The sequence below is a fragment of the Coenobita brevimanus genome, chromosome 35 (assembly GCF_032717465.1).
Source record: "Coenobita brevimanus isolate Jiangsu-jjx chromosome 35, ASM3271746v2, whole genome shotgun sequence".
NCBI classification, from domain to species: Eukaryota; Metazoa; Arthropoda; class Malacostraca; order Decapoda; family Coenobitidae; genus Coenobita; species Coenobita brevimanus.
Window position 1 is genome coordinate 5,920,673 of NC_136988.1, and position 72,089 is coordinate 5,992,761.

Here is a 72,089-nt window from a genome sequence, read left to right on the forward strand (position 1 = left end):
TGATAACCACAGCCGTTGGCGTGCTTGGGGCCAACGGATTGATATATGAGGGTTAGTGTTAATCTTCACATTACAACTCCAAATGGTATTAGGAAGGTTGGTTTTGATCTTCACAATATAATTCCCCAATGGATTGAGGTGATTTGAAAAAATAATAATAATAATAATAGTAGTAGTAGTAGTAGTAGCAGTAGTAGTAGTAGTAGTAGTAGTAGTAGTAGTAGTAGTAGTAGTACAACCTAAAACGTTCTTCCCAGTTGTCTTGACATTTGGTCACTAGCTCTCAAAGTAGAATTACTTTATTTTAACGTGAACTCTAACCCTTGCACCATTTTTTTTTTTAGTTGAATCAGCGCTGTTAAGTAGACTTTACCTACTGCCGACATTACACCTTTCCCTGTGTCCATGGCCATTGACTATGTATTCTCAAAACCGAAACTTTCTATCTTTATGTTAACCTGAACTTTTCCACAAAATTTATTTTGAACCGGATAAAAAGTGTTTACATAGAGTTTCCCATGGTGCCTTGGCCTTTGACATTTTGTTCTAGAAAACAATAAGCTCAATATTGGCTGATGCTGAACGCTTACCAAATTGGTTAAATCAGATTAGATCTTTCTGAATTATTTTATTAACAAGCGCGGGTGCACACACACACACACACACACACACACACACACACACACACACACACACACAACGTCAATCAAAACCTAACAACCTCTACTGCTTTTTGAGCGCTGGTGTTAAAACATAAGTAAATTTTAACTGTTAGTGACAGAAGTACGTACTGTTTGGGGATATTTTCCAAAGTTCATCTACTCATTTAGTGCAGCGCTACTTCAGCTGACTCTACACAGCATGACAACCCGGCTTGCTTCTCGTAACTCAGGAAGAAACGTATAAAATTGGGTGGTGGCCATAGAGCCAATAAATGGACACCTGGAGGCCAAGTGGGTTTAGGTCTTCCAAGTGATGTGTTTCATAAAGATATAAATCTGAGGGCTGGATGAAATCCAGGGTGACCCGTAAATCTTGCTCCACATTGAACTCACGAAGCAGTACCTTACGTGTTGCTGGGACGGCTCATTTGGATAGTGCGGTCGTGGCTGTTGCAGTGGGAATAGTAAATGAATAAGTGATATAGGGTCGTTAAAGTCTGTCTGCCTGACTGTCTGTCTGTCTGTTTATTAGCAGGTGCACAATCCCGTAAGGAGTGACTACAAACAAATCGCCTCCATGTCACCCTGTTCACTGTCATGTGGTGCCCCCCCCCCCTACGACTCACACATCTCTCTCTCATACATCTTTCTTCTCCAACCCTCCCTCCACCTCTTCTTTGGTCTCCCCCTCCTCTCCCCTTCCGTCTCACTCACATACACTCTTCTAGCCAGTTTCTCCTGCTCCCTTCTCTCCACGTAGCCAAACCATTTCACTGTATATCCCTCAACACCTTCAGTTACATCCACATCAGCACCACAACACTGCTTTATATAAGGTGAAGCAATAAAACAAATGTGTGAAAGAGAACCCAGACGTTCGAACCAATGATTTTCGCGTCTGTGGGTCGGTAGGCCCATCTGATGGATCGGGACCATTCCCACATTTTAATGCCAAGTCGTGGTTGCAAAAAAATCATTGAGCCTTAAATTTGAGGTAGGACCTACGTGTCTCTTTGGTTAACAGTCAAAACAAATTGACTATATCATTCCCTGAACCATGGCTATGAGATAGAAATGAGGTTCCTTGGTTGCTAGGAAAAACAAGCCGTGAATACCATTCCATGAGCCTGAACTATGACATAGGAGAGAGTCTCTTTGGTTAATAGTCAAAACAAATTGACTATACCATTCCCTGAACCATGGCTATGATATAGGAATGAGTTTCCTTGGTTGCTAGTAGAAACAAGCCGAGAATACCATTCCATGAGCCTGAGCTGAGTTAGGAACGAGTCTCCTTGGTTACTAGTCTCTCGTAAGGTGAATAAATTCGTCTGGTGATTGCAAGAATGAAAGAGGTCAGAGGGTTGGAGAAGCTGAAGTATAAACGTGCAGAATAAATTGCTCAGCAAGGGGTGTTAAGATGTTAGAGAAAGGGGGGGAATTGTTGTGCACATTTTTTTTTCTTTTGACAGACAGAAAGAGAGAGAGAGAGAGAGAGAATGTGGTCGTGTGTGTGTGTGTGTGTGTGTCAAATATACTTTCTCAGAATGACTTGGAAAATGAACATAAATACAAACAAATCCGAAAGAGACTATATTCCACTGCGTTATAACCTGTAACTTAAGGAACTGTTAAAGACGATATAAAGGATTAACAGTTTCAAAAAATAGACAATTAGTCATACGTCGGCCATCCTACGTTGTTTCAAAATTTCGAGAAGACGGGCATCAACTTCCTCTATGGCCCAACAATCATACAAAATATGAGAAAATTCCAACAAATGGTTTCTGAGGTACAGACTGGAACGGACGAACGGACTACGGACGTAGTGATGGACGGACATGACCTAATCAAAGATTCCACTTCGTGAAAAAGAAGAAGGAATAAAAAGTGAAAATTAAGGCCCGTACTTTCGTCACTGAAAAAGACTCCCTAGCACCTCCTCCTTGGAGATTTATTTTCGGGTAAGGCGGGTTAATATATTTTTGTACGTTCTCTATGAAGGGGATAGGAAGGGGTAAAAAGCAAAATACATCACCTAGGAAGAAGTGTTAACGAACTTCCTTTGCCGAGGAGAATACGGGCCTCCAGCCAACACCAGACGATTTTATTTAGGTGAAAGTGAGTCATGTCAGCCGGAGAATATTAAGGTGAATTATGCCGTATGAATCGCAGAGAAGTTGCTGAGAGAGAGAGAGAGAGAGAGAGAGATGACTGTGTAGACGGCATTATTTACTGGCCTAAGATGTGTTGCTTACTCATCCACTTCAAGGACACACACACACACACACACACACACACACACACGAGATAAACATACAAGCAACATGCACTCCCACAATATGAGCTCCCAGAAACTGGAAAAAGATGCCACTTCTCGCCAGACGACAATGTAAAATGCAAATGTGTGGTCAACTTGAGTCATCATCTATTATAGCCTACAATTTTTGTGTTACTCTACTGAAAAGAGGATATTTATTGCTTTATCTACATTAAATACTGGAGAAAAAATGGCATGTTTATCAAAATATACTACAAATGGAAGGTTATTTGCATATATCTCAGTTTAGGGAGTGCCCATATGTATTATGTTGCCTGAGTATTGATCACTGTCTTGTTTTTAGGTGCTGGATGTACTGTACGTCTGTAAGGTAAAATGGTACCTGGGAATAACGAAACTGTATCTTACATAACAAACGAAGGAAATATGGTACATAACAATCGAAGATCGTATGAATCCACTGAGCTCTATCACATACAGGAGCTTTCTCATGTGTAGCACCGCATAGTTTGTGTGCCCGCCGCCAGGGGCCCAGGACGGCGCTGATGATGTTTATAAACCGAGAGTGACTCGCATCAAGATAAAGTTGGCGTGAATCATGGATGCATGTGCTTTAGCAGATGTGGAAAAATGGACTGCAGCAGAAATAAGACGTTTCCTCAAACCAACAGGAATACCATGCCTTTGGAAATTTGGGTTGCTAATCTCGGCCCCGTGCGATTTGGGTCGAAGAAGTCTTAATATTATTATGTGTATAATGGATAGAATCAAGTCAGGGTTTGCCAAATGAAAGATTACGATCTTTGGAACTGTATGATAAGTTTTCCCTACAACTGATATTCATAACACTTGGTAAAAAAGTACTGAATCCAAACAAAAACAATAAGCTCGCATGACTTAGAGTAAACTTTCTGAAGAGCTTTTCACCATAAATCTCATTTAAGGCACCAGTAAAATATCTAAGATGAATATAATATTGGTATAATACTTTATGCATGAGTAATACTTACGAAAGGAATTTTCAAAAAGGAGGTTACACCAACTCTGAGTGACCACATGCTATTTAGTGATCCAGCTAACTCTGGAAACTTTCAGGAGTTTGTGGAAGCTCCTAGTCGTTCTACCCTACCACACAAAATTACCCTCCCACACCAAACCACACCACACAAACCACGCCAACCCCTCACACCGCTCCACACACCACACCACACAGAATCACCCTTCCACACCACACTACACAAAAACACCCTCCGACACCACACAAAATCACCCTCCCACACCACACCACAACAAAGAAAATCACGCTTCCATACCACATCTCAATACAGAAAATCACCCTCCCACATCACACCACTCAAAATCGCCCTCCCACACACCACCACACAGACCCACCCTCCCACACAGCAACATACCACAAAATCACCCCCTCACACAACACCAAAAATCACCCACCCACACACACCACACAAAATTACCCTCCCACACCACACCACACCACACCACACAAAATCATCCTCCCTCATCACATCACCTGGAGGGCATTCATCTAAGGGCCTCGAACCTCCTGCAGCCGCTTTTGAACATGATTACTGTATCCAAGCAAGATTAGGGAAATATTGCCTCTTGAGCAATTATCTGTTAAGTCAAGCATTACCGTCTAACCTTGGTGGTGATATGGTGAAGTCGCTGATAAGAGAGAGAGAGAGAGAGAGAGAGAGAGAGAGAGAGAGAGAGAGAGAGAGAGAGAGATAATAGTTATGATATAGCTCCTTCACTTTAGTTTTTCCAAGATATCTGTCTTTTTGTAACTTACTTCATCTATGCCTTAGTAAGGGAAAGAAAATACTATGGCCCTACACGCTTTCCATAGCACTTCATGACAGTATTTTGTTTTTACTAATCGGATGGCAATGGGACAACTTGAATACTTAGCCGTGGTAGCGTGAAATTCAATGACCCTTAGTTACAAGGTAGGACTGAGTCTCCCTGTTTACTAGTCAAATAAACCTTCCAGTCTGAGTACACCTGGCCATCAATTAAGCTTGATAGGGGTTAGATAGCCTTGTTTTCAGACTAGAATAAACGCTTATACTTCTTCTACACTACTTGGCTCAGAGTTGTTACCTTTAACATATTATTTCACGAAGCTCAGTATCGGCATAAGACAATACTACAGGTGTACATCTCTTTCATAGTACTTATTCGCGGCAAGGCAGTTTTTACTCTAAGTTTGCCCAGATTTTCGTCCTTCTGCATCTTATTTCACGTAGCTCAGGGGTCGAATAAGACAGTACTACAGCTGTACATCTTTTCTACAGCGCTTCCTCGTAACTAGCACCACGTTCTGGTGCTATTCTTTTGTTACAACTCCATATTAGAGATGGAGGTATGGCAGTTATGGGGCATATCACAGTAAAATGAGCAGTCAGAATTATTTCTTATTAGAATGAACGCATTGTAGCATTTTATTGTAGTGTTAATCTGTTGATACAATTGAACATTGAAGATCGAGAGAATAATTCCATATTAACTCAGAATACAAGCAGAGCATCCCGGGTGGGTTTGGCCGAACAGACTCGTCAACCGTAGGCAAGTAATCGCCTCTACGGGGCTATCCCCTACAGTGATCCGATGTTCCCTTGGAGTAGACAGCGCCTCACCCCGGTGAAACGCGAGGAATAGTGTGGAGGTTTGGTTCCCTGATGGACGCCACATTTGCGTTTGCTTTCAGTTGACAAGAGCACCATAGTAGACTTCATATCACCTCTCATTATTTGGTTATATGGTTACTATCCTGCATTGTAAATGTTTTCCTGGGTTAAAGGAAACCATAAGGCTTGTCACTCAGGGTACAGCCACCTGAAGTGAAAAGATGGGTAACTAGTTACCTATACCTATTGTAAAGCCACAATAAGGAAGCTTCGCCTCATGGTATAAATGATATGTGTAATATGAACAAGATCCGAAGGCCTCAGATTTGAAGACCGTGTTAAGTTTAACATAACAAGATCTGAAGACAAGGTGTCAAAGAACGTATGTGTAAGTTTTACATTTAGCTGAATAACTGGCTATCTGTATGCTTAACTGTAACCATATTCCATTTAGATCATAAGATGGATCACAGGTATATATCTGGAAAGTTATTACTTTAATGCTTTAGTGGTTTCTTTAAAATGTTCGGCAAAGAAAAAAACTGAGCAGATTTTAATTCGGTACTTTCCATGAGGCTAAATGGCAAAATACGAAGCCAAAATTATTCAGCAAATATTTTCATAGGATTCTCAGCAAAATACTGTAGGCCTGTCTCGATTAGTTTACGAAATATTTTAATTTCAAACATGCAGTTTTTTTAAGATAAAAAAGGGTATATCTTCAAAAATAGATGAAGGTCATTTATATTTGACACAATGACTTGGTTTACCCTAGGATACCTTCACGTGTTATATCATCAAGATCAAAGGAAAAAAAAGGAAAAAAACAATACTGACAAACAAGAAGCTTCGCCATAAAAAGTGAGAGGAAAGATGAGGGAAACAGAAAGAGAGGTGGGCAGACACAGAAAAGAATAATAAAGGTAAAGCTCGATACAGGTAACACTAAGTCAAATGGAATTGTTGTGATTGGTGAGAAATTGGTGTGGAATGGGTTTGGGATTTGTGTGGGACTGGTGTGGAATCAGTGTAGGATTGCTGTGGTATTGTATTGGTGTGGTATGGTATTGGTGTGGAGTGGTATTGGTATGGTGTGGTATTGGTGTGGGATGGTATTGGTATGGTGTCGGATTGGTGTGATGTGGAACTGGTGTGATGTGGGATTGGTGCTGCGTGGGACTGGTGTGGTGTGGGACTGATGTGGTGTGGGAATGGTGTGGGTATGGTGTGGGAATGGTGTGGGTATGGTGTGGGAATGGTGTGGGTACGGTGTGGGGATGGTGTGAGGATGGTGTGGGTTTGGTGAGGCGTGGGACTGATGTGGTGTGGGAATGGCGTGGTGTGGCACTGGTGTGGGAATGGTGTGGTGTGGCACTGGTGTGGGAATGGTGTGGTGTGGCACTGGTGTGGGAATGGTGTGGCATTGGTGTGGGAATGGTGTGGCACTGGTGTGGGAATGTTGTGGGGTCAGCTGAGGGAGTGAGCACTGATACAGCTACCTTGATGTTTGGATACTAGTCAGCATGATGCTGTCTTGTGCTGTGGTCTCTATCGCCATGACCCGACACAGTCTCTCTCTCTCTCTCTCTTAATCCCGTAAGGGGTGGCCACAAACAAATAGCATCCATGTCGCCCTGTCCTCTGCCATTGCATTGCCCTCCTCCCAACTCACACCCCCCTCCCTCATATACCTCTCCACTCCATCCCTCCATCTCATCCTTGGCTTCCCTCTCCCTCTTCCCCCCCTCCACCTCACTCATATACACTCTCCTCGTCAGTCTCTCACTGTCCATCCTCTCCACATGGCCAAACCACCTCAGTGTGTTTCTCCTAACGCTTCGTATCACATCCACATCTACACCACAACCTTCCTTCACATCCTCATTTGTCAGTCTGTATCTCCATGTAACACCATGTGCTCCTCACAAATAACTCATTTCCACTGCTCTCACTCTTGAATTGTGTCCCTTCAACAAGGTCCAAGCTTCACCTCCATTTAGTGACTTTTTCACTTCCATGCCCACTTCCCTGTTTCTTATCACTGCTTTCAAGAAACCAGCAACCTTTCTTCCTTGCTGTACCCTTTCAAGCACTTCACCCTCCAAACTTCCATCCTTACTCATCACACTACCCAGTACTTAAACATACATTTTCCATATCCTCACCATCCAACCTCACTGTACATTCACTGATTTCACTTCTCTCGAAGACCATAACTTAACTCTTCCCTATAATCAGCTTTAGATTCCGTTTCATGCAAACTCTCCCACACTCATCCACCAAGCCTTGCAGCTTCCCTTCGTCTTCACTTAACAACACAGTATCATCTGCAAACAACAGTACAGGGAGTTTCCAAACACTGCTGTCTCTAATTAGGGCCACTACAACATGCACTGCCGTACTTTGTATCTCTTTTATAACTTCATCCATGTACAGATTGAACAACCATGGAGACATGACACATCCCTGTTTCAACCCAACCTTCATATAGAAATATTAACTCAGTTCGCTATCCACATGCACTGCAGCCTTAGCACCCTCATATATACTCTTCACAGCATTCAACAACCTCCTATCTACTCCATATATTCTTAATACTTTCCACAATCCTTGTCTATCCACCCGGTCATATACTTTTTCCAAATCCATGAAGGCTGCATACAACTTCTTTCCCTTCTCTAGAAACTTTTCCATTAAAGATCTAAGAATGAATATCTGATCTACACAACCGCTTCCCTTCCAAAACCTCCTTGTTCTTCTCCATCTAATTTCTTTGTTAGTTCCCTAACTCTATCAGTAAGTATCCTACCATATACTTTTCCTATTACACTACGAAGACAAATGTCCCTATATTACCACACACTTCTTTTTCCCCTTTTCCTTCGTACAAGGGTATAATTATACCTGAATTCCAATCCTCTGGGACTCTACCTTCCTCCAAGGCCAATCTGCACATATTCCACAGCCATTCTACTGCTATCTCTCCCCCACGCATCAGCATTTTACCACACACTCCATCAATTCCTGGGGCTTTCCCCATTTTAACTTTCTTCATTGCTTCCACAACTTCCATCCTACTGATTTCTTCCCATCATCTCACCTCCCTCCTTCTCCCAGCCATTCCCCTAGCCACTTATACTCGCATCAAAATCATTCTTTAAGTTCAGCAATCCCTTAAAGTGTTCTCTCCATCTGCTCACTTTTTCTCCCGTCTCCACTACCAATCAACCATTTTTGTCTTTCACTCCCCGACTAAGTTCCTTGGCATTCCCTTTACCTCTCTCCAGAACATTTTCTTACAGTCCCTCCCTTTTACACTCAAATTCCTTCCAAATTCCTCATCCACTCTCTTCTTACTCTCTCTTACTAAGCTTTTCACCTCTCTCTTCTTTTCTACATATAACTCTCTTTTCCGCCTCTCAACTTCTTCCACGCCCCTATTTCTCATCCATTCATCATTTGCTTTCTTCTTTTGTGCCACAGCCTGTCTCACCTCTTCATTCCACCATGCTGTTCCTTTCACCCCCTTTCGTCTTATATTCACCCCACACGTCACCTCACATGCTGCACATATTTCTTCTGTGAATATCTTACACACACCTTCCACTTCCCCCATCTGCTCCAATCCATATTTACCCAATCGCTCCTCCACTTCTCTCTTACATTCTACCTTTTTCTCATCCTCTTGTAACCTTTCCACTCTCATGCAACTACTCCTTCCTTCCGTTCTTCCCTTCTTCAATTTCTTCATTTTACTTGGATCTTGATTCAGACCACCACCAAGCGGTGGTCAGAAAATCCACTCCCCGAACCTTTATATGTTCTTGCATCCATTACACACCTACGCATCCTTTCATCCACACACAAATAATCAGTCATTGCCTTCCTTTCATTCAGTTCAACCCACCCTTCGCATCACTCGCCATGTATACCTCTGGATCATTTTGTGCCTGAAGAGGGTATTTGCTATCACCAACCCCCTTCCGGCACAAATGTCCACTGAAGCATTCACATTCTCATCTATCTCAGCAGGCACATCCCACTCACCAACTACTCCATCCACCTTCACATTCCTTACTTTACCATTCATATCACCAGTTCAAAAAGACTCTCTCATTCCTTTCAAACTTTTCCATGCACACTTCCACATTTGTCCTGAACTCTTCTCTCACTCTGCTTGCACCATCTTGTGTTGGCGCATACATGCACACAATCGTCCATATTTGTAGTCCAGCTTTCAATCTTACCCACACAATCCTTGAGCCAACTGATCCATACTCTCTTATATTCTCCTTCCATCTGTTCCTTACAACATTACACACTCCTTCTTTTGCCCTCTCATTCTCACGTACTCCCGCACATATACCCCATCCATACTCCCATCCTCTCAGACTCTCTCCTCTCCATTTAGTTTCACTTAATCCACATACATCTAATTTCTCACCTTCAAATACCTGGACAATTACTTTCTCTTTCACCTCATCATTTGCACCCCTTACATTCCACGTCGCCATCCGTATCATGTCCTTTGTTCGGTCCTTAGTCGTCATCTTTTGGCTAACACTGGTCCAAGGCTTATATATATATATATATATATATATATATATATATATTGTTACGGTATGCCAGTCCGGGGCTATTACAAAAAAGACAACAAGTCAGCCTTAGATGATCGGCCTCCACTGCGTTGCAAAAATAACGCAGACCCCGGCACTGACACTCCGCAAACTAGAGAAAAACTGCGCAACGGAAAAGTATTTACTTAAGAACGCAACACTCTGTACTTTGATAATAAAACGGAACAGCCTACCTAAAGATCTAGCCTACTATCGTCCCTACCGGAAGTAATACCGCCCGAGACAGTATACAGGAACACCTCCCACTTACTTCCGGTGATGACGACTTCTACTTAACCCGTGTCCAAGGGGGAACGCAGTTAATGGCTCACGATAGTTCTCACTAGCCTTGTGCAAAGAGATGGGATTAAACAGTGTAGGGGTTAGGGGTGTGTGTGTATGTACGTGTGTTGGGGGAACGTTAATTAAGGCAGCGAGAAACTACGGTGAGCCAGACTGGCCCTCCAAAGACAACCAGGTCACAAAACAAAATAAAATAACTACTTTCCTCAGTCAACAAACAAATGAGTAAAAATAAACTTAAACAAAAACGCCAGCTCGGCATAAAAATGACTGGGGAGAGAGAGAGAGTGTACAAGCACCCGATACTAAAGCTGGCTGGGAGGAGACTGGCCTACTGCTAGGCTCGTGTTCAGCCAAGCGCGAACGCATGAATCAAATTAATTAATAAGAACTTAAATTCGTGCCCCTCTCTACAATAAATTGGTACTTCTAATGCAAGCAAAACATCATTAAATATACTGGTAGCTCACATAAGACAATCAAAATAATCAAATGCATTCTCAGCATGGTATTAAATAAAATTGCCCTCAGTGGCAGGAACGAAAGAAACAAAAGAACTTGTAGCACTCGCTAATATAAACTCCGCGAATGACACGGATACATACTGCATAATCCCCCTAGCCCAGCTGCAACGGCTGCATCCGTGGGAACGGAAAGGCGGACAGCGTAACACGCCCTTCCCCCAAGAGAAAATTTTGAGCCCTGGATCAAAATTTTCGAATCAAGACCCTGACCCCTCCCTGGATAAACAATCAGCAATTACGTTATCTGTCCCTTTAATATGCCTAACTTCTAAATTGTACTCTTGCAAAAGCAAACTCCAAAGCGGGTCAAACGCTGGTTCTTAAATTTAAACTTGTTCAAAAACTGCAGGGGATGATGGTCTGAATAAATCTTGATCACAGGGCCAAAAGGGGGCAGGTAGACAGCAAAGTGTTGTAGGGCCAGGATAATCGCTAATAACTCCTGCTCTATGACAGAGTAGTTCTTCTGGGCTCTATTAAACTTCTTTGAGAAGTATGATATGGGATGTTCAACCTGGCCCTCATCCGGCTGCATCAACACTGCTCCTACCCTACTCGGCTAGCATCAACTGCCAGCACAAAAGATTTGTCAAAATCTGGTGCACATAATATAGGGTGGTGGCACAGCAGAGACTTAACAGTGGTAAAGCTTGCTCACACTCGGCTGTCCACTGCCACTTCTTATCCTTGCGCAATAAGTCAGTAAGAGGGGGCAAGCACTGTGGAGTAATTCCCAATAAATCTTCGGTAATAGCCGATCATGCCCAAAAATCGCTGGAGGGCACGGCGACACTGGGGTGCTGCAAAGTTGGAAATGGCATCCACCTTAGCCCGAGGTGGAGCCACTTGCCCATGTCCCACAACAAATCCAAGGTACTGGACCTTAGCACGTACGAACTCGCACTTGTCCAAGTTGACTACTAAGCCAGCTTCCTCCAACCGCTTAATGAGCATTTCCACATGATCAAGGTGCTCCTCCCACTTGGTGTCATACACAATGACATCATCGATGTAAACGACACAATTAGGTATGCCATCCACCACTTTATCCATAAGCCTCTGGAAAGTGGCTGGAGCATTCTTCAATCCATAAGGCATCACCTGGCACTGATATACTGCACCACTGACAACAAAGCTAGCCACTTGTTTAGCCCGTTCCGTCAGCGGGACCTGCCAGTATCCTTTTACTAAGTCAAGCTTGGTGATATAAGTGGCATTTCCCACCTTGTCCACGGAGTCATCGACCCGAGGTAAGGGATAAGCATCGGTCTTAGACAGTGAGTTAACCTTCCGGAAGTCCACACACAACCTAACCTTCCCATCTGGCTTCGGCTGTAAGGTAACTGGTGAACTCCACTCACTGAAACTCCTCTTGATCAATCCATGATCCAACATATACTTGATCTCATTATCGAGAGCTTTCTGTCTGATAGGGTTGATGCGGTAGGGAGCTAATTTTACAGGCTTACTATCCCCAACGTCAATGTCATGAGTAGCCCAAGTTGTCAATCCCGGTGAATCTCCAAAAACTTTTGGATGTTTCCATAATCTGTTGCACAGCTCTCCTCGCTTTACTGGCTCAAGATGTCGCAATTTCTCCACCAGAGCTGCATAACCATTGCCCTCCCATAGGTCAGCTGGTAACATCTCACCACGACTAAGCACTTCCTCCTGCTCCTCCAACTCACTACCAACCACCAAAACTACAGGAGCGCTCTTATCCCTGGTTCCCTCAACGTCCACTCCAAAGTCACCTTCCAGGAACTGTGGCTGTAACCCTGGTCCACCACTCACATCACCGGCACCAACAGCTCCCTCCACAGCACGTTCCTTTGATGCCACGTCCTCCTTTCCCCGTCCTTCACATCCCAGGTGAGAGACATCAGCAGTCATCCCACAATGAGAATTAACTGGGCGGTAGTATGGCTTCAACATATTAATGTGGCACAACTGAGTACTCTTCCGCCTGTCTGGGGTAACAATTAGTCAAGTTCCCCAACTTTCTTCTTCACAATATAAGGACCACTGAATCTAGCTGCCAGAGGTTTTCCTTGCATGGGCAGCAGTGCCAAAACTTCATCTCCTTGCTTAAACTCACGACTTCTGACCTTCTTATCATAATGAGCCTTCATTTTTGCTTGAGCCCCGATTAGATGGTCACGGGCAAGCTCTAAAGCGCAATGCAGTCTCTCTCGAGTGCGGCAGACATAGTCAAGCATGGATTCCTGGTTGCCAGATTTGTTGTTACTCCAGGCCTCTCGCACCACATCCAAAGGACCACGAACTCTGTGCCCAAACACTAACTCATTGGGTGAAAACCCTAACGACTCAGTTGGTACCTCTCTCACTGCAAACATAACAAAGGGTACCGCTAAGTCCCAATCCTTTCCACTAACATAGCAGAAGGTGCGCAGCATGGTCTTTAAGGTCTGATGATGCCTCTCCAGGGCACCTTGTGACTGCGGATGGTAGGCACTGGACAAAATGTGTTTGATGCCCAACTCTGTCATTGTCTGCTTAAATAAATTAGACGTAAAATTTACTCCACGGTCTGACTGCAACTCCTTGGGCAGGCCAAAATGAGTAAAGAACAGGATAAGTTGCTTGACTACTGACTTCGCCTGCATGCTTCTGATTGGTATAGCCTCTGGGTATCGCGTTGTAACATCCATTATGGTTAACAAATACTTGTTTCCAGCAGAAGTAGGAGGTAAAGGGCCCACAATATCAATGATTACCCGGGTAAACGGAGGTTCAACTGCAGGAATGGGAGTCAAAGGGGCCACAGGAAGAACTTGATTAGGCTTGCCCACCATCTGACACGTGTGACAGCTCTTGATGTACGCAGTAACTTGTCCCGGCATACTTGGCCACCAAAAATTATATCTTAAGCGCTGCACTGTCTTCCTGTTTCCCAAGTGACCTGCTAAAGGTCCCTCATGTGCTAACTGTATTAACGGCACCCTATACTGCACAGGCACCACCACCTGCACTAACTCACCCACTCCTCCATCCACCGTGGCGCCAGTGGGCGTCCATCGGCGATGTAAAACATTGTCTTTAATCAGGAACTCCTCCTTACCACACTCCATACTTCTTTCTTCCCCTACTCGAGCAAACAAGGGCTTTAATGTTACATCCTCCTGTTGCTTCACCCTCAATTCTGCTGGCCCAACACCCGCCAGCTCTACTGAGGACTGAGATAAGGGACTGGTCGGGACACTGGATTGCGAAGGGCGATCAATCTCAGCGTCACCTCTAGTACACTCGACAGGGGGAGGAATGTCAGACTCCACACTGACATCATCATCACCTCTACCCTCAACAGTGACACTCTGTTCCTCAGGCGCGTTTGACGGTGGTCCTGCATCCCCGCAGTCGACCCCAGCGTCCTGAAATTCCTAATTCAGTCGATGGGCTGGGTTCAGTCTCCACACAGACACACTCAGCACCACCTCTAGTGTCCTGAGTGGGAAGTGGGGGCGGCACCCATGCACGCATTCCCACTCTCCTCACCCACCACAGCAACACTCTGCTCACTAGGTTCCTCCATTGGTGGCCCTGCCTCATCACAGTCGACCCCAAGAACCTGTGACTTCACCAGTTCTTCCTCCCAGGCTGCAACCTGTGCCATAGATCGTGTAATTGCACAGACCGGGAACATGGCTTCCACTTCTGCATCAACTTCAATACCAATTTCTGGGCGTCAAAACACTTCTCTGCCACAACAACTGGTGGAGGAAGAGATGGAAATACTTTCTCCCCAGCCAGGTCGTTCCCCAGCAGAAAATCAACCCCCTCTAGTGGCATTACATCAGCAACAGCTACTTGAGCTGTAGCCTGAACAATGGGGCAATCGAGTTCCACATGAACATAATCATAGTATTCATCTGAGTTCATGCCTCTACACAGCACATACTTCCCTGAGTTTACAGGCCCTCCAGTCACGTTTCTGCACACAGACTGTTGTGCACAGGTATCACGAGCCACAGTAACTGGATAACTGATCCCATGAATTTTCACTGTGCCGTGACATATAAAAGGTTTACACCAGTCTAGGGACGATTTCTGAGGCAGTTCATCCGGAGGTGGCGTAGCATGTTGGGTAACTTTTTCAGCCTGAGCTGGCAGCGAGCACAGCCGGCTGCACTCCAGCTTTCCACAGACTTCTCCCTCACCGTTACCACTCTCCCAACTCCTCTCGTTCACCTGACTCGAACCTATAACTAGTGCCACTGGTTTGGCATTTTGGAGGCCTTCCACTTAGGGCAGTTAGGCTTGATGTGCCCACTCTGTTTGCAAAAGTAACAAACTAGCTTCGAACTGGATACAGGGCTCTTTCTCCCTGAATTCTTTTTCTCCTCTGTACTTCCCTTGGACTGATTCACGGGAGATTTATCCCCAGGCAGGGCCACTCACAGTCCTCTCCCTGGAATACTGAAAATTAGCATACTTGACCCCCATACTCCGCAAGGCAAACACCCGGTCATCAGCCCACGTCGCTGCTTCCTTCACGGTCTTAAATCTCTTCTCCCTAATTTTAACACCAATTTCTTTGTCAGCCATGTTGGTAAAATGTTCCATCAAAAACAGTTCACGCACCTCGTTATACGAAGTGGCGCTCTCACTCAGCAACCACTCGTCTAACCTCTCCTCCAGATACCTGGCGTAGGCCATATAGGTGTCAGCAGGCCTTTTCCGAGCACCACGGAACAACAACCGATAAGCCTCTGGTCTAAGTTCATATGCCTTCAGGATAGCTGTTTTAAATTCATCATAATCATCTACATCCTCAGGGCTCAACCTATTATACACTTCCAAGGCTTTTCCCTTCAGCACATTAGATACCAACCCCACCCAGCGCTGCCTTGGCCACTCAAACTCCCTAGCCTTCTTCTCAAACCTGACAAACCATTCTGTCACCTTCAACTCATCAAATGCTGGCACTAATTTTAGACTCCTTGAGAACCAACTCTCCCTATCCTCTGCACGGCCTGAGGTTTGGGTATCTGAAGTTGGTCTATTGGCAGTCACCTCCAAACGAGTCTTCTCCAGCTCAAATCGCATTTTTTCACGCTGCAACTCCATCTCCCTCTCTTCTTTCTCTCTTGCACGCTGCATCTCCCTCTCTTCCTTCTCTCTTGCACGCTGCATTTCCATCTCCTCTTTTGCACGCTGCATTTCCCTCTCTTCTTTTGCACGCTGCATTTCCATCTCCATCTTTTTCAACTCCAACTGCAACTGAGCCTCCGGTGACAAGGCTCCAGGGTATATGGGAGTGGAATGAACAACTCCAGGGAAAGCACCAGACATACCTGGGGGAACAGCTCTAAACTGGCTCGGCGGCATCATAGATGGTAATAGTGGGGTAGCGAAACGAGGCAACTCAGCACCATAGTCAAACTCAGGGCTCACACGAGGAGTACCTTTGCTATGTGCCTCTCGTTGTTCCATATCCACAGGTGACTCAGCACGTACGCGATCTGGTGTAGACACGCGTGACTCCATGGCGACAAATCAATGGCAGTACTAAATAATGAAATACTAATGCTGACTGAGAAACTACACACACATCAACTTCACCTCAAAGCACAGAGAACGCCAAGGTAACGATATCCTAGCAAGAAAAAGGCACTGTTAGGATATCCTGATGCGAGGTCGCCACTGTTACGGTATGCCAGTCCGGGGCTATTACAAAAAGACAACAAGGCAGCCTAAGATGGTCGGCCTCCACTGCGTTGCAAAAATAACGCAGACCCCGGCACTGACACTCCGCAAACTAGAGAAAAACTGCGCAACGGAAAAGTATTTACTTAAGAACGCAACACTCTGTACTTTGATAATAAAACGGAACAGCCTACCTATAGATCTAGCCTACTATCGTCCCTACCGGAAGTAATACCGCCCGAGACAGTATACAGGAACACCTCCCACTTACTTCCGGTGATGACGACTTCTACTTAACCCGTGTCCAAGGGGAACGCAGTTAATGGCTCACGATAGTTCTCACTAGCCTTGTGCAAAGAGATGGGATTAAACAGTGTAGGGGTTAGGGGTGTGTGTATGTACGTGTGTTGGGGGAACGTTAATTAAGGCAGCGAGAAACTACGGTGAGCCAGACTGGCCCTCCAAAGACAACCAGGTCACAAAACAAAATAAAATAACTACTTTCCTCAGTCAACAAACAAATGAGTAAAAATAAACTTAAACAAAAACGCCAGCTCGGCATAAAAATGACTGGGGAGAGAGAGAGAGTGTACAAGCACCCGATACTAAAGCTGGCTGGGAGGAGACTGGCCTACTGCTAGGCTCGTGTTCAGCCAAGCGCGAACGCATGAATCAAATTAATTAATAAGAACTTAAATTCGTGCCCCTCTCTCTCTACAATAAATTGGTACTTCTAATGCAAGCAAAACATCATTAAATATACTGGTAGCTCACATAAGACAATCAAAATAATCAAATGCATTCTCAGCATGGTATTAAATAAAATTGCCCTCAGTGGCAGGAACGAAAGAAACAAAAGAACTTGTAGCACTCGCTAATATAAACTCCGCGAATGACACGGATACATACTGCATAATCCCCCTAGCCCAGCTGCAACGGCTGCATCCGTGGGAACGGAAAGGCGGACAGCGTAACAATATATATAGGCAGACTGATAGATAAATAGATGCGTGTGCTCATGTGTGTGTGTGTGTGTGTGTGTGTGTGTGTGTGTGTGTGTGTGTGTGTGTGTGTGCGTACTTGCTTTTGTCTCTCACTGTTACTCTACAGTCTCTCTCTCTCTCTCTCTCTCTCTCTCTATGTATGTATGTATGCATTTGTGTGTGTGTGTGTGTGTGTGTGTGTGTGTGTGTGTGTGTGTGTGTGTGTGTGTGTGTCTGATTTGGACTCATGCATATCTATGAATTTCAAAATAAGTAGTGTTAAATTATTTCCTGCTTCTTGTGTTATACGCTGATGATATTCACAAAGAAAAAAAAAAAGTCTGCTTAATCGTGAGACAAAGAACGTATTCCATGTGCCATAGAAGTTATTTATTTTGCATATTATATTGTTTTGTTTTCTTGCGTATTAAAGACTAGTAGGGGTAACCCGCGTTGCCTGCGACAAAAAGGCGATGACTCTAATCCTGTTAGTTCTAGTTCACTAGCCGTGTGTGTGTCTGTGTGCGTGAGTGTGTGTGTGTGTGTGTGTGTGTGTGTTTTCAGCCGAAACTACACATTCAAATCGCACCAAAATTGGCACAAGAATCGCAAAAAATTCGCCATTGTGAAAAAACTTGGTCCAATCACGATTGAAAACTTTTTACTATATTTAACATGAAATTAGCAAGAGTAAATTTATCTAAGTTAGCCCTGATAAAATGAGAAAACCAGATAATACTCAGTGAATGCAAGATATATTATTACAGATACAAAATATTATTACCACTGGCTGACAATATGAATTACAAAAACTTTACTAGGCCTACGAATCAACACCTTATGCTATACAGTACAAGAACAAAATGTAATAACACTTATACTCAAATTACACAGCTGCTAGATGGCTGGAGACTTTCTGAGCACTCACAATAATAACAACTGTACAGGGGAGGACAGAGATGTGAGCAAAATGAGGAGTAGATCTAAGTGGCAATTAAGGCAGAGACTGAGCTCATTATATAGGGGCCGGCAGAGCTTGATACAACTTGTAAGAAGGACGCGCAAATGAAGCCATAGGGGACAAAGAGTTGACAATCCTGCTCTGAACAACAGAAAGAACGACTTACTCTACTATAAGGGTAGAAGGGGGGAGTGAGGTAGAACACGCTCGTGATCAAACATGCAGCATACTGTATGTTAGAATTACACAAAGGATGATGAAATCATAGGCTATGTAACACCTCCCCACAAAGAAAAAGAAATTTACAAAGGAAATTTCTTATTACTCTAAAACAATCTGTCTAAAGTCTAGATAAGCAATCTGCAATAACATGTTCTTTCCCCTTGACATGTTGTATGTCTAATGAATACTCCTGAAGAAGTAGACTCCATCTTGTCAATCTCTGATTTTTATCTTTAAACTTACTAAGGAATTTCAGTGGGTTATGATTGGTATAAATGACTATGGGGTCAAAACCAGAACACAAATAAAATAAAAAATGCTGTAAACCCAAAATCAAGGCCAAAGGCTCTTTCTCAATAGTTGAGTAGTTCTTTTGAGGTGGAGTGAACTTCTTACTGTAATAAGATACAGGGTGTTCAATACCCTGATCATCCTCTTGCAGCAAAACAGCCCCAGCTCCTGTATCACTTGCATCAACAGCCATCTTAAAAGGCTTAGCAAAATTTGGAGTAGCGAGCACTGGCTGACTTAATAGGATAGCTTTAAGCTTGCTGAAAGAGGATTCACAGTTATCGGTCCAGACAAATTTAACTCCCTTTTTCAGTAGGTCTGTAAGTGGTGATACAAGAATTGAAAAGTTAAGAACAAATCTCCTGTAATAACCTACCATTCCCAAAAATCTTTGTAGCTCTTTCCTACTTTTAGGTCTGGGAAGATCACTTATAACCTGAACCTTAGCTCCTGGTGGTGCAACATGTCCATCACCAATTACGTACCCAAGGTACTGAACTTTAGCTTGACCAAACTCACACTTTGATAAATTAGCTACAAGATTAGCCTGAACCAAACGCTCAAGAAATTTACTGACATGGCATAGGTGATCTTTTCAGTTGTCACTGAAGATTAATACATCATCAATATAAACAACACACCCTGCCAAACCCTCTGTTACAACATTCATGAGCTTCTGAAATGTGGCTGGTGCATTCTTCATACCATATGGCATTACAGAACATGCAAAAGTCTTTCCTAGTGTTACAAAACATGAGATCTCCCTAGCACGTTCAGTCATAGGTACTTGCCAGTATCCCTTCAACAAATCAAACTTACTTATGTACCTAGCCTTTCCGATCTTGTCTATGCAATCTTCCACACGAGGGAGAGGGTAAGTGTCTGTTTTGGTTATCTGATTAACACATCTGTAGTCGATGCAAAGCCGCTGTGACCCACCTGGCTTAGGGACTAGAGTGACAGGAGAACTCCACTCGCCCTGACAGGGCTCAATCATCTTGTGGTCCAACAGGTAGCCAAGCTCCTTCTGGATGAGAGGAACTTTCACTGGGTTCACACGGTAAGGAGGCAGTTTAATTGGCTTTGCGTCTCCAACATCGACATCATGCATCAACGCAGTGGTTCTTCCTGGAGTGGCATGGAACACTTGCGGGTACTCCTGCAGTAATGCCGAAAACTCCTGCCTTTCCTCGGGAGCTAGATGAGAAAGCTTAGTCTGGAGATCATTCATGATATCAGGATTCTTCCCCAAACTATCACTCAGGCTCATGCTGCATGGGAGAACTTCACTTGCAAACTCGGGTGGAACAGCTACAGTGCAGACTGGGTTATTTTCGTCCCGCCTGTGATATAACTTTAGCATGTTGATGTGACAAAGTTGCTTGTTCTTTCTACGATCTGGTGTGGCGATGACATAGTTGACATCACTGAGTTTCTTCTCCATGAAATAAGGACCACTAAACTTGGCTTGAAGAGGTTGCCCATGCACCGGTAGCAGAATCAAAACCTGATCTCCTGGCTGAAAGTTGCGTAACCTGGACTTCTTATCATACCAAGTCTTCATCTTCTCCTGAGCAGCTCCTAAATTCTCTCTCGCCAGCTGTAAAGCAGTGGACAGCCGTTCTTTGAACTTCATCACATACTCCAGCAGGTTCACGTCATCTTCCTCTGACAGTCAGCATTCCTTGAGTAGCTTAAGGGGTCCTCTTACTTCATGGCCAAACAGTAGTTCAAAGGGTGAGAAGCCCAGTGATTCATTTGGAGATTCTCTTACGGCAGATACAACGAATGGAAGACCTTTATCCCAGTCTTTCTGATGTTCCAAACAGTATTTCTTCAGCATCGATTTGAGTGTTTGATGATATCTCTCCAACGCTCCTTGGGTCTGGGGATGGTAAGCTGAAGACGTGATGTGGGTGATGCCCAACTCTTTCAGAGACTGCTTGAAAACATTTGACGTGAAATTACTTCCCCGGTCTGACTGTACCTCCTTGGGCAGACCAAACTTGGTGAAGAACCCTAGCATTTCCTTAACCACGTTCTTTGCTGAGATATTTCTAAGTGGAATGGCTTCAGGATAACGAGTAGCCATATCAATCAGGGTCAACACATAAGAAAATCCTGAAGGAGTCTTAGGAAGAGGGCCCACAATATCCACCAACACACGGGTGAAAGGCGCCTCAAAAGGAGGAATGGGAAATAGAGGTGCAACCTTTTCGGTCTGATTACACTTCCCCCCAACTTGACAGATGTGACAAGACTTACAATACCAGGAAACATCCCTGAAGATACCTGGCCAGTAGAAGTGTTTAAAAATGCGTGCCACAGTCTTCCTCACTCCAAGGTGTCCTGCCAAACTGGAATCATGAGCCACTCTAATGATATCCTGCCTACAAACACGAGGGATGACAACTTGATGTACAACCTCCCATTCACAGTCGGCTGATGCTGTTGGGGGTCTCCATTTCCTCATAAGTACTCCTGACTTTATATAATAACAAGTAGAAGCACCAGCTGACTCTTCCTCACTGCAAGCAGAGTTAGCTAGACCTTTCAACTTAGGGTCAGCAACCTACAACTCAACCAACTCTTGACGAGACAAATTATCAACACTACGGGGTACTGCCGCATCTGGTGAGTGGTCCAAATTAGCAAGAAAAGTGTCAGCTAGGATAACATCATCATCATCATCATTATCCTCTAAGTCACCAGTAACTTTAGACTTAGCCCTAGTGACAGCACATGCAGAGAACAAATCAGGGACATCACAATCCTGGGCCGCAGCCACTGGCTCACTAGACAACTGAGGAGCTGGACACACTTGACTTCCACCAATATCATTTCCCCAGTAAGAAAGTTACACCTGACACTGGAAGTGTCTCAACCAACCTAACCATAACGGAACCATTAACAAAACCAGACTCTAAATTCACTCTGCACAGAGGGACAGAGAAGTAATTATTCCCTACACCTTGTAAGATTACAGTTTCATCAGAGGAATTAACATTAGAGCCTAGAACACTGGTCAGCATAAGGGATTGGCAAGCACCTGTATCACGATATATTTTAACTGATTTCCTGTCATTACTGTCCAGAGGACTGACAAAACCATCAGACAGGAAATTAGCACATGAATTCTTGAGAGTGTCACCCACGTTACTGCTCAAAAGAGGAGCTCCATCATGAGAATTTAATTTACCCCTCAAAGCAGGTTCAGTTAACTCGGTTAAAGAATTCTGGGAACTCTCAAGGGTGGACACTAGACCAATTGACTGAATATTTAAAGACTCCTTTTTGTTCACATCACGCTGTCTCCTTAAACATTTCTCTGTAGTATGACCAAGCTTACTACAATAAGTACATTTACTTTTCTGAAATCTAGAGGTGAAACTGGTATTTACTTCCTGGGAAACATCATCTTTATTCTCTTTCCTGTTACCTGTACTCTGAGTAGAGGCAACGTACTTACTCTCAGCTTTCCTTTTTTCTCTAGAATATCTCTTGTGAGTGAGAACATATTCATCAGCTAAGACTGCAGCATCAGACAAATTATCTATTCTTTTCTCATCAAGATATAGGCTTACATCTTTATAAATACACCTCTTGAAGTCCTCCAGCAAAATCATCTGCTTAAATTTGTCAAAATCAGAATCTCCATTCTTAGAATTTAACCACTGCTCTAACAGATCTTTGATTTTTGCATACTCAACATGGGATTGCTTATCTTGCTTATAAGGTGTCCTAAATTTTACTCTATAGGCTTCAGGAACAAGTTCATAGGCCTTAAGAATCAAGCTCTTAACTACATCATAATTATCAGATTGATCCTGAGGCAAAGATGCATAAGTTACTTGAGCTTTACCGGTGAGAACAGTTTGAAGGAGCACTGGCCAATACTTTTTGGGCCAATTAAAACTTGTAGCCACCCTCTCAAACAACTGAAAATACTTTGTTAAATCAGATTAATTAAAAGGAGGGACAAGTTTAACATTTTTAGCCACATCAAAATCATCAGAGCTAGATGATCCAGTTCCACCTTGTTTCATGCGATACTCATGGTCTGCCTGAATCCTAGCTAGTTCAATTTGTGCCTGAGCCTGTATCTGTGCCTCCTGAATACGAGTCTGACACTCAGCCTCCTTAGCATTTGCCTGAAATTCAGCCTCCTGAATACGAGCCTGAGACTCCGCCTCCTTAGCCTGAGACTCAGCCTCCTTAGCACGTGCCTGAAACTCAGCCTCCTTAGCACGTGCCTGAAACTCAGCCTCCTTAGCACGTGCCTGAAACTCAGCCTCCTTCACACGAGCCTCCTGCAGAGCTAGCTGTAACTTAGCTATTTCAATCTGCGTTTGCTCATTTAGGGGAGTTTAATGTTACATTAAACAAGCTTTTATTAATCATGCCAACAATTTGATCTTTAGAATGATGAGAGTGACCTGTAATTCCCAATTGTTGAGCAACAAGCTTAAGTTCATTCTTTGTTCTGTTTTCTACATCACACACTGTCTGCACATTTGACAAAAAATCTTTAGCTTCATCAAGCGTAGTAATAGTAGACATCATGAATAAATCACAGTCACAAAATATCAAGCAATATCCTCATGATAATATCCTGAATATCCTGGCGAGGTCGCCAAATTTATGTTACGGAACAGAGAAAGATAATGTACACTTTAAGTGAGAATACTAAAAATCACTACTGTCCCGTAAAGTTCCAGGTTAAAAAAAAAAAAAAAGAGTTAGGTAAAATTACAAGCTAAAGTTTAATGCTCAAACTAATAACTAAACACTCAGGACTCATAAGGATAATGTAATGGCAAAAAACAGGTTAAATATATGGTTAACTGCAATAGCCTCTATTAACACGAAATTAGCAAGAGTAAATTTATCTAAGTCAGCCCTGATAAAATGAGAAAACCAGATAATACTTAGTGAATTCAAGATATATTATTACAGATACAAAATATTATTACCACTGGCTGACAATATGAATTACAAAAACTTTACTAGGCCTACGAATCAACACCTTATGCTATACAGTACAAGAACAAAATGTAATAACACTTATACTCAAATTACACAGCTGCTAGATGGCTGGAGACTTTCTGAGCACTCACAATAATAACAACTGTACAGGGAAGGACAGAGATGTGAGCAAAATGAGGATTAGATCTAAGTGGCAATTAAGGCAGAGACTGAGCTCATTATATAGGGGCCAGCAGAGCTTGATACAACTTGTAAGAAGGACGCGCAAATGAAGCCATAGGGGACAAAGAGTTGACAATCCTGCTCTGAACAACAGAAAGAACGACTTACTCTATTATAAGGGTAGAAGGGGGGAGTGAGGTAGAACACGCTCGTGATCAAACATGCAGCATACTGTACGTTAGAATTACACAAAGGATGATGAAATCATAGGCTATGTAACAATATATATATATATATATATATATATATATATATATATATATATATATATATATGTGTGTGTGTGTGTGAGTGTGTAGATAGAGATATAGACAGATGGATAATGACAATCAGACTGACAGAAAGAAACAGTGTGACAGGAGAGATGGGACGACAGCAAGGAGAAGAAGAGATGGATAATCTAAGGACATTAGTGTGCATCAAGTGCAGTTGTGAATGGGGCCTAGATGTGCAAGGCCGGGGATGGCTAGTTTGTGATTTCCATGAGGGAAATAACCAAATGAGGAAATGAAGATGTATTAGTATTACATTAGATATTTAAAACTAGAAAACAATGAGGCTTTACAGCATTGTGGGATAATCATTCCTACTGTACAGGGTATTTTCACTTCAACTTTTTATCAAATTTACATTGTTATGAGTGTTCCCGCTTACCTGGTGTCATTCTTCCGCCACATGTGAATGTGACCATGGTTAATGGAACAGAAAGTTTTCTCATCACTGAAAATTGTCCTCTCTCCAAAACCAATATCTTTGGCCACTTACTTCTGGGCGAAGGCAAGCCGGGCTATGCGGTGGGCATCGGTGAGGCACTCCTTCTTAGCTGGTACTCTGTGATGAATTCCTTCCGCGTGCAGTCGTTGTCTCACTGTGGTTGCCAGTGCCTCTAAACCCAGGTCTTTCCTAATAGCCTTCACGTTGGATGATCCTCTCGTCCTCCTCCTGGGTAGTCGCTCGGGACCTAGGTCTGCGTTCTTCTCATGCCAAATAACACAACAAAATCAAACACCAACCTATACACCTGAAAAATGTGACATGAAGTAGAAATTATATCAATGACATGTAATTTTACCCAAATATTACCACATACCCAAATCATTAAGGTTTCCATTCTCTTCCCAACGACGGATCCACTTCAGCACAGTGGGCCTGGAAATCCCAAGCGCTGAGTGATGGCCCTGCTGCTGAGCCCCTCCTCGTGAGGGAAGTGATGCAGCTGGGTTCAGTCAAGAGGGTGTCGTGTCGATTCATTGTGATGAAGACTAAGAGAGGCTACATAATCATGTGGGTCCATGAACTCACCTCGGTCTTTCAGACACTGCTCACCTCTGACACTTTTGATTGGTTCGTTAACGCTAGCGTCTGATTGTTTGGACTAGACAGTAATCTTGGATGACATATTCAGGCTAATAAGAAGTCCTGCTATATTCCATGGATTGTAATTGTATACAGAATACCAACTGTATTACAATTCAGATCCTGTTTGCATAATCGCACAAATAAAAAATAACTGATTTACAATAGATAATTACATACAACAGCAGACTTCCGGCAACACAGGGCGTGATGTTGGGGGTAGTGGGAGGGAGAGTGAGGTGGGAGAGAGGAGGGGTAGAGAGAGGGAGTGTGGGGATGGGGGAGAGAAGGAGGATGGAGTGAAGGTGGGTAAGGTGGGGGGGCAAAGAGGGAGGGGTCACTGGGTAGTCAAGGGTCTCCACTATAAGTCGTTCTATTTTATCAAGGCAGTTTGGGTCGGGCTGTCTGGGACCTCACACTGTTAGCTCTGGTGCCACATCGCCGCCGACACACATGTAATTATTTGTGTTCACCTCTCTCTCTCTCTCTCACTCTCCTATTTTAAGCTAGTAACTACTTATAAATGAATTTTAAACACTCTGTATTGATGTAATTCAATAAAAAAGCTGTAGTATAGTATACATCTCATAAGACTTGTCAGTGTTGCCTTTCAGACGTTGTCAGGTGGTGACACGAGGGACAGCCCTGCGTGAGTGGGTCATACTCGGTCAGTCTCCCGTCATGGAAGCTATTTAAAAAAAAAAAAAAAAAACGCACCTATATACTTTTACCTCAGGGTTGGTGTGGAAAAAAAGTCGAAAACAAGAGAAAAAATTAAGAAAATACAATTAGTAGTAGTTAATATATAATATGAGAGAGAGAGAGAGAGAGAGAGAGAGAGAGAGAGCGCACGTGTGTGGCGACGATGTGGCAACAGAGCTAACAGAGTGAGGTCCCAGAGAGCCCGACCCAAACTGCCTTGATAAAATAGAACGACTGTACAAAACACTATCTTCTGGGAACCAGTAAAACAAAGTGATTCATCAGAAAATGTCTCGACTGATGCCGATTAACAAATCTGGTTTTACACGTAGCATTTTTTCCTTTTGAGTAGGTGGTGGAAGGTTTGATTTATTAATATATTAATATTTTCACTACTTCAAGATACTCAAACTCATCCATTAATGATTGGGTTATGTTGGGCACTTGCTTGTCATAGACGTGAACGTCATTCCCTCATATTATCTGATTAGGAGACACCTAATACCAGACTCTGCGAGGGAAGAAAGCAGGCAACACATCTACGTAGAGCAGGATGAATGTGTATGGTCAGTTGGTAGCGGTGTGTGAACCTTCATGCTACAGTACTGGCAAAATATATATTAGTCCATTACAATAGCCATAAAATTAAAGTTTTTCGTCCTCAGTTAGGAATATCATCCTCATTCGGTGTAGAACTTTCTACCATAATACTGCATAACGACACCAAAAAATATGGAGTCGATGGTGCACGACCACGACATTAAATGATCATGGATTTTATATGGAATATGTTTTTCCCCCCTCCCTTTCCTAGTAACCAGCTGGGTAAGATTTACTACATGACTCACCAACAAATCATTAATCATCAATAACTGACGGCGTGTAAATTCTAATGTTACATCGTCTGTATCAATTTGCATAAAAAAACTAATCCCTTGGTTTGCAGCATCATAGTTAGATTTAGACTACACAAGAAAACTCAAGGTTACATTCTGCTTTATAGTTTATAATCTGTCAACTGCCTACTGCAATAATTCTCTCCCTTTCCAATAATGCAACTCTATTGCTGTTGAGGCTCTCCCACCTCTCCCCCAACCCAACCCCCCGTTCCACCCCCACTCAGTAGTGAGAGGTTCGAATCACGATCACACGTGATTCGGAAATCAAACCTTGGTCTGAGGCGGCATTGGCAACGCTAGATGGTAAACGCGGAAGTGGAGCCAACTGTACATGAGGGGGGTACCCTCCCAGTCAGTGGCTGGGGAGTGAAAGTCAGGTGGGTTGGGCCTAAAATTTCAAATGGACATAAAGCTGTCAATTTTCATCCAGTCTGCTTCAAATTTGACATATAACTTCTTTGACCAGATATTTTGTTGTTTATATGTCAACACCAAAATGACCGTCGGGGAAGGGTTTGCTGTGGCTTGGCACCGCTTCTTGTTTTTAGTGTTTTGTCTTATTATTTAAGTTATTCGTTATAGACCACTGATGATGACATTTTGTATGCTGAAACATCTGATAATAAAGATACTGTTCGTTTCTGTGCGCGTGTTCCACATCCTAAGAGAAATATGTGTTATCGTGTTCAAGTGGTCTAAATATGAGATATTGTACGATAAGCATGTGGGTGTTGTAGATGGTGGCGAGCACGGCAACTGAGGACAGCGAGTAAGTAAGCGCGAGGTTACTTTAGATTAAGATGTTTGTTGTCTTCGCTTCCTTAACCAGCACAGGCGCCACCAGTCCCCTTTCTTCCCTATTAGGTGAGACTATGGAGGGTTATTTGTACTACTACTATTATCACTACTGCTAGTAGTAGTAGTAGTAGTACCACTACTAATTCTTTATATTATTATAATTTTGATGATGATAATGATGATTAATTTTATTTGATTGAGTGACTGAAATATTTATAGCTGTAAAGGTGTGCCCTGTACACCTTTACAACAATAAATAAAGTACAGAAGGTGGCGGGGCTTGCCACACACCTTCAGCCTATAGTTAAAATTCGTAGGTGTAGCCACTCGCAGCCGTTTAGCAAATATTAGTTATAGTATATGTAATATTATGTAAGGAATTTATTATTACTGATATTGTTATTATTACTTGGCCTGAACATACTAACTCCATCTCAATGGATGGCCAGGTGTTATCATGTCGGAGGGCTGATTAACTTGGCAGGGATTCTCGTTCCTTTGCATCTTAATTCACGTAGCTCGTTGCTTGAAAAGGACTAGACTACGGCTCAACATTCATAACACTTCTTCGTGACTAGCATCTCATTTCCAACTGATTTATTTAGCATCTTAGCATTCATGATGGAATGATGGCAATTTAAAACCTATTTTCTTTTGTTTGATTTACTCTGGGCATAGGATTAACACCCGTTTCCCGAGGGCCAGCAGTCCTTCTACGTACTTCGCCTCCACATGTCACCACCACGGCGCTAACACCCCATACTGAATACGTGCTAGGGCTTTCTGAACTAGGACTGATGTGTTGGTATTAGTGGGGGTATTTTTACGACATTTCAGAGGGTATTATGGTAGATCAATAAAGTCTGCTTTGGAGAAATTGAAATTTATAAACTGTTCTCTGCCCCAGCTGGGATTCGAACCTGAGTCCATGGAGATAGTAGACCACTTTTCTTACCACCTCAGTCACCATGAAGAGAGAACAGTTTGGGCGCGATTGTTCGAAATACTTGTTTCTTAAATCTATACAGTATATATAAAAGAGCTGCGATGTTTGTTTGACCTTCAATCACGCCCAAACCAAGGGCCAGAGACCCCCAGACCCACATATACTCTTATTCAGGGTGACTTAAGGATAGTTTTAAGGAGGCCAAATTCAGATCAGGCTCATTTGAAGTCATCGGCAGTGTTTTTGCCTTTTTAGCCCGGGCAACGCCGGGTACCCCTGCAGCCCAATTTTTGACATGGAAACTTACATGACCTCCAGTTCGGACATAGGCTATGTCAAGTTAACTTCCGAGGTCATTTAAGATCACTGGTCAGAGGTCATTTTTGAGGTCACTGATCGGAAGTCATTTGAGATCACCCATTGGAGATAATATGAGGTCACTGGTCATACACGCTCAAACGACTGGACCCAGCATCCCACATTTTAGTATGGAGACTCACATGACGTCCACTTCGACATAGGTTATATGAGGTTGACTTCCGAGGTCATTTGAGGTCACTGCTAATAGTAAACATGTGCACAAATACTGTGCATTAGTCTGCAAAAGCTGAAATAGAAAGTTCCTGGACCTTTTATGATGCACTAGGCTGCAAAAGCTGAAATAGAAAGTTCCTGGACCTTTTATGATGCACTAGGCTGCAAAAGCTGAAATAGAAAGTTCCTGGACCTTTTATGATTCCTCTTCAAAAGCATAATAAATACGCGGTCTTTCTGGAGGAGTAGACTGTAGCACCAGTCGAGCAGGTCAGTACCCCCAAGGCGGATGGAAAGCTGATGACAGGGAGAGCTGGAGCTCCCGTTTCATCAGTCCTCGGGACTAGGTCCCGACCATCCCCCTTTGCTGAATTTTTTCAGTGATCCGTTAACACAGAGAGTAGGCCACCATGCTCTCCAATACAAGTTTCTCTTACTATCAGCACCAAATTACATGCACAGTACACACCACGCATTCTTTTCCAAAATTTAAAAAAATCATGGCAGCACAACACGTGGCCTCGGAGTCCCCAGGGAGGGGGGGACCATAAATGCCCCCACTTGTGCCCCGCTCCCGGCGATGACTCAAGCTGCCTGAAACCACTGTCTGACTCTCTTCTTCTTCATTTGTGCAACATTCGCGGCCTCTCCTCTAACTTTTGCTCTGTTGAGCACCACCTCTCCTTCTCTGAACCTCACCTTCATTTTCTGAGACTCAGCTGTCTGTGGCAACTGACAGCAGACCCTTTTCTGTATCCTCCTACTTTCTCTACACTCATTTCAAAGCCAAAGGTGGATGCTGTGTATATATATGCAACGACTTATCTTGCTCTCGTGTTCCTGAACTCGATTCTGAATTCTCTACACACTGGCTTCGGCTTTCCTGTCGTTCTCTGACTAAATATATCTGTGCTGTTTACTGATCTCCTAATTCTACTAACTATATATAAAAAATTCTTTGACTATCTTACTTCTACGATGGAATGCATTCTATCCATTTCTCCTTTCTCTCAAATCTCCATTCTAGGAGAGTTCAATATTCACCACCACCTTTGGCTCTCCTCTCCTTTCACTGATCCACCTGGTGAACAAGCCTACTCCTTTTCTATCGTTAATGACCTAGAGCAGCTTGTACAGCACCCTACCCATATCCCTCACTGCCTTGGAGAGAGCTCCAACATACTTGACCTCTTCCCTACAACTAATCCTTCTGCTTACATTGTTAATTTTTTCTCTCCGTTGGGCTCCTCCGATCACAACTTGATCACCTTAACCTGTCCTATTGCTCTGGTACGGCCTGTGGACCTTCCAAAAAAACGTCATCTGTGGCACTTTGGAGCTGCAGATTGGGAGGCCCTCAGGCAGTAATTCTTTGATTTTCCCTGGAATGATTATTGCTTCCATAGCCGGGAGCCATCTGAGTGTCCCTTGCGCATTACGGAGGTTATTCTCTCGGGCATGGAAGCATACATTCCTTTCTCATATCCTTTGACTGGTGCAAGAATGCCTTGGTTTAATCATGCTTGTTCTAATGCTGTCCGCAACAAGGAGGGCCTATAAAAGGTACCGGAGCCAACCCATTGCTGAATCACATCTATTGTACATTTCTGCCCGGAATCATAAGTCTGTTCTTCGCTAAGTCCCTCCTGTTGTTCTCAAGAACTGTGCTTCTGTGATTACACCCTGCCTAGGAGAACTCTTTCACCTTTGTCTCTCAACTTGCACCTTTCCTTCTTGCTGGAAGTTTGCTTTCATTCAGCCAGTCCCAAAGAAGGGTGACCATTCCCAACCCTCTAACCATCGTCCAATTGCTTTAACATCCTGTATCTCAAAAGATTTCGAGTCAATTCTTAATACAAAAATTTTAAAGCATCTTTCCTATCACAATCTTCTTTCTGATCATCAGTATGGGTTCCATCAGGGACACTCCACTGGCGATCTTCTCACCTACCTTTCAGACTCCTGGTCATCCTCCTTTCTGGACTTCGACGAAAGCTTTGCCATTGCACTTGACATCTCAAAGGCTTTCGATCGAGTCTGGCATAAATCTTCAATTTCCAAACTGCCCTCTTACGGTTTCTATCCTTCTAGCTGTGCCTTCATCTCTAGCTTCCTTTCTGATCGTTTTATAGCCACTGTTGTAGATGGCCATCGTTCTTCTCCTAGATCTATTAACAGTGGTGTTCCTCAGGGCTCTCTCCTAACACCAACTCTCTTCCTTTTATTCATCAATGACCTTCTAAGCTGTACATCTAACCCTATCCGCTCATACGCTGTTGACTCCACCCTTCACCTTTCCATTCGGTTCCCACAACGTCCAGCTCAGCAGTTACTTCAGCAAACAAGAGATGAGGCTATGGCACACCTAATGTCTAACTTGGCTCGAATTTCTGACTGGGGTAAAAATAATCTGGTTGTTTTTAATGCATCAAAGACTCAGTTTTTACACCTGTCAACCCGACAAAATCTTTCACGGGTACACCCACTAATGTTTAATAATACTCTGCTTAATCCTGCATCATCGTTGAACATGCTTGGGGTTTCATTTACTCGGGACTTATCTTGGAAAGATCATATTATATCTCTTGCGAAATCTGCTTCCAAGAGATTAGGTGTGCTAAGCCGACTCCGTTCCTTCTTTATCCCTGCACAACTGTTGACTCTATACAGGGGTTTTACCCGCCCCTGTGTGGTTTACAACTCTCATGTGTGGGGAGGCTTCCCACATACAGCTCTTCTCAATAGGGTGGAGTCAAAGGCATTTCGTCTCATTAACTCTCCTCCTCTTACTGACTCCCTTCAACCTCAGTCTCTTCACCGCACTGTTGCATCTTTATCTCTTTTCTATCGCTACTTCGATGGTCACTGCTCCTCTGAACTGTCTTCATGCATTCCTCCACCTCTACGACGGGCGCATAGCACCCATCTAGCAGCAAACGCTCATCCCTTTTCTGTCCAACTCTCTAATGCAAGAGTTAACCGTTACTCCCAGGCCTTCATTTATGCTACAGGTCAGCTCTGGAACTGTCTCCCTCTGTCTGTATTTCTTACTTCCTATGATATCCAGTCTTTCAAACGCAGTGTGTCCAGGCATCTCGAAATGATCGGATCTTGAATTTGGCTCTCTCTTGTAATTTGTTTTTCTCTTGGAAGGAACAATAATTGCGGGCTCGTGGCCTTTGGTTCCTTCTTCCTCACATAAAAAAAAAAAGAAAAGAACGACTGATCTAGAACAAATTTAGATTAGAGTGTTCGCCTTTTTGTCGCGGGCAACGCCGGATACCCCTACTAGTCTTTATTACGCAAATGAACAAAACGATGTAATATACAAAATAAATAACTGAGGTGGAAGTGTTACAGAGCCTTCTATTGCGCATGGAATACGGTCTTTTTCTCACGATTAAGGAAAGACTATTATTTTTTTTTGTAAATATCAGAGTATTATAAAAGAGAAAGATGAATATAAAACTAGAGTTATTTTAAAATTCTTAGAAATCCATGACTCAACATCAGAGGCAAAACACACACACACACACACACACACACACACACACACACACACACACACACACACACACACACACACACAAATGCATACATACGTAGACATATAAATGTATGCACACACACACACACACACACACACACACACACACACACACACACACACACACACACACACACAAATGCATACATACGTAGACATATAAATGTATGCACACACACACACACACACACACACACACACACACACACACACACACACACACACACACACAGACTGTGTAGAGTAACAGTGAGAGAAAAAGCACACACACACACACACACACACACACACACACACACACACACACACACACACACACACACACACACACATGCGCGCGCGCCTCTATCTGTCTATCTATCTATCTATCTATCTATATATTTATAATGAGAGAGAGAGAGAGAGAGAGATACAAAAACACAAAGAGAGAGACAATGTGTCGGGTCACGGTGATAGAGACCACAGCACAAGACAGCATCATGCTGACTATTATCCAAACATCAAGGCAGCTGTATCAGTGCTCACTCCCTCAACTGACCCCACACCGTCCCCACAGCATGCCCCCACCATTTCTACAACATAAACGTACCATTCCTACACCACACCAATACCACACCACATCAATCCCACACCACACCAGTCCCACACAACACCACTCCCACACCACACCAATCCCACATCACACCAGTCCCACACCACACCAATGCGACACTATACCAATACCACACCACAAGGATATCACACCACACCAATACTAATCCACACCAATACCATACCACAGCAATCCCACGCCAATCACACATCACTTCCACACCAATTATTCCACTTGACGTAGTTTTGCCTGTTTCGACGTTCAACTTTATTAATACTTTTTTCTTGTCTGCCCACCTCTCATTCTGTTTCCCTCAACCTTCCTCTCACTTTTATGGCGAAGCTTCTTGTTTGTCAGTATTGTTATTATTATTATTTTTTTGCACTTTTATTCTTCGATCTTGATGATAATACACATGAAGGTATCCTAGGGTAACCTAAGTCATTGTGTCAAATAAAAATGACCTTCACCTGTTTTTGAAGATGGCATACCCATTTTTATAAAAAAAAAAAAAACTGCAAGTTTTAAATTAAAATATTCCATAAACTTGAAAATCCTATGAAAAACATTTGCTGAATAATTTTGGCTTAGTATTTGACCATTCCGCCTAATGGAAGGTACCAAATTTAAATCTGCTCAGTTATTTCTTTGCAGAACGTTTTAAAGAAATCACAAAAGCATTAAAATAATTTTCCAGATATATAGCCGTCATCCCTCTTATGATCTGAAAGGAATATGATTACAGTTAAGCATACAGATAGCCAGTTATTCATCTAAACATAAAATTTACACATGCGTTCTTCGACACCTTGTCTTCAGATCTTATGTTAAGCTGAACAGGGTCTTCAAATCTAGGGTCTTCAACTCTTGTTTATATTACACATATCTTTTATACCATGTGCCGAAGCTTTCTTATCGTGGCTTTACAACAAGTATGGGTAACTAGTTACTCATTTTTTCGCTTCAGGTGTCTCTACCCAGAATTACAAGCCTTATGGTTTCCTTTAACCCAGGAAAACATTTACAACACACAGTAGTAACCACATAACCAAATAACGGGGTGATGTGATGTCTACTGTGGTGCCCTTGTCAAATGAGTGGAAACGCAAATGTGGCGTCCATCAGGGAACCAAACCTCCACACTATTTCGCGCCTTTCACCGGGATGAGGCGCTGTCTGCTCCAAGGGAACATCGGATCACTGCAGGGGATAGCCCTGCAGAGGAGATTACTTGCCGACGGTTGACGGGTCTGTTCGGCCAAACCCACCCGGGATGCTCTGCTTGTACTCTGACTTGATGTAAAATTATTCTCTCCATCTTCAGTGCTCAGTTGTAACAATAGATTATCACTGAAATATAAAGCTACAGTGCATTCATTCTAATAAAAAGGAATCCTGACTATGCTCGTTTTACTCCGTTATGGCCTATAACTGCCATACCTCCATTGTATAGAGTTGTAACAACAGAATAACACTAGAGCATGGCACTAGTCACGAGGAACCGCTACGAAAAGGATGTAGGGCTGTAGTTCTGTCTTATTCGACCCCTGAGCTTCGTGAAATAGGATGCAAAATGACGAAAATCTGGGCGAAGTTAGTGTAAAAACTGCATAGCCACGAATAAGTGCTATGAAAGTGATGTAGACCTGTAGTACTGTCTTATGCCAACACTGAGCTACGCGAAATAAGATGCCAAAGTAACAATTCTGAGCCAAGTTAGTGTAGAAGAACTATCAGCATTCATTCTAGTCTGAAACCAGAGCAAACTAACCCCTTTCAAGCTTAATTGATGGCCAGGTGTACTCAGACTGGAGGGTTTACTTGACTAGTAAACAGGGAGACTCAGTCCTACCTTGTAACTAAGTTATTGAATTTCGTGCTACCACGGCTAGGTATTCAAGTTGTCCCATTTCCGTCAGATCAGTAAAAACAAATTGTAGTCACGGTGAAGTGCTATGGAAAGCGTGTAGGGCCATAGTAGTTTCTTTCACTTGCTAAAGCATAGGTTAAGGTGCAAGGAACTATATCACTTAACTATTCTCTCTCTCTCTCTCTCTCTCTCTCTCTCTCTCTCTCTCTCTCTCTCTCTCTCTCTCTCTCTCTCCAACGACTTCATATCGCTACCAAGGTCAGACGGTAATGCTTGACAACAGATAATAGATCAAGGGTCAATATTTTTCTAATGATGCTTGGATACAGTAAACAAGTGCAAAATCGATTGATGCAGGAGGTTCGAGGCCCTTCGATTAATGCCATCCAGGTGATGTGGTGAGGCAGGGTGATTTTGTATGGTGTGGTGTGGGAGGGTAATTTTGTGTGGTGTGGTGTGGGAGGGTGATTATCGGTTTGGTGTGAAAGGGTGATGTGTGGTGTGTTGCGGTGTGGGAGGGCGATTTTTGGTGTGGTGTGAGGGGATGATTTTGTGTGATGTGTTGTGTGTGGGAGGACGACTCTGTGTGATGGTGTGTGGGAGGATGGTTTTGAGTGATGTGGTGTGGGAGGGTTGTTTTGTGTGGTGTGGTGTGGGAGTGTGATTTCCTGTGTTGTGGTGTGATGTTGGAGGGTGATATTCTGTATTGTGGTGTGGTGTGGGAGGGTGATTTTCTGTGTTGTGGTGTAGTGTGGGAGGGTGATTCTGTGTGGTGTGGTGTGGGAGGGTGAGTTTGTGTGGTGCGGTGTGGGAGGGTGATTTTGCGTGGTGTGGGAGGGTAATTTTGTGTGGTGTGGTGTGGGATAGTGATATTGTGTTGTGTGGTGTGGGAGGGTGATTTTGTGTGGTGTGCGAGGCCGATTTTGTGTGGTGTGGTGTGGAAGGGTAATATTCTGTGGTGTTGTGTGTGGAGCGATGAGGGGTTGGTGTGGTTTGTGTGGTGTGGTGTGGGTTAGTGTGGGAGGGTAATTTTGTGAGGTAGGGTAGTGTGACTAGGAGCTCCCACAAACTCCTGAAAGTTTCCAGTGTTCGCTGGATCACTAAATAGCGTGTGGTCACTATCTACTCGGAGCTGGTGTAACTTCCTTTTAAAAAATTCCCATAGTGAGTATTACTTATGCATAAAGCATTATACCAGTATCATATTCATCTTAGATATTTTCTGATGCCCTAAATGAGATTTATGGTGAAAAGTTCTTCATGGAGTTTGTTAAAAACCATGAAAGGTTAATGTGTGTGTTTGTATTCATTACTTTTTTACCAAGTGTTATGAATATCAGTTGTTGGAAAAACTTATCATCCAAAGATCGTACTCTTTCATTTGGCAAGTCTTGACTTGATTCTATCTATTATATACATAATAATAATAAGACTTGTTCGGCCCAAATCGCACGGGACCGAGATTAGCAACCCAAATTTTTAAAGGCTTGGTATTCCTATTGCTTTGAAGAAAGTTCTCATTTCTGCTGTAGTCCATTTTTCCACATCTACTAAAGCACATGCATCCATGATTCACACCAAAGTTATCTTGATGCGACTCACTCTCGGTTTATAAGCAACATCAGCGCTGCCCTGGTCCCCTGGTAACGGACACACAAACTATGCGGCACTGCCCATGAGAAATCCCCTGCATGTGACAGAGCTCAGTGGGTTCATACGATCGTCGATCGTTAAGTACCATATTTCCTTCATTTGTTATGTACGATATAATTCCGTTATACCCAGTTCCCATTTTTCTTACAGATACATCCAACACCTAAAAACACGACATTGGTCAATACTCAAGCAACATAATAATCACATATAGACCTTTCCTAAACTGAGATAGATGCATTTAACCTTCCATTTCTAGTATATTTTGATAAATAAGCCATTTTTTTTCTCCAGGATTATATTTAGATAAAGCTGATCCACCTGGTGAACAAGCCTACACCTTTTCTAACATTAATGACCTAGAGCAGCTTGTACAGCACCCTACCCGTATCCCTGACCGCCTTGGAGAGAGCTCCAACATACTTGACCTTTTCCATACAACTAATCCTTCTGATTACACTGTTAATCTTTTCTCTCCTTTGGGCTCCTCCGATCACAACCTTATCACCTTAACCTGTCCTATCGCTCCAGTACGGCCTGTGGACCCTCCAAAGAAACGTCGTCTGTGGCACTTTGGAGCTGCGGATTGGGAGGCCCTCAGGCAGTACTTCTTTGATTTTCCCTGGAATGAATATTGCTTCCATGGCCGGGAGCCATCTGGGTGTGCCTTGCGCATTACGCAGGTTATTCTCTCGGGCATGGAAGCATACATTCCTTTCTCATATCCTCTGACTAATGCAAGAAAGCCTTGTTTTAATCACGCTTGTTCTAATGCTGTCTGCAACGAGGAGGGAGCCTATAAAAGGTACCGGAGCCAACCCACCCCTGAATCACATCTTACATACGTTTCTGCCCGGAATCGTGCTAAGTCTGTTCTTCACTCTGCCAAAAAATAATTTCATCCATACTAAATGCTCTCATCTCTCCAACTCGAATTCTTCCCGCTCCTTCTGGCACCTTGCCAAAAACCTTTCTAACAACATTACCTCATCATCCTTCCCTCTCCTTTTCTATTCTGATGGCTCTACTGTCTGTATGCATTCCTCCACCTCTATGACGGGCGCATAACACCCGTCTAGCAACAAACTCTCATCCTTTTTCTGTCCAATTCTCTAATGCATGAGTTAACCGTTACTCCCAGTCCTTCATTTATCCAACGGGTCAACTCTGGAACTGTCTCCCTCTGTCTGTATTCCCTACTTCCTATGATATCCAGTCTTTCAAACTCAGTGTGTCCATGCATCTCGAAATGATCGGATCTTAAATTTGGCTCTCTCTTGTATTTTGTTTTTCTCTTGGAAGGAACAATAATTGCAGGCTCCTGGCCTTTGGTTGCTTCTTCATTGCATAAAAAAAAATAATAAAAAATAAATCTCCTACTTTCAGAAAAGTAACACAAAAAAACTGTAACTGAGGGTAAATCAAGTTGACCACACTTTTGCATTTTACATTGTGTCTGGCGAGCAGTGGCATCTTTTTCCAGTTTGCAGGGGCTCATATTGCGTGAGAGCGTGATTCTTGTATGTTTATCATGTGTATGTGTGTGTGTGTGTGTGTGTGTGTGTGTGTGTGTGTGTGTGTGTCCTTGATGCAGATGAGTAAGCAACACACCTTAGGCCTGTAAATGATGCCGTCTACAGTCATCTCTCTCTCTCAGTCTCTGTCTTTGTCTGTCTGTCTGTCTGTCTGTCTGTCTCTCTCTCTCTCTCTCTCTCTCTCTCTCTCTCTCTCTCTCTCTCTTAGCACCTTCTCCTTCGCGAATTATTCGGCATAATTCAACTGAATATTCCCAGGCTCCAATGACTTATTCTCACTTGAAAAAATAGTCTGGTGTTGGCTGGAGGCCCGTATTCTCCTCGGCAAAGGAAGTTCCCTAACACTTCTTCCTAAGCGATGTATTTTGCTTTTTACCCCTTCCCATCCTCTCCTATGATATGATAATTTTTCCGATATCACCATAATCTTCATAACTAACGCTCAAAATTTTATTAACCCACCGTACCCAAAAATAATTCGCCAGGGAAGAGGTGCTAGGGAGCCTTTTAAAGTGACGACAATAAGGGCCTTGATTTTCACTTTTTATTCCACTTTCTTTTTCACGAAGTGGAGTCTTTGATTAGGTCATGTCCATCCGTCAGTACGTCCTTTAGTCCGTACGTCCGTTCGTCCGTTCCGCGCTGTATCTCAGAAACCATTCGTTGGAATTTTCTCATAATCTGTATGACTGTAGGGCCATTGAGGAGGTTGATGCCCGTCTTTTCGAAATTTTGAAGCAACTAGGAATGGCCGACATATGACTTATTTTATATTTTTGAAACTGAAAATCCTTAAAATCGCCTTTAAGATACAGGTTTACAGGTTGTAACGCAGTGGAATATAGTCTCTCTGGTACTTGTTTGTATTTATGTCGATTTTCCCAGTCATTCTGAGAGAGTATGTTTGACACACACACACACACACACACACACACACACACACACACACACACACACACACACACATACAGACACATTCTCTTTCTGTCTGTCTGTCTGTCTGTCTCTCTGTCTGTCTGTCTGTCTGTCTCAAACAATGTCCACAACAATCTTCGCCCTCCTCCCTCTCTTTCTCTAACTTCTTAAACTCCATAGCACCCCTTCCTGAGCGACTTATTCTGCACATTTACACCTCAGCTCCTACAACTCTGACTTCTTTCATCCTTGCTGTCGCCACACAAATCTATTCAGCTTAGGAGAAACTAGTAACCAAGGAGACTCGTTCCTACCTAATTGCTACGGTTTATGGAATGTTATAGTCCGTTTGTTTTGGGTAGTAACAAAGGAGACTCATTCCTACTTCGTAGCTACGTTTCAGGGAATGGTATAATAGATTTGTTTTGATTAGTAACCAAGGAGACTCATTCCTACTCCTCAGATAAAGCTTACTGGATTTTTTGCAACTACGACTTGGTATTAAAATGTGGGAATAGCCTAGTACAGTCAGATGAAAACAAATTGACTATAGATTATGCTACCTTTCGCCTACAGACCCACAGACGCGAAAATCATAGGTTTAAACTTCTGGGTTCTCTCTCATATATTTGTTCTAATACTTCATCTTTTGTAAAGGAGCTTTGTGGTGCTGATGTGGATGTGATTGAAGGTGTTGACGGGTATACTGTGAAATAGTTTGGCCATATGGAGAGGAGGGTGCAGGAGAGACTGACTAGAAGAGCTTAAGTGAACGAGATTGAAGTGGAAAGGAGGAAAGGGAGACCAAAGATGAGATGGAGGGAGGGATGGAGCAGAGAGATATATGAGAGAGGATTGTGTGAGTTGGAGGAAGGGTCGCCAAATGACAAAGAACAGGGCGACGTGGACCCGATCCTTACAGAATTCTGCATTTCCTATTAAATAGACAGATAGACAGTCAACCAGATATAATTTGTCTTCCTTATATCACTTATTCATTTACTATTCCCACTGCCACACCCACGCCCAAATGAGCCGTCCCAGCAACACGTAAGGTACTGCTTCGTGAGTTCATTGTGAAGCAAGATTTACTGGCTACACTGGATTTCATCCAGCCCTCGGATTTAAATCTTTGTGAAACACATCACTTGGAAGACCTAAACCCACTTGGCCTCCAGGTGTCCATTTTTGGGCTATATGGCCACCACCCAATTTTGTACGTTTTTTCATGGGTTACAAGAAACAACCTGGGTTGTCGTTCAGTGTAGAGTCAGCACTGAATGAGTAGATGAACTTTGGAAAATATCCCCAAACGGTACGTATTTCTGTTACCTAGTGATAAAATTTAAATACTTATATTTTAGCACCCGCGCTCAGTAAGCAACGGCGGCTGTTAGGTTTCTATCGCCTTGTGTGTGTGTGTGTGTGTGTGTGTGTGTTCTTACCTTACCTAATTGTTCTTATTTAACTGTATCTTTACAGGAATGAGTCAAGCTCGTACTGTCCCGTGTCTTAAACCATTTTTATCGTAAATATCCTTCAATTTATTATTTCTTTTTTAAATAACAGAACAGAGGAAGGAAAAACAAATGAATAAAAAAAAAATAATCCATACCCCAGATTACTGGTGTCCTCTGCTCATAAAATATCTGTAACAGTTAGACTTGAACAGCTGTAGGTTGAAGTTTGGAGGGAAACAACTCTGGGGAAGCGAGTTCCAGAGAGATGCAGTTCGGGGAATGAAAGAATTCTGATAGGTAGAAGTTCTGCAATATGGGTGAGTGACATTCCAGTCATGAGCGCTACCAGATGCCCGTGTACCACAAGGTGAGGCTTGGAGAGGTGGCACCATGGACGCAACTTCGTCTGAGCATTTGTCATAAAAATATCTGTAAATTAATGCAAGGGGGGAAACGTTCCTTCTTACTTGTAGGGGAGGTAGTTTGTTCGTAACGGCAGGGTTGTTAATAATTCTTACAGCTTTTTTCTAAATTTTATCTAGATGTTTTAATGCAACCTTTCCACATCCATTCCACAAGGGTGAGCAATATTCAAGCTGAGAGTGCACATGACTCTTATAAATTATAGCTAACCGCTCGTCAGTGAAGAAGTTACGGACTCTGTACAATAATTCAAATGTCTTTGAGGCGGTTTTAGTAAGCATTCTAACATAAGAGGTAACCAGCTGAGGGCACTGTTAAGCAGTGCTAAGAATGCTACTAATAAAAAGTAGCGGCGCTCCCATTCCCGTTACTAGCTCGAGAAAGTAATGGCGTTACCTGTTTCGCTACTTGATACGAAATGTAACAGCGCTCCCGCTCCCGCAATTTTAGATAAGAAATAGTTACCCAAATGAAAGGTTAACAAAAATCTGTGATGTAGCAGTACACTATATACTGTTTCGATATTAGTCAGTCTGAGTGGTTATGTTGTGAACCAGTAATGTCAGTATATACTTATATTGAAAAAAAAAAAAAAATCACATACACGTCGGTGTCACTTTAATGAAGCTTAGAGCCGAAGGTACAGGAAAAAGCTATTTACTGTTTAATGTAACAAATGTTCTTTTACATTGTTACCTAGTATACCTACTGAAATAAACATACATAAATAAAAGGCAAAAAAAAATGTAGCCTACCATTGATACATATTATATAGATATATTATATTTTCAATGATACCTATTTAAGATATGTATGAAAACGAAAGTAAAAATGAACTGGGGCGTTCTTTTAAAGGCTATTTATACAATAGCAATGTTTTTTTCCATTGCTTTATACTGAAAGTAACATACTGTTACGAAATAATAATGTAGTGAGTAAGAATTAGTCTGAAAGAGAAAGTGAGGGAGAGAACGGGAGTTGGTGACGGGGATAGTTAGAGGTGTGTGTGTGTGTGTGTGTGTGTGTGTGTGTGTGTGTGTGCGAAGCAAAGGCGTAAGTTGCAAGTTGAATATTCTGGTTAGTACAGGGGTCAGATTCCATAATAGGAATTGAAATGCAACGAAATTTCGAAAAATTACAGTCAGCTGACCACGGCAGAATTAACTGAGACTGGCTAGTTTGGCTCGCACTCCGTCCCCGTGCTGCTTGCCAAGCTGCCAGTTACTTAATTTAAATGATCGATAATTAACAAGCAAATTCTTGCCTAATTATTGCACATTATTAATAAACAATAATTAATAAATTACTGATGTAATGTAGAACAAGCATCATTAATTGACAGAACTGAAGAAAGTAATATTTCTCGTCATTAATAAATACAACCAAACCGTTGGCATATCTGTATGCACTCACCGACTCCGGACCTGTATTCATCGCGTGAGTAGCGAGGAGCATGGTAACGCGTGATTATGTCCAAAAAGTAGTGGCACTCTCAGTTCCGCTACTGGCTAAAAAAAGTAATGGCGTTACCACCGTTGCTATTAAAATAATGCCGCTACTAATAGCAGCGCTAATCCTAGCTTTGTTGTTAAGTGAGATGCCGAGAATTTCAATACTTTTGGAAATGGGATTTTTAGTAGCACTGAAGGTAATATACGAATCTGGCAATATCTGTCTATTAGTAAATTATATATACTTAGTTTTACTAGCTTTAACCCCTTAACCGCGGGGCGTCACTTTCGTAACCCTCGGGAGCAAGGGACCATACCGTGGGGCGTCACTTTTGTGATTCTGTTATTTTGAATTTGCCCTGACTTTCAAGTGGTGGCTTGTATCATCTATCAGTAGTGTCCAGCTATACTCAGTTCTGCTAATGTCACCTGTACTCCCATCCACTGTTGACAAATTTAGCCATTTTTCTCTTGTCCTTGACTCCCCCCCTCCTTACCTCCCCTCCATTACCCTCTCCTCCCGCCTGACCATCTGCGCTGCACTACACAAATGCTGGATGGATTTTTCCACTCATTTTATCCATTGAAATGTGTCCTTTGCCCTATTCTTGTACAAAATAATGTATAAAAAAAAAAGAAAAGGTAACTGATACTGCCATACATCTGGAATGGGCTAAGTATCACCTGGCAACACCTCACGTGCACTCGTTCGCTAATTTTCCTGTTTATTTCCCCTTAAGATATGCCGTATGACCTGTTCTCATAATATAATATATATAAGAAAGGAAGGGAGAAGCCTAAGTGATATTTACATTCACCTGGAACCACCTTATTTATTATGTATTGTGTAGATTTCCTGCCAATCATTTCGTAGCATATATATTAGCAGCTGTCACCATGCTGACATTGGCAGCCCTTCACTGCCCCTAGGCCACAGCATTCAGTTTACTGTCGTCTTTCAAGGTGAAACCACGTCGGATTTGCGCCTGTCCAATTCTGCCATTTTTTAGCCCCATGCAAAGGGCCGTGTGACCTCTACCCCTACTAAACCACGCGTGGAAATGGATAAAGGGCTAAGTGACTGCTGTGGAACGTGAACTGGCTAATTTATCAATGAAAATTATGGACAGTGACTACGATTTTTCTGATGACTCTAAAACAGTGCAAGTGGAAATGTAAATAATGTGTAAATAATGTGTAAACAGCAAGTGAAAGCGATGAATGTAAAATAAGTGAACAGTGGAAAATAGTTTTATAAGTTACTGCAAGTGACAGTGCATAACATAGTGTAAATAAAATAGAAATGTAAATAATGTAAATAAAATAGAGAATGTAAATAGAAATGTAAATGAGTAGTAATATAAGAATATGAGTATAGATACTAGGAGTAATGAAAGTGAAAGTTTCGCTTTAGCATGTATGAATACTGGGAGTTATGAAAGTGAAAGTGACAGATTCGCTCTCTAAGCTAGTACACAGGACGAGAAAGTGAATGCCTGGAGTGAAAGAAACTACTAGTACTGAAAGAAACTTATAGATAAATATTGTATATATAAGTAACTGTAATAAACTACTAGGAATATAAAGTGTGAGTGTGTTTATAAATAATAAATGACAGCTCCGCCTCAGAATACCATCGGGGAACCAGCACGGGAGGAAAGGTCATATGTGCTCATAATTTACATTGCTTTCACAGTTTTTTTTTTTTTTTAATAAGGTTTCCAAACTACTTGAAATTCATATAATAGTGTTTGTAGTTATAATATCAGGAAGTGGTAACTATACTACAGGGTATCAGGAAGTGTAAAGTGGAGACTTCGTTACCCAACTTCAGAAGTCTCCATAAGTCCTACGGTAGACGACTAAAGCTCAACAAACATCCCAGGGGAAAGCTGAAGGTATGTGCCATATGCAAATATAATTTTAAAATTCTAGGACTAATAACTGATTTTTGGTAAATATTTTTAAAAAGTCAGTCGAAACGCAAATATCCTCGCGGGACACGCAAGGTGTCCAAAAACAACCCAGTGGTGTAGAGGTTAAATGAGACAAGGTTGTTTTGTTCCCATTCACTGATCGTAGATACGTCTTGATTTATGGAGATGGCTGTACTGAGTTTAGAATTAAAGATATTAGACTTTGTAAATGGATGTCTGAGTGTGAATGAACTATGTAGTGTTGAGCCATCTGCATATGAGTGGATGGAATTGTGGGTGATAGATAAGAGATCATTGATGTGAACCAGGAACAGGGTTGGAGCCAGAACTGACCCCTGCGGCATGACGGCATTAATTGAGTGGAAATTGGAATATACTTCATCCACTTTTACTCTTATTTTTCTGTCACTGAGATATGAGGAAATCAAAGGAACACGAGATGTTAGTCCATAGCAATGGAGTTTGGACAGCAGGGAACGGTGCCATACTCTGTCGAAAGACTTTAGAAATGTCAAGGGCTACTCCATGAGTTTCTCCATGTAGGTCGATTGATTGATGGATGGTATGAGTCAGGAGATTATGTTAATGGTGGATCTTTCGTGACAAAAACCATATTGTCTATCACTAATTAAATTGTTGAATTCAAGATGTTTAACAATGTGCTTATTAATTAAAGTTTCAAATACCTTACCAAAAGAAGATGTGTCAGCTATTGGTCTGTAATTGGAGAGGTCAGAGGAACTTCCTTTCTTTGGAATTGGGTGTATATTGGCTTCTTTCCATGAATTTGGGAATGAAGAAGTAAGTACGCATAGTCTGAATAATTTAGCTAGAACAGAGGCAAATTCAGGGGAACACTTTTTCAAAACAATTGGCGGAATTCCATCTGGGCCTGGAGCTTTGTTGGTACGTAACTTGTCTCGAATAGATTTTATGTATCTAGTCTGTACTTTAAGTGGAACAATTTCGGGAGAGTCAAGTTCTAGTGCTGGGACGTTCTGGCTGGCATCCTCTATAGTGGAATTTCTGGCAAATGTACTGGTAAAAATATCTGCTTACGCACATGGGTCTTTTGTAATGCCATCTGAAGATTTTAGTGGGGGAATGGATAATGACTTGGTAAAGTTATTATTGAATGAATTAAGAGTAGACCAAAATATTCTGTTGTCATTAGGGTTTTTAAGTAGTTTTTATGCTTGCTTTTGAAGAAAGTTTGATTTAGCTAGATTATTATAGCTTTTGCATGATTCCTAGCAATTTTAAAATGACAGAGTGATTCAGATGTTTTTTTATTTTAAGTAAGAGTTATATGCTTAAGACTTTTGAGCTGTTGCTCTGGCACAGTTGCCATCAAACCATTTTGGAGTGTTCAATCTTTTGGTGAACTGTTGACTTGGTATGAATAAATCCATACCAGCTAGTATTAAGTCGCAAATGTGGGACTGAGTAGAATTGGGATCACTAGAGAAGAAAGACTGTCATGGAATGTCAGCAAGATAATTTCTAAATCCATCCAAGTTTGCCCTATCAAAGTGCCATCGGGTCACACTGATAGGTGCAGAACGGGGAGGTGTGGGAGGGTTAACTAATGAGGCTTTGATGAGATTGTGATCAGAGCATCCAAATGGTGACAGTACCTCTATCCTGTATTGATCTGGATTATTTGTCAAGAATAAATCCAAAAAATGGGCATTATGGTCGGGATTATCAGGTATTCTGGTTGGTTGCTTTACCAGCTGGGTGAGATTAAACGATTCTGCAAACAGCTCGCACTCTAGACCAGCATCGTCAGTCCTGGCAGAATGCAATAACCATTCAACATCATGTGTGTTAAAATCACCCAAAATGGTAGTTTCGGTGCTAAGGGCATGGTTAAGGTTACTCAATTGTGTGGATATGGAATCAAATACACTGGGTTCCGAAGAAGCATTGGGGGAGCAATAGACTACACAGATATATTTGGTAATATTTTGATAATTTATACAAAGAGTAATCAAAATTGGGTGAAGTGAAGTTTAAAATAGTGTCAACTGCATTTTGGGATGTGATATAACAACAGGTGTCGCCCTTTACAGAAATTTGTAAGGAGGTGGTAACCGGGAAAACAAAATGGAGATATGTCAGTAGAGGGTGAGAGTTGTGATTCTGTGAGGAAAAGGGCCAAAGGGGATATGGACTGAAGGAAAATATGAACTGAGTGCAAATTTGTGCTAAGGCCGTGGATGTTGGTAAAGAATAAGGCCGCACTTTCACTTCTCCGCTGACAAGCGTTACTGCAAGTTGCAACAGTCACTGCCGGCACAGTCACTTGATGGCAACTGGGAGGACCCTATATGGCCAGCCCTACCATGCCGGTTGTGGCAGTCCAAGGTACCACCTCATTTGATAGTAACAATGCAGCGGCCACTGCTAAAGAGAGTGGGAATAGAAGGTGTGATAATGTTATGCACAGTAGTGTGGTGTAGACAGTTGAAGGCAGAGGTGTTAAGAGAGCATACTGGCCTACACTCTGTGTAAATGAATGCACTGAAAATGTTCAGCAAAGGGAGATGGTCAGGATCAAGTCCTGAGGGCTGGTGAAATGGGAGCTCCAGCTCTCCCTATCACCAGCTTGCCATCCACCTCGGGAGTACTGCCCTGTTCGACTGGTGCTACAGTCTACTCATAGAATTCTTTCGGCACACACTGTTTCATTTGATAATGCATTCCACTGATCAATTGCCCTATTTGGGAAACTAAACTTCCTTACGTCTTTATTGCCTCTCTTTTTATGCATTTTTTTTCAGTGTCCTCTTGCTGATCCATCCCCATAGGTTATGTAATCATTTGTGCCTATTTTCTCCTTCCCTGATATGCATTTATATAGCATAATCATCTCTTCTTTTCCTTCTCTCTAGTAATGTAGGCAGATTCAGTTTTTCTAGTATTTCTTCATAGCTTAGATCCCTTAACCCACCGCATGCCAGTGCCATTTTATAACGGTCTGACATAATTCTGTGGCCAGTGCCAGTGCCATTTTAAAACGGTTTAGAATAAACAAAATCACCGTGACCGCATTTTCAAGATTCGCGCGTAAAAATTTTGCACGCATGTATGGTAACTGTTCCTCTACCATCCCCCAGGCTGTCAAGGCCATACACTCACTTGCTCCCCCCCCCTCACACTCGCTCTGCCTTACTCTGCCTGTGTGCCTCACCCAGTGCTGTACATAGTGAAGGCATTCTGTAAATATTTTCATGTAAATGTAAGTTGTAAATATTTTCTTGTAAGTCTTAGGACTATATAGTGAAGTCAATTTGTAAATACCTTCTTATAAGTACCAGGACTGTACATAAGGAAGTCAGGTTGTACCTATCTTCAAGTAAGTGTAGGATAATGCATTCACAGTGAGAAAGACATGCAGAGTGTGGTAGATGTTGAAGTGATAAGTAATCAGAAAAGAGTACTGAACATTGCTATACCTTCTCAGCATAAATACCTGAGTATACCTTATTTAGAAAACGGCTTTCTCTCAGCTATGTGGTGAGCGTGGGAGAGTGGATATACCTGTATACGAGTATGCAGGACTCAATAAAACCCATTTCCGAGCTTCGGTGAGCATTTTAATGGTTAATTCATTGTTTTCACATCAAAATCTATCATTTTAACCAATAAAAAAAAGGTCAAAAAATGGCCGGCATGGAGGGAACCTATAGGGCTAAAAATAGCTGGCAAGTGGTGGGTTAAACTTGGTACCCATCTTGTAGCAGCCCTTTGAACTTTTTCAATCTTATCTGTGTTTTTTGAGATGAGGACTCCTCACTACTGATGCATACTCAAAGGTTAGTCTGATAAACGACATTATCTTTCTTAACATGTCCTTACTGTATTTATGTATGTGAATGCTATTCTCATATCTGCAAGCAGTGTATACATGTTAGGTACCTTTTCACTGGTGTGGTCAGCCGGAGATAGTCTGTTATTGATAATCACACCTAGGTCCTTCTCTTTTTCTAATGTGTGTAGGGTTTTACTCCCTAACTTATAATCCCAATCGGTCTTTTTCCACTTTTACCAAACTTGTCCACATTGAATTCCATTTGCCATGTATTGCTCCATTCATGAAGTTTATTTACTTCCTCTTGTAGGTCTTTACAAAAGTCTGTGTTAGTAATTCATCTTTTTATTTTTGCATCATCAGCAAACATATTTAGATAGCTTTCATTTCCAATGTTACTGTCTGTGTCATTTATATACACTAAAAACATAATTGGTGTCAGCACTGAGCCCTGTGGAACTCCGCTAGTCGCTTCCCTCCATGATGAGTAATTTCCCCTTAGTACTGTTCTCATTTTTCTCTTTTTTTCTTTTCTTTTTAAATAGAGAATCTTGCATCTAACAATACATTTTGCCTCGGATTCCTCCTTGATGGTACAGTTTCCATAAAAGCCATTGGTGCAGTACTCTGTCAAATGCTTTCTTGAAATCTAAATAGACACTGTCCACCCATCCTTCTCTGTTCTGTAATGTTTTAGTTACCGTACTCTATCATAATAGCTCAAGAAATTAGTAACACATGATTTTCCCTTTCTGAAACCAAACTATCTTTTTGTTATCATATTGTGTTCTTCTAAACGATTTGCCCAAACTTTTCTTATCAGCCTTTCTAATACCTTGCTTACAACACAGGTTAGTGATACTGGTCGGTAATTGAGTGGATTTTGTCTATTCCCTTTCTTGAATAAGGGAACAATGTTTGCTTTCATACCAAATACCTTGACCCAAGGATCCCTTGAAAATTAAAGATAATGGTTTATGTAACCTCTTTCCACATTCATGTAGCACCCAACACGAAAATTAATCAGGAATATTTGCTTTTTCTTTGTCTAATTTTAACTCCTCCTGCTTTTCTTTTTCTGATATATGTACACCTGGTAGTATGTGTGTGCATGCATGTTCCATATAATCCTTCTCAAAATTATTTTCTTCTGTAAAAACTGATTGGAAATTCTTATTTAGTGCTTCACAAATATCCTCTTGTGTGTAAGTGATCCCCTTATCTGTAATGGATTGTATTTTATCTTTTACTTTGGTTTTGCTTCGGATGGAGCTGTAAAATAGTTTAGGTTGATCACTACTTTTATTTACAATGTCCTCCTCAAACTGTTTTTTGGGCTTCCCTCCTTATTCTTGTATAATCGTTTCTTGCCTGTTTATAGGTGTTATAGCCCTTTCACTGTTGTGTCTTCTGTATCTGTTGCACAAGAAATCTCTTTTTTTCTTTTGAGTTTTTACATTCTGTATTAAACCATTTCTTTATTTTCTTTTCTTCTTTGTGCTGTGGGATGTACTTCTGGACTCCTATTTCAGAAAGTTCACATAATTTTCTATATATAACATTTAAATCTTATCCTCTAAGCTCTTTTTGCCAATCTGTTTCTAAGAAGTATTAATGTAGGTCATGATAGTTGCCCTTTTTGTAGTTAAGGCTCTTTTTGTAACTTTCATTACTATTAACTATGTCATGTGCAATCCTGAAGTTGTAATTTAATACTTCGTGGTCACTTTTGCCGAATGGAGGGTGATACATTATAATGTCAATATCATTTTCTGCCTAGTAAATATAAGATCTAGTACTGATGGTATGTCAGGTCCTCTTTTTCTGGTGCTTTCTTTTACATGTTGTGTTAGGAAAACTCCTTCACAGGGTCCAGGAGCTTTGAGTCCCAACAGCTTTCCTGTTTTTTTTTATATCTAGAGTATTCCAATTTATATTTGTACAGAAATCTCCAGTTAGTATAATTCTTTCAGATTTTTCCTCCAGTCTATGTAGTAATGCCCTTCAACTTTGAATTGTTTTCTCTGGTAGGTCTTCATATTCGTCTTTTTCCCAAATGTTTGATCTGGGTGGCATATATAAATTTGCCACAACTACTTTTCATTTCCACCTGTGAGGGTACATCTAGTTCAATTTCCTTGACTTGCAGATTTTTCTTTGTTAATATTATAATTCCTTCTCCTTTTTTTAAGTTCCTATCTCTTTCCCATATATTGTATTCCTCTAGGTTTAGTGTATCATTTGATAGCCTTGGTGTTTTGTTTCAGTTAGGTAAACAATATGTGGTTCCTTTTCTTTGATATAATCATTCATCTCTAGTAATTTAGATAGAATTCCTTCTACATTAGAGTACATCAACTTAATCATCTTGTTTACATAGTTGTCATGACTTGGGTCTACTACCTTTCTCCCTATTATTCCCTGCTGTTCATGTACCGCTTTCGAACCTGCAATCCAATTACTTTGTAAAAAAAATGTGTTCTTCTCTTCCTTTGATCATCCCTCATTCTTTGTTCTTCCCTCCTCCTTCTTCTCTTTTAGCCCGCGGCGTCCGATCGACGTTCTTTAACGTCCACACGTTTTGTCACTGCCAATCCCATCGACATACATAAATGTGAATCAATTGCAAGGTCTCTAATTTGCACAATTTCCAATTTTCACAAGTGATTTTTGGTACGTATACATGTGACACCTTCCTCTACAAGATGCCAGGCAGGGACAATGCCTTACCCAGCATGACCTCCTCCCCCCCCTGCACACCATTGTCTCAGCAATTCACCTGTTATCAGTGACCTGGCCAGTAAAGCCATGTCATGCCACGGTACGAAATTCAGGGCCAGTTGATTCCCCAATCAATGACAATGTGGAGGACAAACTTGACATAGCATCAGAGGAAGAAACAGTCAGAAATGATGATCAGGTAATGTGGCAAAAAAAGGTCAGGTATGGTGATGAGTTAGTGAGTGAAACAATGCTTATAATGCCTATATTACTGCTTGAAAACCAATATACTCTCGTACGACATATAATTTCGTACCAAGTAAATAAAAAAATACCGTTTATGAGTGGAACTCATTTTCTTTGGTGCCAGCCTGTTAGAAAACCCAGTAAGGTAAGGAGGTACTCCTACCTGTATCGAGTATTTTAAACCTCAGGTGAGCGATTTCTCTATGAATATTCGATGTTTCTCACCAAAAGCGGAGGTTTGAGCCAAAAAAAAAAAAAAATCCAAAAATGGTCGGGATTGGAGGGAGTCAGTGGTGGAAAAGTGGTCGGGATGGGGCGGGTTAATAATCCAAGTTCCTCTTGAGTTAGGCATCTTTTTATCCATACATTTTTGAAGTCCTCTTCTTCCATAAGTTTGTTTGCATTTTCACTATTTCCTCCACAGTGTTTACACTCTGGCAGATTCCTTTCAGGGGCCTTGATTTATTTCTCTCATATTTCCCTAGCGTTTTGTGTTTCTCTGTGTCTTTACTACAGATTTCTTCTGACACTTCCTTCAATACGTTCATTACATTTGCAATCTCTTTTGTGTCTCTCGAAATCTTGTTTCTTGCAGGTTACTTTCAGAGACCATGATTTATTTTGCTCATATTTCCCTAGCCTTTTGTGTTCCTCTGTGTTTTTACTACAGATTTCCTCTGACACTTCCTTCAATACATTCATTACATTTGCCATCTCCTTTCTGTCTCTTGAAATCTTGTTTTTTTTATTCTTTCTTGTGTGTGTGTCTGTGTGTGTGTGTTTTAATAAAATAACTCAGATCTAACCTGGTTTAACCAATCTAGTGGAAGTGTTTATCATCAGTGAATGATGAGCTTATAACTTTTGAGAACAAAAGGCCAAGGGTCAAGGCACCATGGGAGAGTCAACTTAAACACTTTGTATCCAGTTCAAAATAAACTTTGTCGGAAAGTTCAGGTTAACACACAGAAAGTTTCAATTTTGAGAATACATAGTCAAAGGCCAAGGACACAGGGAAAGGTGTAATGTCACCACTAGGTGTAATGTCAAGATCTAGGTAAAGTCCACTTGACAGCATTGATTTGACTTAAAACAAACATGATGGAAGGGTTAAAGTTCATGTTAAAATAAAGTAATTTGATTCTGAGAGCAAATGAGCAAAGGTCAAGACAGTTGGAAAGAACATGTACAGCTGTGCTACCACCACCACCATCACCACTACTACTGCTACTACTATTATTATTATTATTATTATTATTATCATCACATTTATCTAATTTTCAGGGTAGTGTAATCAAGGACGATGCTACTGGAGGTGGTGTTAGTGTTCGTGCTTCTGGTCTTGCTCTACAGAACCTTCAGTAAGCCTAAGGGACTGCCACCAGGTGGGTCAGAGTACGTTCACAGTAACTCATACACGCTTGATTACACCTTACTGTGTGTGTGTGTGTGTTCTTACCTAATTGTTCTTACCTAATTGTATCTTTACAGGAATGAGTCAAGCTCGTACTGTCCCGTGTCTTAAACCATATTTATCGTATATATCCTTAAATTTGTGAATTGTTTTCACACACACTATTTCATTCGGTAGTGCATTCCATTGATCAATTGCTCTGTTTGGGAAACTGAATTTCCTTACGTCTTTATCACCTCTCTTCTTATGCAGTTTTTTGCAGTGTCCTCTTGCTGATGCTTCTCCATATGTTAAGTAATCATTTATGTCTATTTTCACCTTCCCTGATTTGCACTTATATAGCATTATCATGTCATCTCCTTTCCTTCTCTCCTGTAGTGTTGGTAGATTCAGTTTATTTAGTCTTTCTTCGTAGCTTAGGTCCCTTAAGCTTGGTATCTATCCTGTAGCGGCCCTTTGAACTTTTTCAATCTTGTCTATATTCTTTTTGAGATGAGGACTCCAGACTACTGATGCATATTCCTGGGTTGGTCTAATGAATGATGTTATTATCCTTCTTAGCATGTCTTCATTTATGTATGTGAATGCTATTCTCATATTTGCAAGCAGTGTATAGCCTACATGTTCCGTACCTTCTCACTGATGTGGTCAGCCGGAGATAATCTGTTATTGATAATCACACCTAGGTCTTTCTCTCTTTCTGACAGGGCCGTTTCTTGCTATAGGCGAAGTATGCGGTTGCCTAGGGCCCCCGATGCCACTAGGGGGCCCCCAGGCTGCCAATATTAGCTTTTTAAGAAATTAAAATATGTGAAAAGTGACTCGAGGTTGTGGTGCTTGGCTATTTCTTGGCTGTCTTGGCTTTTGTTCGCGCCTTTTCGTCTGGCATCCCTGGTCTAAGACAGGGGCCCCCAAACAGCATTCTGCCTAGGGCCCCCAAAAGGCTAGAAACGGCCCTGCTTTCTGATGTGTATTGGGTTTTATTTCCTAACTTATAATCCCAATCAGGTCTTTTTCCACTTTTATCAAACTTGATTACATGACACTTGTCCACATTGAATTCCATTTGCCATGTACTACTCCATTCATGAAGTTTATTTAATTCTTCTTGTAGCTCTTTACAAGAGTTTGCGTTAGTAATTCTCCTTTGTATTTTTGCATCATCTGCAAACATATTCAGATAGCTCTCATATCCAGTGTTACTGTTTATATCATTTATATACACTAAAAACATGATTGGTGCCAGCACTGAACCCTGTGGTACTCCACTAGTCACTTCTTTCCATGATGAGTAGTTTCCTCTTAGTACTGTTCTCATTTCTCTTTTTATGAGAAAGTCTTGCATCCAACAAAACAGTTTGCCTCGAATTCCTCCTTGATGGTACAGTTTCCATAAAAATCTTTGGTGTGGTCTATCTATCTATCTATTGCCAGACGCCACAATCCCGTAAGGGGTGGCCATTTGACTTTGAGTTATTTGTTTTACGGGGAGGGGCACTAACCCTCCACCAACCCACTTGTTGACACGTAGGGAGCACGTATGGTTTGGTTATATGGTTACCACGCAGCGTTGTAAATGGTTTCTTGGCTTACAGGAAACCATTTGGCTTGTCACTCAAAGTAAAGCCACCTGTAAAGGAAAGAAAAGCAATAAGAAGTGACAGGAAAGATGGGAGAAATAGGAAGAGAGGAGGACAGGCACAGAAAAAGAATGATAAAGACTAAGGAAGGATTAGGCAGCACTACATCAAGTGAGTGGATATTGTGTCAAAAGCTTTCTTGAAATCTAAATAGATACTGTCCACCCATCCTTCCCTTTCCTGTATTGTGTTTGTTACTCTGTCATAGTAGCTCAACAGATTAGTAACACATGATTTTCCTTTTCTGAAACCAAACTGTCTTTCTGTTATCATACTGTTTTCTTCTAGATGATTTACCCAAGCTTTTCTTATAAGCTTTTCTAATACCTTGCTTACAACACTGGTCAGTGATACTGGTCGGTAGTTGAGTGGATTTTGTCTATTTCCTTTCTTGAATAAGGGGACAATATTTGCTTTCATCCAAATATCAGGTAGTTTACCTTGACTCAAGGATTTCTTGAAAATTAAAAATAATGGTTTACATAACTCCTTTGCACATTCTCGTAATACCCAACATGAAATTTCATCAGGACCACTTGCTTTTCCTCTGTCTAATCTACTTAACTCCTCCTGTATTACTTTTTCTGCTATTTGTATATCTGGTAGTATGTGTGGACATGCGTGTGCCACATAGTCCCTCTCAAATTTTTTTTCTTCTGTAAAAACTAATTGGAAATTCTTATTTAGATCTTCACAAATATCTTTCTCTTGTGTATAAGTGATTCCCTCGTCCGTAATGGATTGTATTATATCTTTTACTTTGGTTTTGCTTCTGATATAGCTGTAAAACAGCTTTGGTTGATCACTACTTTTATTTATTATATCCTCCTCAAACTGTTTTTGGGCTTCCCTCCTTATTCTTGTATAGTCGCTTCCTGCCTCTTTGAATTATTATACGCCCTTTCACTATTGTGTCTTCTGTATCTATTCCACAACAAATCTCTTCTTTCTTTTGATTTTTTACAATCTTTATTGAACCATTTCTGTATTTTCTTATCTGCTTCTTTGTGCTGTGGGATGTACTTCTGGACTCCTATTTCATAAAATTCACAGAATTTTTTATATACAGCATTTAAATCTTGTCCTCTAAGCTCATTTTCCTAATCAACTTCTAAGAAATACTTCTTTAGGTCTTGATAATTTCCCTTTATATGGTTTAGGCTCTTTTTGTAACTGTCATTGCTGTTTACTATGTCATATCCTATCCTGAAGTTATAATTTAGTACTGCATGATCGCTTTTGCCGAGTGGAGGGTGATATATTAAACTGTCAATATCATTTTCTTGCCTAGTAAATTATTAGATTTAGCACTGACGGTACATCAAGTCCTCTTTTTCTGGTGGTTTCCCTCACATGTTGCGTTAGGAAAAACTCTTGCACGAGATCCAGGAGCTTTTGGTCCCAACAGCTTTCTTGGCTAATTATATCTAGAGTATTCCAATTTATATTTTTATTGAAATCCCCAGTTAGTATAATTCTTTCCGATTTCTCTTCCATTTTATGTAGTAATGTTCTTATACTCTGAATTGTACTCTCTGCCAGGTCCTCATATTCGTCTCTTTCCCATGTGTTTGATCTGGGTGGCATGTACAAATTGGCTACAATTACTTTACCTTCAGATGTGTTGATCTCTACTGCAATCAGTTCTACTTGTGATGGAATATCTAGTTTTATTTCATTGACTTTTAGATTTTTCTTAGTTAATATTATAATTCCTCCTCCTTTTTTAAAATTTCTGTCTCTTCTCCATATATTGTATTCCTCTAAGTTTAGTATGTCACTGGATATCCTTGGTGTTAATTTTGTTTCAGTTAGGCATATTATTTGTGGTTCATTCTCTCTGACATAATCATTCATCTCTAGTAATTTAGATACCATTCCATCCACATTTGAGTACATCAACTTTATCATCTTGTTTATATACTTTTCATGACATGGTTCTACTACCTTCCTCCTTTTTCTTCCATCCTGTTTGTGTACCACTTTCGTACCTGCAATCCTATTACTTTGTAAAAAAATTTCTTCTTCTCCTCTTCTGATCTTCCCTCATTTTTTGTTTTTGCTTCCTCCCTTTTCTCTTTCAGTAATTCCAGTTCCTCTTGTGTTAGGCATCTTTTTATCCATACATTTTTGAACTCCTCTTTTTCCATAAGATTCTTTGCATTTTTTAGTATCTCTTCCACAGTGTTTACACTCTGGAAAGTCACCTTTAGAGGTCTTGTCTTGCTTTTCTCGTATTTCCCTAACCTTTTGTGTTCCTCTGTGTCTTTACTACAGATTTCCTCTGATACTTCTTTCAGTAAGCTCATTACATTTGCCATCTCCTTTTTGTCTCTTGTGATCTTGTTTTTTACTTCTTCCTCTTCTATACCAGTGATTAATATAGATTTGTTTATATCTACTGAATCTCTGACTAACTTTGGATTGTTTTGGATTATTCTTTTCACTTCCTTTTTAATGCTTTTTTCCTCCACACTTGTTTCTAAGTCTTTCTTTACTTTCACCATTTCAGCATACGTGGTTTCTACATCATTTTTGTAGCTTTGCACAGCTTCATTCACCTGTGTTATCTTCTCAATATCACTGCTCTGGTCCATAAGACTGCTTGCTTGTCTAATTGTCTCTGTGTCATTTTTGAACTCTTCCATAACACTCTCGTGATTGACTACTGTACTTGCCATTTCACTCACTTTCTTCCTAAGCATACTCAATTCCACTGTTAGTTCACTGATGGTTGTGTCTTTCTTATTGGCCTCCCTTCCTAGTTTTTCTATTTCTTCCTTTTGCAAGTGCATTTGCTTCTTTATTTCATCAATTTCATTTTTGAAAGCCATTTCTAGTTTGTGTACACGTTCAACCAGTCTATTGTGAGTCTCCTCTTCAACCAGTTCTTGGTAGAAATCATCATTTTGCTTTTTACTTTTATCCCTTTTCTTTTCCAAATTTCCTTTACTAAAGTATGTATCCATTTTGCAATACTAAAAGAACAGAGTATGTACTTACAGAGTATGTACACTTTCCCCGTGTTGCTGTAGTCTAAACAAACCTCAGCTGACTCAGCGCATTTTTTCCTCTTGTTCCTTTTTTCTGTTTGAACAAGTCTTGTTTAAACTTATTTTGTTTTTCCTTTTAATAATGAAAAATCATTTAGTCTAACCTGGTACAGAGCTTGACTCATACAAAGATACTAATTTAGGTAATGCCACTGGCCGTGTTGGTTCGGTACGGAGCGCCGAGGTCGGACGTCTGTCTCGGTGTGTGTGTGTGTGTGTGTGTGTGTGTGTGTGTGTGTGTAAGGATAGATTAAATGGCCCATTCCCTGAGGCCCAGCAGTACTCCCACATACCATACACCACCACATACCACCGCTTTGGTGCTAACACCCACCATCCATATTGCATCCGCGCTAAGGCTGTCTCATATAAGACTGGTGTATTGGCATTAACGGGGGTGTTTTTACATGTAAGCAGGTCTAAAGGTAGAATAGTAATGTCTGTATTTAGCGAAATCCAAATCCGTAAACTGTTCCCTGCCTCAGCCAGGATTCGAACATGTGTCCACTGGGACATCAGACCATCTTTCTACCGACTCAGCCACCGCTTGATGATTTCTTTCAGCTCTGAAGAAACCTTTTCTTGCAATGATTACTTGTGAATTGTTCCTGACTTCCACAAAAGTTTTCTACATAAGTAAATACTACAGGGAGATGCAGTGGAGTGCATCTCTATGACAATGTAATTTCCAAACCACTCTTCATAAAAGGTTAGGGTGTCTCATCACTGATTATGGTTTTGCAAAAAGTGTTTTCCGGATCCAGAATCTCTAATACGATTCCGGTAGGTCTCAGCAGTTAATCAACTGTTCCATGGGACATTGGCTATCCACCCACGAAATCTCTCTATCAGTTTCTGAGAAATCCTGCTAACAAACAGTAAAATAAACAAACAAAAAATAAACAAACACAGGTGAAAACATACTCTCCTTGTCGAGAGAATAATGCGGCAGCTGGGAAGGATCATCATCCACTCACTCGATGTAGTGCTTCCTTCAGGTGCTTACAGACTGAATGACAAGGCAAACTGTTTCTTGTAAGCCAGAAAACAATTTACTACTTGGGTGGTAACCATATAATCAAATGGCATATGGTGATTCAGTGGATTCAGAAGCTCCAACAGGATTAAACCTGTAAGAGTTTCCATATGGGGGAAGGGAGTTGCAGTCTATTAGTCCCCTACTGTCACTCAGGGGCTAGTGTGGTTGGTCACCCTGGCCTTAAATATCAGGGTCGAGTAGCCTAGTCCCGAGCTTCTAACCCCTTGATGGGTCAAAACTGGATTGGATGATGGATGGATAAACAAACTTGTCACTGTAATGAACGGGTTAATCCATGTGAACTGCTCTATAGAAAACCTATCATGAATTAAGCACTCCCACCATCAAAAGTTCGCACACACTTCCACTCCAGCTATGGCGATGGAAAGTGTTATGTGAAATAAAAGTGATGGCAGTATGAAGCACACGACAATTGACTGAGAAGGAGGGATATTGTCTGACATTTTGTGAACTATTTGTATGTGATCCTAGTATGAAGCACACAGCAAGAGGATATGAGAAGGAAGGGTACCCTGATGATACAGGGAATATATATGTGATAGCAATATGAAGTATACAGGTAAGATAATAAGAAGGAAGGATGCCCTGACAATGCATGGAATATTTACCCCTTCGTACATGATAACGCATTAGTCGTCATTAGGGACTGGCTGTGAAAATACACATTGACTTGTTTGGGTTAATTTAAAAAAAAAAAAAAAGTTTTTGGCTGATCTGTGTTATTTTTGGAGGCATCACAGCTTGCCCAGTGCTCATCAAAATGAGTTGGCAACTGTGGGTTCTGATACCAGCGAGCGAGTGGACGTGTTTTTCAGTACCAAATGAGCTGTGAGTGGGGAAGGTACTGTGTGGATTTGTCCCCTTAAGTTTCCACTCTTACCCTTGTCCCAGTCATGCAACATATTTCATTATACCAATAGTGCTTACATATAGTTTTTGGGCACTGTTGTGATTAGATTTGGTGTTTGCAATAGGAAATTTGGTGTTTGTAAATCATTCCTGGTCCTTATCTGCCACTGGCCCAACAAAGATCGTGCTACTGTATTTAATCAATTGCACTGCCTCTACCCAGCACCAAATGTGAGTATTCAACTATAAAAATAGTGACAGTGAATCATGTGAATATAGTGTGCATGTCTAGTGTACAAGGAATTGGTGAAATGCGCGCAGTTGCTTAGAGGGAGGCAGGAAACCTCCATACAGTCACAAGGTGTGGGTGCACTGTGGTTTTTTGCATTTTTCTCAAAAACTTTGAGGCCTAGGAGAACCGTTGGGTCTCAGATGAAAGCCACTGAAATTCTGCAAAGGATGATTTAAAAAAAAAAATGAAAAAAAACATAAAACTAGCAGGAAAAGTTTTTTGCTAGAGCTCCCCAAATAAAAAAAATCTGTTGTCTGTTGGAAATGGGTTTTACTTTTTCGCCTATGACTCGAACACCATACCCCGTATCAAAATGCAACCTTCCTCATTTGAAAGCCAATAAAATTCTCTTTCCAATGATGGTCTAACATGTTGAGATTAATTGTAAACATTCAAGTTATGATGTTGGGAAATGAGATGTATGTTCACGAATGTTTATTCACATGGCCATAACATATGTATAGAGTGTGTGTGTTTTTTTGGAGGGGCGGCTTGCTGTGTTGAACAAACATCGACGAATAGGAATATATGGGTTTTGTGGCAAAATAAATATGTTTGGGTGGTGAAAATAAGCCGAAAATACACTTTTTTGGAACGTGATTGGTGGCGGGGGGGAGGGGAGAAGAGCCAATGTGTTGTGGAAGACAAAACTTATTTAACTTATTCGCATGTGAAAGGGTTTATAAGCAACAGAAGTACGAAGCACACAACAAAAGAGTTTAACCAGCGGCATCCCATCAACGTGAATTAACGTCCACATGTTTTGTCACTGCCAATCCCGTTGACGTTCATAAACGCAAATCAATTGCAAGGTCCCTAATTTGCACAATTTTCAATTTTCGCGAGTGATTTTTGGTACGTATACACGTGACACCTTCCTCTACAAGATGCCAGGCAGGGACAATGCCTTACCCAGCATGACCTCCCCCCCCCCAGCACGCCATTGTCTCAGCAATTCACCTGTGACCAGTGACCTGGGCAGTAAAGCCATGTCAGGCCACGGTACGAAATTCAGGGCCAGAGTGATTCCCCAATCAATGACAATGTGGAGGACAAACTTTGCATAGCATTAGAGGAAGAAACAGTCAGAAATGATGATCAGGTAATGTCGCCAAAAAAGGTCAGGTATGTTGATGTTTTTCATGAGTGAAACAATGCTTATATTCCCAATATTACTGTGTGATAACCAATATTCTATCATACTACATATAAATTTGTACCAAATAAATAAATAAATACCGTTTATGAGTGGTGTGGAATGGTTACACTCCCACAGAACTCGTTTTCTTTGGAGCCAGCCTGATAGAAAACCTAGTAAGGTGAGGAGGTACTGCTACCTGTTTCAAGTATTTTAAACCTCAGGTGAGCGATTTCTCTATGATTTTTCGATGTTTCTCACTAAAAACGGAGGTTTGAGCCAAATTTTTTTTTTTCTAAATATGGTCGGGACTGGGGGGAGTCAGTTGTGGAAAAGTGGTCAGGATGGGGCGGGTTAAAGATAACATGATATATTTTTATGTAACGATATGAAGATCTGGTACAGTAAAGTACTGTATATTCTCCAATGTTACATGAAGTATATACTGTATATCTCATAATATTATGAAAGAAAAATAATAGAAAAAAAGAAATTTTATAACGTTAATGAAAAATTTTTTGTGATACAGTGAAACACACAGAAAAAGGTATGAAAAGGAAGGATACTCTCTGACATCGAATGATGTAGAGAAAAACAAGTAGCACAAGATTATGAGAGTGAAGGACACTGCCAGGCATTACATGAATTATTGAATAAGACAGCAACATTTTGAGAAAGAGGTATACTCTCTGTCATTTGATGGGGAATACAGTAAATTGGAAGGCAGAACAGAATGTTGGTGATGGATTACCAGCGAACTTTTGCTTGTGGTGGTACAGAAGGGGCTGTTTGATTGGGTTAGAAACAATGAAGCAGGAATGTCCATTAAACAACCCACTTCTCCTGTGTTGCGGGGATGACTTGGTCAATATTACTAGTATCTACTCTGAATTATTTTCTACTTCCCTAACACTTTTCACACTGTATAGTGCCTGTCCACCTTCCCCTCCATTTCCACCCATTGATTGCATGGTTGATTACCAATTTCACTAGGTAGCTGGGGATGGGCACCTGTATATAGTGGCAGCTCTACTGTGTGATTATGCAAACGTCCCTCAACTTCATTCTTGTTCCCCCAAAGGAGGATGGTGGACTGCAGAAGGGCAGCTTCAACCTGCAGTCCACCGGCTAATGTTCAGATGGGCTTGTGGTTGCAACTACTACCGGTACTACTACTACTAAAATGCCGGTTGTGGCAGCTCAGGTCGCCACCACACCCCCAAGAGGAGGACATGGAGGGCTAGATGGCGCGTGGAATGCACCCGGGCAATATGGACATAAGTTCACCCGGGCCATGCACCCGTATTCCCCGGGCCTCGCCTGCCACCACCACCTTCTGGGCAAGCTGACCACCAACAGGATCAGGGTGGAACTAGCCTAACAGTTCCGGGCAGCACCCCAGTGACGGCCGGTATCTGCACATTACCTGAGATAGCCTGTAGCCACTCAGAGACAAAGGAGATGACCTGTAGCCGCTCTGGAAAAAAAAAAAAAAGGGCCACGGCCCGTAACCAGGCACCAGTGATGGCCTGTAGCCGCACCCAAATAAGGCCACGGCCTGTAGCTGGCCCACTAATTAGGAAACGGCCTGCAGCCGCTCTGCCCAGTGCCACCCCCTACAGAGACCAGCGACGGCCTGTAGCCATGCTGGGGAGAGACCAATACGACCACTCTCCTTCTGTAGTCGCCTTGGAGGGCACGACACCGGCAACGGCCTGTTGCCATGCCGATAGGGAGGAGACGGCCTGTAGCTGCTCCTCTCCTGCACGTTGCCCTCCTTGCAGGACTTCGGTGACGGCCTGTACTTGTCTTTGGAATATCGATGAGCTTACAAAATGTGTGTGTGTGTGTGTGTGTGTGTGTGTGTGTGTGTGTGTGTGTGTGTGTGTGTGTGTGTGTGTGTGTGTATATGTGTGTGAGTGTAGTCAAGAATACTGGGATTATATGATCAATGAATAATGTGTGGCCCGTTTCACCAGGCATGTTGTTGATCGGTTCTCTTTATCTTGATTTACTCTCTTATTGCGTTTTACACCCCTCCCCACCTCAGCTTTGGGTGGAAAAAAGAGGTCGGGATGATGGTGATGATGATGATAATGATGGTGGTCAAGGTGATAATGATGATTATGATGATGCTGATAATGATGGTGGTCGTGGTGATAATGATGATTATGATGATGATGCTTATAATAATAATAATAATAATAATAATAATAATAATAATTATAATAATAATGAACGAAAAGCATTCGGGAGCCGAATGCTAATCGTCCGCCAGAAAATGCTGTTGGCCAAGTTTAAGACTTATGCCATATCTTGATGCCCTGAAGGTTTCATGTTGATTGCTCAGGCCGTTCATGAGATATAGTGGTGCTAAAGACAGGCGATAAAAACTAGTTGACATTTGGCAGCTATTTGGTGACCTTGACCTTGACCCCAAGAGCCCATTTTCGACCTCGTCCAAGATTTTGGCCCTATCTTGTGATCTTGAAGGTTTAATGTTGATAGCTCAAGCTGTTCATGAGACACAGCATAATAGGAACAGACACACACACACACACACACACACACACACACACACACACACACACACACACACACACATACGCACACACACACACACACACACACACACAGAGGTAGGCAAAAACATTATAGCTCAGCCTTCTAAAGGCGGGCAATAATGATAATAATAATAATAATAATAATAATAACTAGCAGGAGTACCGGGTGTTGCCCTGGTAAAACCCTATGATAGTGCATACCAGCATTTCCTGGGACTCCACTCCTGTAGGACAAGATCCCCAAAGTCCCATGTTATCTATTAAACCTAAGTTCCTCCTTGGGCCCATTTCCCCAGGAATGTATCTCTCTTGATGTTATTCTTACATGGACCTATTTTCTCAATACAGTACCCACCCACCCACAGCAATTCATCTTCCCATCCAACATGTAGTAATTAGTAATGAAATGGGTGTATATTACATCATAATTATAGATATAATATATTGTAGTCATCGCCGAACTATTGTAACAGTGTGTTGATTTGTAGGGATTTAACGAAAGGAGAGAATGTTCACTGTACTTGTTGCAGATGGCAGGAGAAGATAAAGATGAGTCTGGGGTTTGAAATCAGTTTTATTCTCCAGAGGAAGTTCTTCACAAGAACAGTAGGCCTACTTAGGTGAGAGTGGTTTATGCCTGCTAACTCTGTGCACTCTCTTCCTGCCTTTCCCACTGTGCCTTTCTCTCTCCTAATTCCTTCTGCCCTGTCTCTCCCATTTCTCCTGTATATGAGTGGTTGTATCACGTGTAAGGGCAGGGGTGTGTGGAACTCTCCTGAGTCTGGGGACTTTCCAGTCAAGCTTCACATTGTGCTGTGTATGAAATTTCTAGATAGAGAATGCAAACACCACTTCCTCTCGCCCTCTCGCCCAGGCATGACTTTCATCTAACCTCTATATTACATATATATACGTTACTAGCTATTATGTAGTGCGTTGTGCTCTTTTACAGTCCTGACAGTTGTAGAAATATTATGTTTCACCATTTTGGCTTGATTATTTCTAATTAGCTCTAATCTTGGTCATCAGGGCGCCACTTAGCAACTGTAATGTATACATCTAAATTTGCTGTAAAGTGTGATACCTTTGATAGTTGTTTTAAGACATCTATTTGCATCCCACTCTATTTCCATCGAGGACAGACACAGACAAAAAGACAACAGACATTATATTTCGTATATATATATATATATATATATATATATATATAGATAGATAGATATGCATGTATAATCTCTCCAATATCCAATGTAATACAGCCAAAGGCATGTCTGGGAAGTGGGTTTTGTCCGGATATTGGGACCCTGACTCCTGGACTGGTTGGCCTACTTATGGACCCTAACCCAGCCTATCTCAGAAAACCACCTACATAACTCCCTACTGGACATGCATAGCACCTATTTAAGATTAAGGCCCTATTCACAAAAATAAGGGAGAAAAAGACTGAAATAAATGAAAAGAAACCAGAGAATAGGATTTAGAGGTTAATATGGAAAATATTTAGCAGTATTCAGGGTATTTACAACATGTCCGTGGCTGTCTTGATGAATAACCCGCCTCCTCTCAGACTCTGACAGTAATAAGGTACACATGAAGCACGTAGAGTAATCCATTGTTGCACTTCACTTAATCCTTTTCACTCTGAATTTCAATTTCTTGACACTGCGTGTTCTTTTCTCACTTGCACTCTACTATTGTGTCTGGCAATAGATAGATAGATAGATAGACTCTACTTGAATCTCACTACTGTTGCACTCTGCACTTACGCCTTTGTGCTCTGAATTCTAATTTCTTAACACTGCACATTCCTTTCTCACTTGTATTCTAAGTGAAACTCACCACTGTTGCACTTTGCACTTAAGCCTTTGCACTCTGAATTCTAATTTCTTAACCCACCCCGTACAGACTAATTTATTACAAAACCTACCCCCAAAACCTGACAAATTTTTTACTTTTTTTTTTTTTTGGCTCAAACCTCTGCTTTTTATGAGAAACATCACATATTCATAGAGAAATCGCTCACCTGAGGTTTAAAATGCCACTACACATAAGAATACCCTCACCTGGCTGTTTTCAATGAGGTCTGGCTCCAGAGAAAAAGTGTTCTATGGGAGGGGTAACTATTCCAAACCACTCATAATTGGTATTTATTTTTTATATTTGGTACGAATTTATATGTAATACAAGTGTATATAGGTTTTCACACAGTACTATAGGCGATATAAGCAGTGTTTCACTCACCAAACACATCAACATACCACACCTGTTTTGGCAACATTACCTGATCATCATTTCTGACTTTCTTCCTCTAATGCTACGTAAACTTTCTCCTCCACATTGTCATCTATTAGGCAATCACTCTGGCCTTGAATTTCGTATCGTGGCACGACATGTCTTTACTGGCCAGGTCACTGGTAATAGGTGAGTTGCTGAGACAATGGCGTGGGGGGAGGGAGGTTACAAGGGGTAAGGCATTTTCCCACCTGGCATCGGGTAGAGGAAGGTGTCTCGTGTATACATACCAAAAATCACGTGTGAAATTTGAAAAATTTGCAAACGACAGACCTTGCAATACCAAAACATTCATCGTACGTTGTGGGGACTGAGTGTGAAGAAAAGCTGTGATGTGCATCGTATGTTGTGGGTATGGGGCGGGTTGACACTACACATTCCTTTCTTGCTCTTGCACTTGAAACTCTCCACTGTACAGTAGCACTCCGCACTTAATCCTTTGCACTTTGGATTCTAATTTCTTAACACTGTACTTTCTGCTCTTTACACTACACAACGTTGCAAATTCCCGTGTGGTCTGGTGGTGAATTTTTGCTCTTTATTTACTGTGAGAGTCTGAGAGTTGGTGTTGCAGGTGGTCGAGGGGCGCATCACTGGGACGTGGTGATGGACTACCCACTGCAGACGACTCTGAAGATAGGGGCAAACTCACGTCTAATGGCGACTCCACAGTGATCGATGTGCTGGGCTGTGGCTCGGAGGTGGAAGGCCTGTGTTGGGGAGGCAGCAGTGTGGAGCCTGGGCTGGGCATGGCAGGGGTCACAGGCCTGAAGAAATTGTCAATGGTTGATTGACGTGAGGAATGGCGATTCTGGCGATTGATGATGTGCTGCCTGAAAGTGTGCACTTCCTCCACAAGTCCCAGGGGCCTCATCTCCTTGTCAAAGTCTGGGTGTTCTAGGTAGTCAAGAATTAACTTGATGTGCTCCCGGAGTGCGCTCAGCTTGGGGAAGGCTGGAGTAGTGGCGTGCTGAGAGGAGTCCGCATCATCGTTGCTGTCCTCATCGGAATCTTCAAGCTGGGTACATGTACTGGTAACTGAAGATGTGATCTCAATATCAGATATGATCTGATACCCAGGATCAACCACATCATCATCCAACCATTCACGCACTTCCTCCACATGAACGTCGTCACCAGCCACACGAAGTTGTGCATAGAAGTCATCCACGTCAAAACCTAGAAAGTCGTGTATCACATCGGCTCTGAGAAGCAGACGAGACCAACCACTTTCCAGAGTCTTGATAGAGACTTCCATGCACTGGCCCAGTTGTAGATGCCTGATTTGATGTTGTAGCAGCGAGTGTTTTTCACAGTCCACTGGCCTTGCATGTCCCATCCCTCCCTGTGCTCGTCCTCGTCCTCAAGAACAACCATCATCTTGTCCTGGAACTTCCAACAGCACAGCCTCTTCATTGCCATGATCACACCTTGGTCCATTGGTTGGATGAGAGCAGTCATTTTAGGTGGCAAAAACATGCACCTAATACGGCCATTCTCAGCCACCAACTCTTTGTCGGACGGATGCACAGGTGAATTGTCCAGAAGAAGGAGGGCCTTTACCTGGTCGCATGGAATTCTCAGTGTGTTCATCTGGTAATGGATGACCTCCTTGATGAAGTGCAGGTGAAACCAGTCTTTGGAGATCTTGGACGTGAAGCAAGCTTTCATAGAATGGTACCACATGACAGGAAGGACATCCATCACCCCATAAAGACACCGAGACTGCTTTGCACAGCCAATAATAATGGGCTTGAGCAGGTGCATGTCATTAGCACTGGCACAACACAAAGCAGATATCCGTTGCTTGCAAAGCTTCCAGCCAGATACACACTTCTCTGTCTCCTGTCCTAGAGAGTTGGTTGGCAGTGAGCGATAGAATAGACCAGTTTCATCAGCGCTTGTAAACTTGACTGAGAGTGAGGCCCTCCCTGTCGATCAAGCCCTTCATCTTCTACTGAAACTCCTCTACTTCCTCCTCACTGGTGTCCAGAGCTTCACCATGGACCTTGTAGTTGGGAAGGCCATACCGTAACTTGAAAGCGAAGAGCCAATCCTCGAATGCCTTGAAGTCTGGGGTGTCGTGTAACCTTGTGAACTTCTCGGCGGCAGCTTTCGACTCTGTACTTCGCACCAGCAGCACGTTGTTGTCTATACCAAATCAGTGTGGAGCAGTCAATTTCTGCAAACCGGGAAGTGTACATAACCTTCCTCTCCACGTTGCATTTGGTCTTCAATGCGAAGTCAGCCGTGTACTGGGTGAGCTTGTCCAGGGATTTCTTGATATCAAACAAGGTATAGCGGGCTAGCTTGAATTCACAGAGGATGCACGACATCGACCATCCCACGTCCACCTTCTCCAGTATCTCCCTCTTCTTCTCCAGAGTCAGAACCACTCGCTTCCTCTTCTTGGGCAGCGGAGCCATCATCACACACACGAGTAAGAGGCAGCAGAGGAACAACAAGGCCTACATTAGGTAGGGCACCACCACAAAAGCAAGCACATGGGCAGCCATGGTGAGGAGAATGCACACACAATGATGGGTAGGTGGGAAATGGGAAGGAGGCAACATCGCCCTACTGGATGTCGGTGGAACTATGCAGCAAAACACAGCTGGTCTGCGCCGAGTGCCAAGTTCAAATCACGCATGGGAAAAAATTGGATTTTTTTCTTTTTTACGTTTTTTGGCGATTTTTGGGTTCCGAAGGCCCTGGCCCAAAATTTCCAGACATTGGGGTGTCTGGTTACTGGGAGTCAGGATATTAAAGAGATTAGTATACATATATATATATATATATATATATATATATATATATATATAAGAACATAGGAAGACAGGATAACTGCCGAAGGCTGGTTGGCCCATGCTATGCAGCTCCTAGAAGAGTAGAATGAGATAAAGATAGCAAAGAAGAAGGCTCTCCCCTGGCCCCCCCCCAAACTCTCCAACTGAAACCAGCAGGAAAAACTCAGAAAGAACACCACACAGCTTTGAAAAACTGGTGTGGACATATTATAGGATAATGTGAAAGGAGAAAAAGGGACTATCATAGTGTAACCTGAAAAGAAAAAAGAATCAATTAGTACTGGTTATAAGATTTTTTTCTATACCCACCTCTTATTTTTCATATGCGTATCTAGCCTAAGCTTGAAACTCTCAATGGATGGGCCAGCAACTACACCACTAGGAAGCTTATTCCATTCGTCCACTACTCTATTGCCAAACCAATTTCTACCTATCTAATGTACTATAGCAGTAGCCGTGTGTGTGTGTGTGTGTGTGTGTGTGTGTGTGTGTGTGTGTGTGTGTGTATTTTGGGCAGCCGAAATTACACATTCAGATCGCACCAAAATTGACACAGAAATCCCCCCAAAATTCTCTGGTGTGAAAGAACTTGATCCCATCACCATTGAAAAACTTTTACTATATTTAAAAAGCGATCACATTTTGACCAAAAAACGCTGCTCCCGAAGCCCAGCATAGGATCTCCATAGAATTTTTTCCCCACAGCTACAACTAAGTATTTCGGACTTGTGTTCAGACAACTTGGGTTCTATTCCTAAAGCTGCAAGTAACACAATCAGTTAGTTAGCTACAAAAAATCTAAGTGACAACGTTACACTAGAACAGCACATAAACGTGAGAGCCTTCTGCAGGAGCTAGTGCAAGGAGCCCGAAGGGCCCATGAGCACTTGTTTCCTTACTAACGAAGAATTTTTGTAATTTGAAACTATTACTTATAGTTCTATCCTATATGCTCACTTAAAGTACCTTGCTGTGTCCTTTATTTATTCCCTTCATCCACTTAAACACCTCAGTTAACCCTCTCGTGTCCCACACAGAACCAAAACCCCGCTCCATATCCCAGAAGTTAAGGAAGCCCATGATATAATTCACAATCCTTATTGTTATTGAGGAAATGAATTTTGAAAAGTTGCAATGGGTTGCGCGCGGTAACAGCACATATGCTTCGGCCTGTAGGCTGAGTGTGTTTGTCTTTCGGAACTTTTCCCCATTAAATTATTTGCACACATAGGTTACTTTCCTTTACAAAAGTATGCATAAGAAATCATCAGCTTGATCATGCTTTCTTCAGATTGTTGATGTGACCTATACTTTACAAGTAAAATAACTGAGAGAATAGCAATGAAATGCACCACATTTTCCCTATGAAAAATATACAATAAACACACAGTTTATACCTTACAGTACGGTATTATAAAAACTAGACAAATAAGCTTGTTACTCACGTCCTCTAGCAGTGTTGTAGTTTTTCTTGAGAGCAGATGGAGTTGCAGAGAGGAGGAAAGGTACGATCACAGCCTGTGTGTGTGTGAGTATCTGTGATGTGTGTGTGTGTGTGTGTGTGTGTGTGTGTGTGTGTGTGTGTGTGTGTGTGTGTTTGCAATGTGATTTACTGCTGTATGCTCTCATCAGTATGGTACTGATGAAAGCATAGTCCTGTGCAGAGTGGCACATCACAAACAGGACATATAGAGCTGGTGTCCCTCCTTTCCTTGTGCAAATAGCACGGCAAACACCGCAGCCTTTTCCTGTTGGGGATTCTCCCCAGGGTTTGGTGCAGTGTTGAGTCCAAGCGTGTCCTATAGTCCACATATTGGCGGCGCTTGGATGGCAGTGCTCCTCCATCTCGCATCCATACTCCTGCTGGAGGTGCAGTAGCAGGAGCGGGCCGAGTAACTCCTGACGCCAGCTACTGCAGGAGGTGGAGCGGTTGTGGCAGTAACTGGCCGAGTAACTCCTGACGGGCCAGCTACTGCGGGAGGTGGAGCGATTGTTGCAGGTAGAGTGGAGGCTGCAGTTGATGGAGTGGTTGCTGCAGGAATAGGTGGTCGTCGTCGCGAGGGAAGGTCAGGGGCAGGCCCATAACCACGGGGGGGGTCAATGGAGGGGCTTAGCCCCCCAAAATAATTTATTAGTCCCCAGAAGTTTTTCACACAGAAGCATGTATGTTTTGGTTACATACAAACCTGGAAAATATACGAACATTCAAACCAGATACACTACTTTTTCATGACTCATGATTTATATATATATATATATATATATATATATATATATATATATATATATATATATATATATATACATTTACGTGTCCGACTCTGGGCAAAGGCTTCATGGCCTATATCTCGGGGGCAGTGACCTATCCCAAGGCCCAGTAGTCCTCCTACACCTCCACATGTCACCACTTCGGCTTTAACACCCACCATCCATACTGAATACATGCTAGGGCTATCTCATACAGGACTGATGTATTGGTATTAGCAGGGATATTTTTATGACATGTCGGCTGGTCATCAGGTAGATCAGGAAAGTCTGCTTTTTAGGAAATTCAAATCCTTAAACTGTTCTCTGCCCCAGCCGGGATTCGATCCTGGGTCCATTAGGACGGCAGGCCGCCTCTCTACCGATTCAGCCACCACCTCCACCAGTGACGGTTATCATATGGTCATGATGGAATTCATTATATCCAAAATAACTGGTATAGGTTATAGGTATTAGACTGGAATTTAATTGAACTCGGTCATGGTTGAATGAACCGTATCAGCGTGGCGACGGTTTGCATGTTTATATGGCACGTGCCACTAAGAAAAACGGAGCACAACACCATTTCAAATTCAAACTTGTACTTACGAAAACACCATGAAGCCTACCAACCTTGGCAGTCTGGGACCTGGCACAGTGGACAGTAGGTGGAGCGTAGAGCGTCACTCAGCCGACAGTGCGAAACAGTACTTTGTGGGATGAGTGATCAGGTAAGCACGTCTTCTCGTAACCTCGTTAGCAATATCAATGCCAGTTTGCAAATTGCAGATACTGCCGAAATTATAATTAGCTTTGAAAAAGGTAATAGATGAAACTTATGAAAGTTGAAAAAGCTGTGACGTTATGAAAAAAACATTAGCCCCCCAGAAGTTTTTCGCTTACAAGTGTAATGATTTGCTTACAACAAATCGGGAAACTCTACGGAAATTTGGTATAATTATCGT